Raw genomic sequence first — 60,948 nt, 5'->3', positions numbered from 1 at the left:
TGTCTCAAAAAAAGATCTCCCTCTCTCTGGTTAAAATACTACGATGCTATAGCCAAAGGTTACAACATGTACACATTAAAATCAGCAATGTTAGTAGGTTGTGGACTTAAAAGTAGTTATGAAATGCAAGTAAGTTTACAATCACAGTAATCTGGACTTTACATACACAAAAATTACCAAATTTGAGATTATTGTGACTGTAAGCTTTCTTGTGGTGCATACTTAACAACAGAACATTAATAACTTATTTAAGCATTAAACAGAAAAAGAGGTATACATATAATTAATTAGTTACTGTATTCATATTGTACATTTCCAAAATGGCGCTTTGCAAGTTTAAATTTTAATGTTCTTTTGTTAGTTTTTGGAAAAAGAAGATGGAAAGCCAAGCAAACATAAAACCTGAGAAACAAAACCTTCATAGCAAAAGTTTTCAGTTGGTACCTCCCACTCCGTATTCTGTTTCTCAGGGACCATCATGCAGCAACAATCTGGTTAGAAGTAAGAAGCCAACGGGTGTGTAATTTGCATGTGAAAATATTTTTAGAAGACACACATGAATAGCATATGTTCTCAGCCTGGGTACAATCTTCTAAATATATGTTCTGAACATTATTTCCCCAACATTCATGATTATTTTCCAGATAATGATTCCTTGTACAGATATATATGTTGTTTTCAGAGAGTAACATATCAAGTCTTAAACAACACTCAATTTAGAGTTCAACCTTGGGGGCAGGGGCGAGCCTCTATATCATTAATTTTTTTCCTCCATATCTGAACATACCAACAGAAAAAGAAAGGAGGTTTTTTTCCTGTTACACTACATGCTTAATGTACATGCCAAGAGGCTTCAGTCATGAAAAATGCCGATTCCAGATACGCCTTTTAGAAATATTATTATAATTAATTAAAATTAATTAACACTTAAACTGTTTTAAAGTCTTTACTGCCGATGTAGCCACATAGTTGGCAAATTATGCTTGAAAACACAGAGCAACAAGGGGATACCCTGATTCAGAAAGTTAAATCAGATATGTATGTTCATTCTCCTGAACCAAAGTAGCTTCAAAAATTGTATCAGAAAACCCTTCTGCTCTTCCTACATTATCGAAAAAGTTTAAAAAGGTAAAGATGGAAGTCAATAAAACCAGAAATATGCCATGTGCTAATGCATTGTTAGTTAAACCTAAACCAAATCTAGTCAAACTGACACAACATGCTGGAGAAAACAATGTTTGAGCAAATAGCAGTCTCACTAGATCCCAAAGTCATTACCAGTCTACATCTATAACACTCAGACCAATTCCTGGTGACTCTGGAGTTTGCATCATGTAGTAATTATTACTTTAGGACTGTTTTGTTCAGGCCAAATGAAGTTCTATTGGATTGTGAGATGAAAAAACTCAGTTTCTTATCTTTGCCAACATGCAAACTCTCTTCCTCAAGCACATGGAAAAACTCAGGTCTGAATTCTTTCTCTGGCCCAAGCGTTCCTTCATTCAACTTGAATGTCAGGGAGGAAAAAAGGAGGGATGACAGTATATTGTATTGTGGTATTTAACAGTATAAAGAAGATACCTGAAATCATAGAATGACTTGGGTTGGAAGGGACCTTTAAAGGTCATCTAGTTCAACCCCCCTGCAATAAGCAAGGACATCTTCAACTAGATCAGGTTGCTCAGAGCCCCATCCAACCTGACCTTGAATGTTTCCAGGGATGGGGCATCGCTACCTCTCTGGGCAACCTGTGCCAGTGTTTCATCACCCTCATCATAGGAGAAAGTTTCTTCCTTATATATAGTGTGAATTTACCCTCTTTTCATTTAAAAACATTGCCCCTTGTCCTATTGCTACAGGCCCTATTAAAAAGTCTGCCCCCAAATAGAAGTTAACCTACCAAAAAAGCTGGGGGCGGGGGATGGGGACAGGGACACGACGAAACACAAAACAGAAAATGGAGACATTAGGTAGCTTTAAAAATCTTAACAGCATCATGTCATGAATTCTAACTGACCAGCAAACTAGAATCTATACTGGAGCTTTTTCAAAGTCAGTCCATGCTAACAAGCAAGAAAAATATCTACTCAATCATTCTAGAGCACAAACACATACACACAAGCAAACAGCTTTTACCACATCATCTGTAAGGCAATATAAGCTTGAAACAAAAGCTTATGCTTGGTGGAAGCCCAAAACAGACAACGGACACTAGTCACCCCTGGGAAAAGTAAAAATGTAAACTTACAATGACAGCAAGCTAAAAATTTATTGTTGAAATTAATAGACAGAGCATATATTAATTTTCATACATCCAAACACTGTATTTTAACCATAAGTAAGTATTACTAGGGCTAAAACCACAATACTCGGAGTCCTAAAATGCCACAAGGAAAATCATTGCATACGTACAACTATCTAATGAAACTACTTAACATTATTCAGTGGATTGCATTATTTGACCAGTTTTAACAGTCAGAGCAACTGAAAAGAGATGAAAGACACACGCTGCATTTGACGTGTATGTAGAAACACCAGTCTCAATGACTGTAGAGCCAGTCAGTTCCTCCTCCTACTCAACTTACTGAAAGTGCTTTACACTCCTGATGAAAGTGCACAGAAAAAATACATTCCCCACAAGGAAAGCAGGAATGAATCAAAACTAAAGCACAAATGAGTGATCAATCTAAAAAACCTACTCCTTGCAAAATTATTACCAAGTTTCATCACAATCTTTCTCCAGTCAGGCAAACAATGTCCACCAATACATCAAAATACCTTCAAACATTAACTCAAACTTTGAAACATTGCTGTACAAATTAAAGGAATAACTACAGAAAAAAGCTAGATTACAGCAGTTACTATGGAGCCATCATACTAACAGATTCTTTCATGATGTAAATCATACAATGCTAAATGCTTTTTAAAAATGCAACCAAGAGTACAGTGTCAGCAACACAGAGGCAGGCAATAAGGAGAGAAGGCATTTTCCGTGCTATCACTAGAACAATTTCCTGACTCATTCCATCCCCCAGCCCCAGGGACCAGGCTGGCTTGGTCCACACTGACAGCCTTCTTGACGTAACTGACTTAAATGTCGTTGCTGTTGAGCTCCTTGCAGCTCACGCTCAGGGAAAATGGGCCAATATGGATTCAAAAGCTAGCAACAAATACTCGAGATATTGCAGCCTGAGACTGCCAGTGCAGAAACGCTCGTTGAGACCGAGTGCCGTATCACCTCACCCTCTTGAGACTGAAACCTCCGAAAACGACTATAAGGCAAACTCCAGGCTGCTTAAGAGAAGGGATTTTCAAAAGGCAGCCTGTGCATCACCGCAGCCCTTGGGCAGAAACAGACCTGACAGAACCAGCGTCTCGGTGCGAAGAGAGAAAAATAAGACCCGTGCTACCGAACCTCGGACAAAGTTAAACCACACCCTGGGCGTGATTTTAAGCAGGTGTTCAATGAACTGCAGATTAGTCCTCAACTCCCTGCCCCGAGCAAGGCGCAGAGGCTTCGCCAGGAACGGCGCGGCTGCGGGCCGTCAAGCGCCGTCCCTCCCGTTACCGGGGCGGGCGCCGCGAGGCACGGGGGCCGCAGGGCTGCCGTCTCCCCTCAGTGAGCTGCAACGGGGCCGGCTGCTGCGCTTCACCCCTTCTGAGCGGGCGGAGGGGAGTGGGTGCGGGCCCCCTCCATGCTCAGGCGCCTGGGGAGGCGGCAGAGGGCAGCGCCGACGTCGCTCGCTCTTCACAGGGCCGGCCCTGACGGAAGGCGGGCGGGCGGGCCGCGGCCCGGATCGTCCCCTCCCACCGCTCCGCACGAGGGAGCGCGGAGGAAGGGCAGGGGAGGAGGGAGAATACCTCAGGCGCTGCTCGCACCGCCGCCGCGCAGCCCCGCTCCCGCCCGCCGCCGCTGCCTGCCGGGAGCGGGGCGGGGCGGGCCGGCATGGCGGCGGGGACGCGCCGGAAACTGCGCAGCAACAGCAGCAGCCGCCGCCGAGCGGGCAGCGGCACGGGCCGCGCTTGACGCCGCCGGCCGCCCTGAGGTAACGACTGGCGAGTAACGGCCGGTGAGTAACGGCCGCGGGGTGGGAGGCGGGGAGGAGGGGGAAGGCCGCGCTGGCCACGCTCTTGCGCCCGCCGAGCGCACGTGCGGCGGGGGCGGGCCGCGCGGGAAGGCCGCTGAGGGGAGGCGGGCGGGCTCGGGTTTAGGGGCTGCGTGTGTTCCGCAGGGCGCCGGGAGTGGCGGCGCGGGGAGGCGAGGCAGGGCGGCGGCTGGCAGGTGAGAACGGGGCTGGCGCTGCGCCGCCGGGCCCGGCGGGCCGGGTTGGCCGTCGGCGGGAAGGGCCGGGGCCGCGGCGAGCCCTCGGGCAGGCCGCGGGGGTGCCCGTTCGTGGGCCGCGGTGGGAGGGCTGCCCGGCGGGTTTGTAAATGCCGACTGAGTATTTCATGTCAGTAGCTGTGCGGGTCGGGTGGGCATTCCCTCCGCTCGGTAAGGCTGGCGGAAAGCAGTGCTTCATAGAAGATGTATATGGTGATGTACTAGTGTGTCTGTGTAGGCAGATATATCCCCCTCGCACAGTTTCCTTATGCTCTAACAACTAACTCTATAAACGCTTTTTTCTTCTACAGTGTTTCCATAGCATATGGATCACTATGGATGTGGATTAAAACCCAAGGAGGCTGCTTCACTATAGGTTTATCTGAAATAATTGAGCGCCTTTTGGTGTTGAAAGAAGGGCAGCAACCAGCACAGCCCTGGCAGCTGGTTAGCTGGCATCTCGCCCCTCAGCCCCTCGTTTCCACTGCTTGGGGCCAGAGACTGAGGCTTTGGCTATGCAAAGTGCCTTCCTGCAATCTTACATCTCTTAGCTGCAGCTATAGTAAACTGCACCCATTTAGGCTACATTTTCCCCAGACTAACTCATGTTTTTTTCAGAAGGACAGAATGATTTGTCAACAAGTCCCAGTCCCTTCTCATACACCCATAAAAGCATTTAATATGAGGAGGTTTAAGAGAAGTCTGACTGTAAAAGAAAGCTTTAGAATAGCAGAGTAGTAACACTGCACGTAGGTTTATTTTGCAACTTTATCAGTTTTATCTTTATTTGCCTTATTCTGTGTTAGGCTTCTTGCAAGAAATGAATTTGTATTTGGTTCTACATAAGGGAAATTTGTAATTCAGCCTAGCACTTACAGGCTGCTGTGCAAACAATTACTTTGTGACCCCAATGATGTCTTGTTACTGTTGCACTTAATGGAATACATTTTGCAGTCAAAATTGTAAGGGGGGGCAGCTGTGATTTGAATATTTAGACTTACAACCTCAGATAAAGAAAAAACTTGATACTCTGATTTCTTCTTGTATAGAGAATGGATAGGTAACAACACTCTGGAATTTTTTCTCACTACTTTTTTTCTCTGACTTTTGTTTGTTTCTTTTCATCTTTTCAATATCCCCTTGATGAAGAAAAGATGTGTAAGATGATTTACAAGAAGGTCATTTTTAAGTGTCCCTTTAGCCTTTAAACAAAGAGGAGATGGTCTCTTCACTGTAATGTAATCAGTGTTCTGTCACTGCTTACTGCAGTTTGTAACTGATCTTTATTTTTAAGGTGTTGTTTTACAAAGTACATCTCATTATTATCAAAAGGTCCATGTCCCTTTTACCACAGAATCATGCAGTGGTTTGGGTTGGAAGGGACCTTTAAAGATTGTCTAGTCCACCTTCCCCTACAATGAACAGGGACATCTTTCACTAGATCAGGTTGCTTAAAGCCCTGTCGAACCTGACCTCAATCATTTCCAATGATGGGGCATCCACAATTTCTCTGGGCAACCTGTCCCAGTGTCTCACCACCTTCATCATAAATAATTTCTTCCTACATCCAATCTAAATCTATCCTCTTTAAATTTAAAACCATTGCCCCTTGTCCTGTCACTACAAGCCATGCTAAAAAGTTTGTCCCCATCTTTCCTGTAGGCCCCCTTTAAGTACTGAAAGGCTGCAATAAGGTGTTCCCCAAAGCCACCTCTTCTCTAGGCTAAACTCCAACTCTCTCAGCCTTTCCTCATAGGAGAGGTGTTCCAGCCCTCTGATTGTTTTTGTGAGGCTCCTCTGGAGCTGCACCAACAGGTCTATGTCTTTCCTGTGCTGAGGACCCCAGAGCTGGACGCAGTACTCCAGGCGGGCTATTATGAGAGCGGAGCAGAGGGGCAGAATCCCCTCCCTCCACCTGCTGGCCACACTTCTTTTGATGCAGCCTAGGATACGGTTGGCTTTCTGGGCTGCAAGTGCACATTGTTGGCTCATGTCTAGCTCTTCACCAGTACCCCCAAGTCCTTCTCAGCAGGGCTGATCTCAATCTCTTCATCCGTCAGTCTGTATTGATACAGGGGTTTGCCCCAACCCAGGTGCAGGACCTTGCATTTGGCCTTGTTGAACCTCATGACGTTTGTACAGGCTCACCTCTCAAGCCTGTTCAGGTCCCTCTGGATGGCATCCCTTCCTTCTAGCATATCAATTGTACCACTTGGCTTGGTGTCATCCACAAACTTGTTGAGGCTGCACTCGATCCAACTGTCTATGTCATTAATAAAGACATTAAATGGTACTGGTTGCAATACAGATCCCTGAGGGACACTACTCATTACTGGTGTCTACTTGGGATGTTGAGCTGTTGACTGCACCTCTTTGGATGTGGCCATCCAGCCAATTCCTTAGCCATCTAACAGTCCATCCATCAAACCAATATCTTTCTAATCCTTCACCTTTTCCTTGTTTTCTGTCTTTTGCCTTGTCAGCTATGTAGCTCATCGGACCTTTTCATAGGCCAATTTAACTCACTAGAACAGCAGAAAAACTTGTGCTTTAGTGAGTTTTCTGCTGTTTTGTGAGTTCGGTTAGGTTTTAGAAAGTCTGACAAGGATGTGAGCTGTCGGGGAAGGTGGGGGGAGAGAAAGAAGAGAAAAGAGAAGAGACCTCCCTGTTCTGCAGCAGTGAGCCATTAGGTCAATTCTACTCAAGGAAGCATAACCATAGCCTTAATAATTATACCAGGTCCATAGCATATTTTGCATTACGTTTTTCAAATATCCAGGATATAAGAAGGAAAGTAGCATAAATGGTTTACAACATGACCCAGTAAGCTTGAAAGCACATTCCTGTGTACAGCAATTGGCTGTTTTTCTTGGCAGCTGTTGATCTGATGCCCAATTTTTGTATGTTGTGCAAAAATCACTAACTTGCTGTAATGTTACAAATACTGAAAATTACAGGCAGGCCACTTGGTACCGCTCTGCACATGTGGTACTGGCACACTCATTTTATTTGCTTGTTGTGTTTATGTCTTTGAAATAAAAATACAATTAATATATTTTTAAAAAATATTTATTGTATTCATAAGTGCAACAGAAGTCTTGGACTCCAGTACTATATTACTGTTGATGGGTGATTATAGTTGGGGGAGATATTGTACATCTCAGAACAGTATTTAAGCTTTAGAAGAGCAGAAGTAACAAGGAACATAATTGAAAAGGAAAGAAAGTATTTTTTTCAGAGGGATGACAGGGAAAACAGGAACTTGCAAAGAAAGGAATATGTTTTATAAAACCAAGGCGTGCTTACAAAGAATAACCTGCAGGTTGTTAGTGTTACTAACCTTTTGAGTGTGTGTTATATTTATGTGGTGAGAAATTGCCTAGAGTTCTAGTCATTTGATCTATGTATTTTATTTACTCTGGAGAGCTGAGGCTGCTTCAGGCCAAGGAATTGACTAAAAAATCCCCTGAACAAATTAGAGACGTTTTCTTACTAGCTATAGCTTGGAGAGTGAAGTTGTTACGTGTTTTAGTGTGGTTGATATCTGCATAACTTGTATAAAAAAATCAAGTTCCTGGCTAGACTAAATATATGATAATAGAGTTGAGTCACACTGTGATAGTGCTATTGCCACTGTGTGAAAAATTGGAGAGCTTGCCTTTCCTTGATAGTCCAACAAGCTTGTATACTTTCAGCTAATTCATTAATTTTTACCTTGAGTGAGCCTGGGACCATGCTGGTTTTTGTACACCTTCCAACTCTACTTTGAAAACTAAACATACACACTCAGGCATGTGGGTTGATATTTTTGTTCTTACCTTCCATTACAACCATTTATTTTATAAGTCAGGGTATACTGCCTTTACGTGTTGCAACCCAGTAATTCTGAAAAGTGCTGCTGAACACTTTGAAAGCATCAATAGGACACACCATCATCTCTATTTGACCCTCTCTTAAGTTGCCATTGAGGGCTGATTTGAAATTAGTTGTTACATTTTCCAACTGTGTTTTTTTTAATTCACGTCCTCTTGGTTTTTAGCATTCTGTCCTGTTCTGTATGGTCTCTCTTTGCCCAGTATTATAAATGGTTTTGGGTTGAACTGGTATTTACATAGGTCTCCAAGAATGCCTTGGTAAATTTATTTTTCCAAAAGGAACTATCACCTGAGTTAGTGCTGTAGTGTAAGAAAGGGTTGTAAGGACATCATGGTGCAGGAGAGGATATTCAGTGGAAGTAATGAAAAGGGAACAGTTGTGGCTGCAGGATAGATATTACATTGATAACTTTGCAGTTCAACTTACATAAACTTCCTCCTGTATCTTAAAGAGAGATGTATTTATTCTCGTTAGTTCCGTTGGAAGTCAGCAGGAGCAGAATTGGGTCCCTGTAGTTCTAAACCTCTGTGTTTTTCTGGCTGATTCAAGGTGGAGTTAGCCTCAGTGCTAGTGAAGGAACAGATTTAAGAAGCTTTCATCTGATGTGTACTGGTTCATAGTGAAGTTGTCCTCCACAAATGTGTCTGTGTGATATGTGAGAAAGGCAAAATTTGGTCCTGAATTTGAGAAATCATTTAAATAGAATAATCAATGCCACTTCTAAAAGATGCAATAGAGTTATGTAGCAGAAATACTGTGAAAGAGCTTTAGTTTGCTAGGAAGTCTATAAGATTGTTAAAACAACATCAGGAGAAGTTTCCAAAAAGTGGCACTAACATCAGGATGCCCTCCTGTAGTTAAAAATTTTTACGTTTGCAGCATAAGCTTTTAATAGTTTATTATGCACTAGATTATCTATTTTGAAAGATGAAACAGTAGGGGTTTTTTGGTTAGTTGTTTTTTTAATGTTCCTCAGCAGCTATCTATAACTGTATGGGTTCTTATTTTAGCTGTTTTTATAGTTTGTTCTTTCTGAAGGTTAGATGCAGTAAGCTGTGATGCCCAGACAAGACATCTACATTTCTGTAGAGTGCACTTGGAAAATACACAAGACCTTGTAGAGTGAAAAGAATAGATAAGCTTGCAAATTCAGGGCCTAAAGCTGTTAAATCTATTAAGTGAGTTAATTTAAAGTTTTGAGTTCATAATCTGCACTAGAAAATAAGTACTTTCAGTTAAAATACTCTTCTGAATTCATTCTCACAGAAAATACAGGCTGCATTATTATTGGTATTTTTCTTCCCCCAAATTTAATCTAATTTTTCTTTAATTGTTTTATTCACTTCTTATTTTTCAGGAGTCTTTGAAAAATCCTTAGTGATCATGACATTGTTACAAGTGACATAAATTAGCCAGTGGCTCAGAATGATGGATACCCAGAAGACTACAAATGGTTTGCAAGTGATTGGAGAAGGGACTGGTATAGGGAAATCGACACTCCACATGGTGGGGTATTTGGGAAAAGTCAGTTGAAACTTGTTTTACATGTGTGCAAAGTTCATATTTTTCTCTGCTTTGAGAGATTTTTTAATTGGTCTTAATTTTACAAAAAAAAATTCTCAAAATTATTTTCCACGGAAATCTATAACAATGGCGAAAGATTATTCTACATAAATCTGTGCCTATGCTTTTTTATTGGCACTATTTCTACAAGTGTTTTCATTCCTCTGAAAATTGATTTATGTTTAAAAAATCTGAGCTTGTGTTCCCTGGCAATAAGTGTCCTGTGGTTTAGTTCAAGCGGAATGAAATATTGCATAATTGTGTTGTTATAGATACCTTATTAAATATTTGAATAATTAAATAAAAAGATAAAGTTATTTAGAACACTACCATATGAATAGATATCTTATAAATATTTTTTAAAAACACCAGTCTAGTATACTTTTTAAAATTGTATTAGGTATTACTTTTAGAAGTTGCACGTTGGTTTTCTATCTTGGTATGTATGTATATCTTACATTGGGATAACATATGAAGTACATAAGTTTATACTGTTTTTTCTTTCTTTTTTCTTTTTTAGAACTTTAATCCTGTGGAAACAACTGCACATGAGTATTGTCCAGTCTGCAAAGAGAAGGGCCAGATCCAAGTTTTACGGACTTACCGTATTAATTTTCAAGAGTCCATTTTTCTTTGTGAAAATCCTCAGGTATTACACTAATTAACATTTTGTTTGGTAGTGCAGAGGTCTTTACCTTTAGCAGTTACACCTCTAAATATAAGATTTTGGTGGTGGTAAGCAGACTGTTGAAATAGGACCCCTTTGAGTCCTTGTGCTGGATGATGTTTGCCTGTATATAGACAAAAACATAACTAATCTGTGTACATGCAGTGTATAGGCATAGCTAGCTACCCTAAAGAATTAAAAAGAGTAGATTAAAATGAATGAAGGAGAGTTTTGCTTACATAACAAGGGAACATAAGTGGTACGAAATAAATCTTTGTACAAATCAAAATACAAGGCAAAAATTTGATGATCCATGTAACTAATCACAGAATCACGGAGTTTTCAGAGTTGGAAGGGACCTCTAGAGATCATCTAGTCCAACTCCCCTGCTAAAGCAGGATTGCCCAGAGCACATTACTCAGGACTGCATCCAGGCGGGTCTTGAAAATCTCCAGAGAAGGGGACTCCACAACCTCCCTGGGCAGCCTGTGCCAGTGCTCTGTCACCCTCACCGTAAAGAAGTGTTTCCGTGGATTTGAACGGAACTTCCTGTGTTCTAACTTGTGCCCATTGCCCCTCGTCCTGTCACTGGGAACTATTGAAAAGAGCTTGGCTCCATCCTCCTTCGACCCACCCTTTAGAGACTTGTAAGCATTAATAAGGTCTCCCCTCAGCCTTCTCTTCTCCAGGCTAAAGAGTCCCAGCTCCCTCAGCCTTTCCTCATAAGGGAGATGCTCCAATCCCTTAATCATCTTAGTTGCCCTTCGCTGGACTCGCTCCAGCAGTTCCCTGTCCCTCTTGAACTGGGGAGCCCAGAACTGGGCACAGTATTCCAGTTGTGGCCTCACCAGTGCAAAGTAGAGGGAGAGAATGACCTCCCTCGACCTACTGGCCACACTCTTCCCTATGCAGCCCAGGATTCCATTGGCCTTTTTGGCGACTAGGGCACATTGCTGGCTCATGGATAATTTACTGTTTACTAGGAGCTCCAGATCCTTCTCCTCAGTACTACTTCCCAGCAGGTCCGCCCCTAACCTATACTTGTGCTTTGTATTCTTCTTCCCCAGGTGCAGGACCTTGCACTTGCTTTTGTTGAACCTCATTAGGTTCTTCTCTGCCCAGCTCTCCAGCCTGTCCAGGTCACGCTGGATGGCAGCACGGCCCTCTGGGGTGTCAGCCACCCCACCCAGTTTGGTATCATCAGCGAACTTGCTGAGGATACACTCTGTCCCTTCATCCAGGTCATTAATGAATATATTAAACAAAATTGGACCAAGTATTGACCCCTGGGGGTCACCACTGGCTACAGGCCTCCAACTAGACTCTGTGCCACTGATCACAACCCTCTGAGTTCTGTCCCACAGCCAACTCTCAATCCACCTTGCTGTCACCTCATCTAGCCCATACTTCCTCAGCTTCCTAATGAGGATGTTATGGGAGACAGTGTCAAAAGCCTTGCTAAAGTCAAGGTAGATGACATCTATGACTCTCCCCTCATCCAGCCAACCAGTTATAACATCATAGAAAGCTATCAGATTGGTCAAGCATGATTTACCCTTGGTAAATCCATGTTGACCACTTCCAATAACTTCCTGTTCCTCAACGTATTGGGAGATGACATCCAGAATGAGTCGCTCCATTACCTTCCCAGGGACAGAGGTGAGACTAACCGGTCTGTAGTTCCCTGGATCCTCCTTCTTGCCTTTTTTGAAGATCGGAGTGATGTCAGCCTTCCTCCAGTCCTCAGGCACCTCTCCTGTTCTCCATGACCTTTCAAAGATGATGGAGAGTGGTCTAGCAATAACATCTGCCAGCTCTCTCAGCACTCGCTGGTGCATCCCGTCAGGGCCCATGGACTTATGAATGTCCAGCTTGGCCAAGTGGTCTCTGACACGGTCCTCCTCAACTGAGGGAAAATCTTCCTCTCTCCAGACCTTCCCCCTTGCCTTCAGAGTATGGGATTCGTGAGGGACAGCTTTCGTAGTGAAGACCAAAGAAAAGGCGGCATTCAGTAACTCTGCCTTCTCTGTGTCTTCCACCACTAGGGCACCCGTCTCATTCATCAGTGGGCCTACATATTCCCTAGTCTTCCTTTTTCTATTGATAGACTCAAAAATCTCTTCTTATTGTCCTTAACTGCAGTGGCCAAGCTGAGTTCTGATTGAGCTTTGGCCCTTCTCATTTTCCCCCTACATAGCTTTGTTATATCTTGATAGTCCTCATAAGTTGCCAACCCCCTTTTCCAGAGAATGTAAACTTTCCTTTTTTTCCTGAGGTCCAGCCAAAGCTCTCTATTTAGCCAGGCTTCTTCCCCGTCTGCTCGTTTTTCAAGACATGGGGATGGCCTTCTCCTGTGCTTCTAAGAGCACCTGCTTGAAGTATGCCCAGCCTTCCTGGGTACCTTTGCTCTTCAAAACTGCATCCCAAGGGACACTCGACCATGCTCCTAAACAGGCTAAAGTCTGCCCTTCGGAAATCCAAGGTGGCAGTTCTGCTGGCTCCCCGCCTTACTTCATCAAGAATTGAAAATTCTATCATTTCATGATCACTCTGCCCAAGGCGACCTCCAACCTTTACATCCCCTACAAGACCACCTCTGTTAACAAAAGGTAGGTCCAGTAGGGCACTTCCCCTAGTTGGTTCCTTCACCAGCTGTGTTAGGAAGTTGTCTTCCACACACTCCAGGAACCTCCATGACTGTCCCCTCTCTGCTGCATAATATTTCCAGCAGACATCTGGGAAGTTGAAGTCCCCCACAAGAACAAGGGCAGATGATTGTGAGACCTCTGCCAGCTGCTTATAGAATACTTCATCGGTTTCTACATCCTGATTGTGGGGGTCTATAACAAACTCCGATCACAATGTCTGCCTTATTGGCCTTCCCCTTAATTCTTATCCATACGCACTCAACACTGTCATCCACACTTTTAAGTTCCAGACTTACAAAACTGCCCCTAACATAGAGGGGGGCACAATACACAACTCTTGCAGATGTGAGTCTCCTATTTTCCCTTCTTTAAGTCTGGGTAATACAAATAGGTTTGTAGATACAAATAGGTTTGTAATTATAATTACAATGCTTGTTTGGGTTCCCCCCCCTTTTAAGTTTAACCTTAGCTGGATTTCTGTGCTGCTTAATATTTGAGTTGTGGTTTTGCTGCCTCTCTTCTCCACTGCTCCATTTATGTGGGGATGGCATAGCAGTCCCATATGGACTGGTGCCATTAAATTTGTAGATAGAGACTAGACTAGATATGGGTCTAGAGTTTCTTTTCCCATCCCTCTCCACTTTTAAATAATCATAGTATTGTTCTGGAGATTATTAATAGTGGATTTGACTATATTCTGGTTGCAGAATAGCTATATATTTAAGACGCTACCAATACCTGGTCTAATGCAGCTGGCTAGCCTGAAATATACCTTGTCAGTTTTGGCACCAGTAGTCTCTGAGGCACAAGATGATAATGCCAAATCTGTACCCTAAAGGAATGGATTTAGCAGAACAAAGCAAGAGGACTCTCCTTAGCAAAATTAGGTTGTTTTCAGGGGCTGGAAGCATTTACTGGAAAAGTAGTGTTGATTATCACTACTGATATATTTACTTCACAACTGCTTATAAGACAGTAGTTGGATAAAACACCCTTCCTGGCATGCATACATACATTGAATTTATGTATTGATTTCATTAAAATACCACTTTACAGAAGTCCTACATTCTATTTCAAGAATATGGTTTGTACTTTTTTTTAGCTCTCAGTCACCTGAAATTGCTTTGTAGATTTCACTGTAACTTTCTTTCTTTCCTTTAGTGTATCTATCCGCTTGGTTATAAACCATTAAACAGCATAATTACTTCTGCTGATTCAGAAAATCATCAAGTTCCGTCTACTCATAAGAAAAGGAAATTGTGTGATATCAGTGACTTTTCTTCTGTTGAATCACATTCAAAAAAAGCAAGAACTAATAATGTGGTAAATGTTGAGCACACTATTAATACAGACCCTGTTGTCAAATGCTATCAGAATAGCTTATGTATTCCCAAGTCAAGCCTACATGATGTGTTACAAAATGATCAGCAAAAACCTAGTAACAACGTGGAGCCCTGTGTGCAGAAGGTGGATTTTGAAACAACCACCAACACCAACAACTATCAAGAAAGTCTGCCCAAGATTTCTAGTCCCAGAACACAACTCTTGCCAAATTCTGAACTTTGCTCAACAACATCTGAAATTTTGCTCAAAGATGATAAAGGTTCTACTAATAACACGGAGTTACGTCTGCAGTGGAGAAACATGCATAATCTTTGTTGGTTAGATTGTATTTTGTCAGCACTGGTACACTTAGAAATATTAAAATTTGCTCTGGCAGAAGAATATAATGGTGGAAAATGTTTACTGCAGGAACTCTTAACAAAATATAATCAAGCAACTGTGCTTCTGAATACCTGTAAAAGGAGTAAAGTAAAAGGTGAGTAAATTTAGCTGCTGTTTCTTCATATTCAGGCTGATCTGATGTGCTACAAATATGTGGAATTTAGTACAGTTCACATAAATATGCCTCTGTTCTATTCCAAGATGACAAAATAATGAGTTACAACTCATCACCATGAATTTGTAGAGTAGTGTGCTTTATCTAGCAGACTCCCAGTAACCACTGAAATTGTTTTTCTTGGGACAAATGTGCCCACTTTGAAAGCATCAGACACTAAGCATCTGTTGAATTTTTTTTTGTCCTATCCCACATAGAGAATTTGTGAATTGTTTATGTAATTGAGCCTGACTGTTTCCTTCCCCTCTGTCTGTTCTCCCCTTCCTGACTGTTCCCTTTGCCCTATCGTATTAGGATTCTGTTTTAATCTTCAAAATAATTTCTGCTGTGGTTTATAACCTTGTATAAATGGGCAGTTGCCTTGTAACACGAAAAATAGTAAAGCTGGGAAAGTATGTTCTCTTCTGGCTCCAACTGTGCTCATTGAAGGAATGCTTCCATTGAGATGTGCAGGCAGTGCTGTGGATGGTAGTGCTTCCTAGCCTGTTTCAGTCAAAATTACTCAAACACATTAACCTGGTTCATACTATCTGGAAAAGTTTAGTGAGTACTCACAGGTTTGAGGACTGTAACCTCCAAGCGCAAGGGGCAGTGATGGGCAGCTGGGGGCAAACTTCCAGGCAGCAGAGCTGGAGTCAGAGGAGGATGTGTCACTGTAATCTACTAGTATGGCCTTTGATCATTTTTTGTACTGTGGATTCAGTTTAAGACTCTTAAACTAACATCTGTTTTTCTTAGTCCTCTGGAACTGACCCATTGGTGACATAAGTCTGAACTTGTAAGAGATCATCTGTTAGAGAATTATATATATCTCTGGTTAGCAGGTAGCGTTCATGATTTTTTTTTCAATAGATGTTCCAGGAAAAGTGTGTGCTTGAATATAGACTGTAGACCCAGGACAGCATTAGATAACTTGGAGAATATTGTAGCTTTCCTGGGAAAAATAATAGGTATATCAAAAATGGTTTAACCCACCTTGTGGCAAAGAAAACATACTCTTTTACAGAGGGGAAAAAAATAATCCAAAAATATTCTGAAGCAGTTCATGTACTCTGCTTGCCGGGAAGTCAGGCTGCTTGATTTTAGGTTTTCAGCTATTATCTGGAAGCCCTCTACCATCACAAAACCCCTCTTTCCCCTCTGTTGTGCTGTGTTTGCAAAGGAGTTCTTGTGTGCAAGAGCCCTTAAGTGGAGATGTTAGGTGTTGGAATATAGTGTTGTTTGAGCTAACTTAAACCTTTGCATTTCCAGGAATTGCTGCAAAACAAATTAGTTTTAATTCATACAACAGTGGGGAGGGTATTGGGTGAAGAGTGTTGTAGAGAGAAGGTGTAGTATTTATTCTGCTCTTCTGTGTGATTTTTCAGCATCTTTTACATATGTTTGGTTTTGAAAACAATCAAAAGCAATAGAGCTGCAAGGAACTTCTTTTTACCTTTTATATATATACAGGTTTTATAAGTAAGAAATAGTTTCCACAGCTATTTTAAATGCTTTAATTTGTGCAGGTTATGGTCATAATTGTGTAGTACAAGTTATGTTCTTGCTTGTGCTTTAAGAATGGGTTTGTGCATGAACAATGTAACTTGTACAGTTAAAATACATAGTAAGATAAGTAATGTACACTATTTTAAAAATAATTGTTATTATTTTAAATGCTAACTTATGAAATTATTATTTAATCTGGAACAACAAATTTAAATTTTTTATTACGAATTGTGTGACATCATTACAGAGCATGTAAGCAAATTTTTGCACTTTTGATCTTAATGTTTAGGTTTTAAAATCTACTCTTAGTCTCTGAATCTCCAGGGTTTGTAATCTCTGGTTACGTTATCCTTAAATGTCACTACTATCTAGCTATTGTTATAGACTCTTAGCCATAATTTAAGTCATAAATTAAGGTTGAGTAACTGCTGGTTAGCAGACTGCAGCAAAATGTGTAATGCGTTCTGTAATTTTCAAATCAATTAGCACCAAGCATTGGCTATTTTACCAACAATTTTAGGCAAATAGGTCAATATGAAAGTCGTCAGTTTGCAGAGAGTAAGTGCATGTTAGGGGTACATATGTGTGTGAAAAGGTGGGGTTGTTACATATAAATACATGAAAGCATATCTATTTTTTTTCTTTAGATGTTCTTCCAAAAGCAGAATCACACCTCAATGAAATCAGAAACAGAATTTTTATGCAGCTTCAGCCTCGGCTTAAGTGTGAATTGGGTAAGTAGTTAGTGCTGCATCTCAGTATTTACTTTCAGGAAACTCTACATGTAAAGCCTTGTAATATGTCAGTACATGAAAATACGTATGTACATATGCATCCAAGACAGCTTGCAAATCTTTTTTTTTTTTTTTTTTTTTTGGTGACATATACATACATTACAGTATGATCAGCTGGTTTGTCCTTTGACTGTTTTTGACTTTTTACAGAGCATATTCTTGTCTTTGTAACTCTAAAATTTCTAACTTCATGAAATTGTTGTTGATAACAACCTAATAACATGGATCAATCCTCTTATCCCTTTGCTGTGAGGATTAGAAATACAGCCTTGAAGGAATAACTGGAATTCAAATTGTAGCAATAAGCTTTTCTTCATTTTTGAAGTACTGAAAGCTGAATATTCAGTGACTTTTTTTCTGCTCCATCTTTGAAGGTAAGAAGGAGAGTCCAGTGTTTGCATTCCCTCTGCTCTTACAACTGGATCAACAAGCTGAGAAACTATTCTTGCATTCATTTTCATGGAAGTTTGAATGTGTATGTTGTGGCTACAAATACCAGGACCGGTGAGAGTTTGTTTTTGTTTTTTTTTTAAGTAGCTTCTAGATAACTGTTCTGTCTTACCTTTTTAAGTCTGCATATAATAGTTGATTTTGTTCAGATTTCTAGGTTTTGTGCAGCTTAAGCTTGTTGGTGAAGTTTTGTGATCTGCTTTTTTAGGCTAGTGTTTGCAAATAGTTTCCTGCTATGTCATGGCGTAGGAAACTATGTTATCACTTAATTAAGAAAGAAATAATAGGTAACTGTGTGAGTTCCCGGCCATGCTCACTCTGGTATTTTGCTGACAGTATACAAATTGTTGTGGTTCTAAAGAATAGATGCCTAGTATGCTTTTGCTGTTGAAGAAAATCTGTAATATTCATTTGGATTACAAAGAATCAGAGTGTCTCAGATTGAACATTAGGAATAAGTTTTTCACTTTGAGGGTGGTAAGGCACTGGTTGCCCAGAGAGGTTGTTGAGGCCCCATCCCTGGAGGTGTTCAAGGCCAGGCTGGATGTGGCCTTGGGCAACCTGGTCTAGTGAGAGGTGTCCCTGCCTGTGGCAGGGGGGTTGGAACTTGATGATCTTCAAGGTCCTTTCCAACCTAAACCATTCTATGATAATTTATCTATTTTAAAATAGCATTCCACAGAAGTAATTTCTTGAGAATTGATTTAGTTCTGTGTAGCTGCAGGTACAAGCTCGTCATTTAGGCTTCTTTTAAGAGTAAGCAGAAAAAGAGAGACACCTTCAGAAGACAGATTACTTTGCTTGAAAAATGCCTGTTTCTCTCCGCTATCTTAGGCTTATAGGATAACATTCTAGATCCCCAAGTCAGATAAGATTAATGCTATCTGTTACACTGCCAGCTAATGTATAGTCCTGGTTAATAGGATGTGTTCAAGAGCCTTTGTTAACATACTGGTTTTTTTTTTTAAAAAGTTGAAAAATCTAGGTTAGGTTGAATATAAAGGAAGTCCTTTCTGTGGCTAATGAATGAATAAACTATGTTATTTCACTTTAATATCCCGTACATTGTATTTTTGTACAATATAACCCTGTGTAATCTCAGCTCTGAATGTACTGTTTTTTGAAAACAAGACCTTGTATAACATGGATTCTGAGGTAATTTGTTACCGCTTCCTTCTCTCCTTGAGAATCTTTATTAGCTAGTAAATATTTGAATCCTGGTACAAGCTCTGTCTTATGTTGGAAAGGAAACAGAGATAACGTGCTATGGAAGAAGGAGCAAATAATGTGAAACTGAAGGCCACAGAGCTGCTGAGAACAAACGGTGACTGATGCTGTTTGGCAGAACTGAATTCAGTTCTGACTTGGATGTGATGCAGTCAGTGGAATTCATACAAATAGGATGAATATGAATAGAATTTGGCTTTGTCTTAACATTTTTATAACTTTTTTTCTCCTAGTAAAACGTGTATATTCATTGTTTTCTGATCAGAAACTCAATTTACTCCTTTTTGTGTATGTGTGTCCAGACTTAGGAAAACGCTAACAACATTCACGAATATAATCCCTGATTGGCATCCACTTAATGCGATTCATGTTGGACCATGTAATAACTGTAGTGACAGATCTCAAAGAAGACAGATGATTTTGGAAAAGTAAGTTTGAATATGTGAACTCAAAAATAAAATGCATAAAATTCTGAGACTTCATTTATTGAATGTATCACTTTCAAAACCAAACTATTATCTTGAGTTTACAGAGATTCTAAACTTTGAACTCTGATAAATACCCACGTTTGAAGATTTTAAATAACTCTTAAATGCTGAGATGGCAAATAGCGTTTAATAAGCATGAAACTTAGAGCAGTGTTTAACATGCTGACCAGCACATGTGTTTGAGCCAGGTCATAAATACTTACTACCGAGTAGTAAATATAGACAACTGATATCCAGTGTCGGGCTTTCCACAATCCCTGCCGTTGGTGGATAAAACTGTTGGCTGATACTGTTGGCTGATCATCTGTTTACTAGTTTGACTTGGGAACAGTGTCCTTTCCTACTGTGGTTATGGCACAGTTGTCTCCTGGTTTTTTCACCACCTCCCCACTCACAAAATCCCTTATGTGGTCTTGTTTTTTTCCCCTAGTCTATAACAAAATGGAATATCCCGTTAAGGTATTCTTATCCCTTGCCTACTGTGCAATCTGGAGACGTGTGTTGAAGTAGCATAGGAAGGGCAGGACTACATACTCTTTGAAGTGCCTTACTTTTTCATTAGGAACTTTTGCCACTATTTTGTTGTAATAAACTGGTGCTTTGTTGTTTCTTTATTAGAGTACCCTCAATATTAATGTTACATTTCGTAGAAGGCTTGCCACATAACAACCTGAAGAACTATTCATTTCGGTTTGAAGAAGATACCTACCAGATAACATCTATTGTTCAGTATCAAACAGATAAGAAGCATTTCATAACCTGGTCTTTGAATCCTGATGGTAAGAACCATAAATTCTATTATAATACTTCACGAGTCTACATCAAATACTGTTTTATGGCTTACTGCAATAGTCTCAACAGTCCATATAAAATAACAAGGATTTCCTTTGTCTGTATTCTAAAATTCACATTAAAATTTTGTGAATAATTGTGGGAACTTTGTTACTCAAGGTGAAGATTTCAGTTTGGTTTAACTGATTTGTTCAGCAGTATTCTGTGCTACACTGTACTCGCTGGCAAAAGTTATTTGGCTAGAGTTGTTTCCTTTCATAACCTTTTGTAAAAGTTAAAAGATACAGTCTGAGCATGACTGTGGGACAAATGGTATTGGTTATTTTGAAGCCAGTTATTAATCCATTTTTGGCTCGAAGTAAGGGAACCTATGGAACTACCAGCATTAATGAAGTTTCTTTCCATTTCTGAACTTTGCTGCATCTGAGGCACAAATCCACGTTAGAAACATTACTAATGGTATGATGGTTTTACCATTGATGGAAACTCCATAATCAGAGAAGGTGAAAAGTTGATATTTTGATTCTCATACTTCTGTAGAGAGAATGGAGTGCAGTCTTATCAAGTGTTCTGACAACATGAAAATTGTCTAAATCATACTGCCAGAGTTTAAGAAATAGGAAGAGGAAGAAGCTGGGAAGTGCCTAGTTAGGAACACCATATATATCTATTTTTAAATTCTTAAAGCTGTAAAATATTTGTTCATGATCTGTGAACAATTTACAGATGATGAGGCAGGTTATCAAAACGAGCAGTTTCTCTTAAACCACTGTGCCTCCCACCCAATCAATGTAAAAGGTCTGCAGAGAAACTTAATTTGAGAGGCGGTTCTTCCCTCAGAACTGTGCAAGTATTTTCAGACAATATGTCAGCATCATTAGCTCAAAAAAACCCTACCTTAGCTTGTTTTTTTGGTTGACCTACTCTGACCTGTAATAATGTTGCTGCAAATTCTGCTTGTGTGTGTTCTTTTTATAGTGGAAATGTTCCAGTTTTCTCTGATGTAATAAAGAATGGAGAAAAAACCCTTTATTTTCTGCTTCTCAAGGGAATGGGTTAATAAAAATATTTGGTGAATGTCTGAGGATAGTGACTTCAATTTTAAACGTCTCTAAGTCTCTACACTGGTTGCTGTTTATTTTTCAGGAACTTGGCTTGAATGTGATGATTTAAAGGGGCCATATTGCAAGAGACATAAAAGATTTGAAGTTCCTCCTTCAGAGATACATATTGTTATCTGGGAAAAGAAAACATCCCATGTGCCAGAAGAACTGAATTCACAGTTCCACAGTAAAAATATTGAAGATTTTCCTCTTAATAATGTACAGTCAAATTCCACAGTGTTGCATTGTGGTTTTGATAACACTGTAGACAAAATACCTGCAGAACATCGCAAAGAGGATTCTGTGAGAACTCCAGATAAGAAACAGCAGCAGGTAGCTGAGGATGAAAGTATTGTTCGTCATGGTTTAGAAAATCTGGCACATGATGATCTTGTAGCACTGACGCTTGAAGAAATTCAAGTTGACTCAGAAAGTAAATCGCTGCTGAACGGACAGATGGTGGGAAATAACCTTGTTGAAATTGGCACACCGCAACAGCAGGAATCGGCATTTTCACCTAACACTCCATATACAGGAGAGTTTGCTGGAACTAGTCTAGCTATGAACAATAAATGCATGTTATATGAAAATTCCAGTATTTGCTTACCTCTAGAAGAGTTGAACCCAGCAAATATTACTCCTCCTGTGCCCAAAAAAACCCACAACCCTGAACCATCTGATTCGTCGCTTGCTCAAAGAACAGATGACAGAACTAATTTACCTAACAGAGAACATGGATCAAATTCAGAACTACAGCTAAACAAGAAGTTGTCACCAGTAGAGAATATTATACAAAAATCACCTGACTTGAAGGATGCAAGCAAAATTGTAGTTAATTCTCAGGTTGCCAATTCAGCTGCTGCCAATAATTCCTTTCAGTCTTCACACAAAGACCAAAAAAGAGGATTTGTAGGAAGCTGGGTAAAGAAATTATTAAGCAAGAATACTTCTTTTATGCCTTTAAGTGCCTCAGGTCTCAAGAATGAGAGAAGTTGCAGAACTCCCTCAATGCAAAAAATAAGTGAAGTGAGGTTGCCAGTTAAGGGAGCAAGTAACTTTGGTGGATTTCAAAGCAGAGGTACAAAGAAAACAACTGAGACCCCAAAGTCAGTGGTTCCTCAGAGTAATAATATTAATCCTTTATCAAATTTCAAAGGGTTTTCTCAGAGCACTCGTCTTCCAACAGCAAGTCATACCACTATTGAAGGTCCAACTTGGAATAAGTCAGGAAGTACGTTGGGTACCTCAGGTAAAGTGACTCAATTCCATTCGCCTAGCTATAACTCTGGGAAGGCAGAGGAGTCAGATAGTGACAAAACAAAAAAACTTCGCCTAAAACTGTTAAAAAAACTTAATGCTAAAAAGAAGAAGTTGGCTTCACTGGATAGGCTTGCAGTGGAACAGATGAAACATGAAAAACCTGTGAATGGAGATGCAAGCACCCCGTCACAGATTGCATCTCACAACGACAGTGAATTATTGCAGAGCGTTTTAAAGGAACTGCAGTATCAGATTGATGTCGCAGATAATGAATCTGAATTTAATGCGAACTCGGTAGCAGGGTGCACTAACCATAATAACAACGATGAAATACTGGCGGAATTACTGTCCCCTACTTCAACAGTTACTTCCTTGGAGGCTCCAAAAAGTGAAGATGAATGTATGTATATGGAAATGGTGGATAGCAGTGTTGCAACAACAGCGACTGATGACAAGACCGGTGTGCCACATGCACCAATGACAAGCATGTGCACAAGCGAGGACCACAATTATTACAGTCCTGTAAAGGACAGTAATTCAGAACTTCATACAATAGGCAAATCCAGTGTGAAAAAACTCGCTTTTGAAAGCCCTACACGGGAAGATATCCTTGAAGACCTATTCTCCATTTCAGCACCAAGCTCGATGGCAGGTGACATAGATTTACCTCATTTTGATGAAACTCTGTTTGAAACTTGGTAAATATTAATTTTATTGGTTTCAAGTATTTGTCAATATTATGTATATTTTGAAACAAAGCACTATTAAATTATATTTTCTAACTAGTGTAATTGCACACTGGCTGGACTTGAACAGTTTACATTTGAGCTATTATTTTTCTTAAAGTTTTATTGTAGCAGACAAATAAGGTTTTAATGCATTTTATTTTTCTGAGAAGGAGTTATTTTAGCTTTCAGATACGATGATGATTTTTAATTAAAAGCTCCTATGAGTCTTAATTTTTGCTGCTTTTAATATGGAAAACTTATCCATAGTCCACTGAGTTTGAGAAATAATAAACTTCAGTAGTCTTGACGATGTAATGGTGTAAGAAATATTATTTAGGTAGTAGTGATTTATTTTCATAATAAGTTGGGGATCACCCAACTCCTGAAGTCTTTTTGTCCCACATTTAAAAAAGAAACAAAAAATACCTTCTACAATCAGGATGTTCGCATCCTTTGATACAAAGATCATTTGCAACACTAAACTTGAGGCTGGTATACTGTTAGGAGCTCTGCTCTTTTCAGAATTACTGTTCAATAAGCACACCCCTTGGATCCAAGGAAGGATGGATACATGGTAGAAATTTTCCTGTTGAAAATTATGGCACGTACTGGGTTTTCATCCTGGGTAACTCAAAATATAATTTGGCAGAATATTCTCCACTGACTTATTTTTTAAGTAAAATTAATAACATTTGGACCAGAGTTTGCAGCACTAAAAAAGAATTTCAGATGTAACTTTTAGTTACTCATAACTGCAAATTCACTAATAAAAGAAAGGTTTCCAAGAATTAAAATTAGCTGTAAATTAGCACCCATTACTGTTGTCACTAGGAATTTTTCATGGCTACAGCAGGGCACCCCTGTCTGTGTGTGAGTGCCAAGGAGAGACAGGGTCACTGGGAAGAAAACAATGGAAAATATGGCGAGACAGCGGTGAGTAAGCAGAGGGATTCACATCTTGGTGTTCCTGTATTTGAATAGCTTTCATTTTGCTAGATGAGAGTCTAAATTCATAGACACAAAGCTGAGGGTATTATATGCTGAATTAGAGTAGCTGTACAATTTTCTTGTACTCAGAAATAACAGGGATTTTATCCACAAGTCTTTGTTTCAGCCATTTTTAGAGGTATTCTGCCTTTTTTCATGGTTTTAGATCCCAAGTTCAAAACATTAAGTCCTCAGTCTTACTCTTCCAGTAGGTGCAGTTGAACATAATTGTTATCACAAGGCATGGCTACAGATTTGAATGGGTTTGGATAGCTTGGACCAGGTTCAAAAAGTGTTTGAAAAACTAAGTGGCACTGAACTCACCTTGCCAAGCTATTTCTGTTGCCATTATGTGAGTGTTTATCAAACTGGCACTTCAGTACAAGTCTTTGTAAAGAACTTGAGCTTCCTCTTTGTTTTAAATGTTGTAATTGGTAACGATACAATAGAAAACAAATCAGTGGATTCTGAATGTAAAGTGCCAGTGTACTGCTGGTGAAATGTTTGCCTGTTGTGAATTCCCTTATTAAAAAGTGCTGACCAAAATTAGAGTTTGATTTATCAGTGAATAGAATAGGTGCCTCAGCAGGACTTAAGGAGGTGATAGGATTTTCCTGCAGAGTTTTCCAGCCAGTGGTTTCTATATATGCAAACCACTAAAAAGCGGCGTATCTCACTGCACCCGACTACTTTTTGAAGAGGTTTCCCCAAGCAGTGGGGAGCTACATTCAAGCGTAGACACCATCTGTGACCAACTGGCTTGCAGCTGTGAAGTGGGAACTAATTCACCGCTGGCTTGGGACGTGGCACGGACCCAGCGGTGAGTGAAGCAGCAACCGTGGGATTAGTGTAATACAGAATGCATAGGACAACATGAGGAAGAGAAGAGGAGAAAGTCCTGGTGCAAGGAAGGAGTGTCATAGAACGGTCAGAGTTGGAAGGGACCTTGAAGATCATCTAGTTCCACCCTCCCTGCCATGGGCAGGGACACCTCCCACTAGACCAGGTTGCTAAAAGCCCCGTCCAGCCTGGCCTTGAACACCTCCAAGGATGGGGCATCCACGACTCCTCTGGACAACTTGTTCTGGTGTCTCACCACCCTCAGAGTGAAATTTTTTTTCCTAATATCTAATCTAAATCTACCCTCTTCCAGTTTAAAACCATTGCCCCCTCATCCTATCACTACACTCGCTGATAAAGAGTCCCTCCCCATCTTTCCTGTAGGCTCCCAGTTAGGTACTGGAAGGACAACAAGGTTAATAGCAGAGAAGGTCATGGGGACACATCTGTGCGTATATGCCTAAATAGAAGCAAGAATCTCTGGTCACCACTGGCAGCACCTCTCCAAACAGATGTGAGGAGTCCTTGGTCTGCAGCTGCATGGGATACAGTTTGGGTACCCATATATATAGAAGCCTTAAGAGCAAATAAATAGCACTTGAGATGAAGTAAGTATGAAACTAAATCTGTTAATGCTGCAAGTTCTTTGCTGCCTTTTTTTCTGAAATAGTTAACTAAAGATGATGCTGTGCAAATTTGTCGGTTTCCACAAATGTTTTACCGCCTCTGATCTTGTGCAGGTGAGAATGCAGTTGCGACTGAATGAAAAGCCCCCTGACCAAAACAAAAACGTTTGGAATTTGGTAGTTACTGGGCTTTTTGTTTTGAGACTAGTTTTAAAATGCAGCTTTTTGTTTGTCATAAAGAGAATACAAAGTATTAGTTTTCTGTCAATTAGAAATAAACTAGGGGGGCATATAGCAAATACAATGAGTGAGCAGAAGTGTGTCACTGTTTTGGAGGTTTTATCAGTGTTACAGGGTAAATTTCCAAAAGGAATGGCTTTGAGCACTTGAAGGGATTACATTTTACATGTTTCGTCACCTCTTGCATCACATAATCTTGTCAGTCTGTGTCTTCTGGTTTGGGAAAGGCACAGTTGTGGCACTTGTACAGCTTTTATTTCAGAATCAGCTCTACGGTGGAGGTAACACTGATTCAGACCTTACCACTCGATGAGATATTAAAAACGGTTTTTATCAAAAGAATATAGGAAGAAGAAAGGGCTGCTTTCTCTCAACCTGCCTACAATAAACCAGCCCACCTGTGAAGGGGCTGCCTGGATGGTTTTTTAGCTGTGTACCTGTTAGGGCACTGCCAGAAATTCATTGTGGTGCCGATTGCAAATCTGATTTTGATCTTGATGTTTTTCATGGCTGACTGTTGCCATTTATTATTCTTCAGCATTGGGTTTTGCTTGAAATAATTATTCCCTTCCTGACAACGTATCAATGGAGAGCGATTTTTTTTCTTGTCCCTGTTCCTTTGGCACAGCTAAGCAGCTGCTCTTCTCCTCATGAGCCACTTCGTGCTCAGAGCAAAGCGTGTTACCTTCCGCGCAGATTATTCTCTATGTGGCTCCCTGAGCATGTGCTGTGCTTTAAAGTCCACCAGGATTCAGTCTCGGAGTGGAAGAGCTTACAGGCTAAGTATAGATCTAAGACAGTGTACGGGCAGAGCGAGAGGGAGAATAAGGTTAGCAGGATTACAAGGCTGACGGAGAAGTTTGCGGCACGCCTGGTTTTGCACTGCTATGCACGACCACAGCGTAGTTGTTTACGAGGGAGATGCTGAAGCTGCATGATGCAGGAGAACACAGTGGGACCCACGGGGCCGGGAAAGGAGGGTAAAGAAGTAGGCCTGGCCTTTTTTTTTAATGTAGGGCCTGGAGGATTGACCTGTTGAGGACCAGGTGCCTCCAGCTTACGTTTTCTGGAGAGAGGCTGAAGAAACCCTCAGGAGATGTTTCTCCCTGGACTTAGGTCTATATTACCTTTTTATGTCAATGACTATCTAAAGGGGCTTCTCTAATGTCCAAGACAGGATTTGGGCTAGCTGTAATCCTGTCCAATTTAGCAACGGGCAACATGCCAAAACAACCCATGAGCTGTAAGGGTTGGCAATATGCTGGGAAACCCGCCACGGAAGTACCTGGCGAGGAGGCATCTCCCCTTTCCTCATTAGAAAGATGAACTTTGGCCCTGGTGACTGGTCCTGTTGCAGAACCTTTCAATGCAAACGCCAGAGGTGGAGAGCTGAAGAGTAGGAGAGCCCCAAATTATTTTATATCCCTCCGTTAGTGGACTGTGTGTTCAACCTTTGGCTTAGAGAGAGGATGGCCCATAATTTTTATGTAGGAAATACATATTTGAGCTTTTAAGCAGCATTTTACAGTTCTTCCATACTGTAACTGTCTTTCGTGTAGGATGTTTATTTTTTTGTATCCATATTTTCACTGGCTTGCTCTTTCTGTTGGTGTAGCAGAGCAAGAGATTGAAGTGACGGGGAGAGCTGTGAGAAAGAAGTTGTGCATTTGGATTTTCTAAGGTAGCATTCTAAACTATTTCAGTGAGTATCCACTTCTCTTTTTTTCTTCCCTCTGCCTCCAAGCCTTGCTTTGCCATGGCGAGATGAGATTTTTAAATGCTTTGTGCGTGAACGTTACCATTAACTGGCATTATCTCCCGCCAAAACTTGCCAGTTCTTGGGCTAACTAACCAAACAGCATCTACACCTTACGGCCGCTCAGGGGCAAGCAGTGAAAATGCTCTGATGTGGTGGTGGAATCGTACTATTTTCGAAGTTTTTGTCCGAAGTTTTCTGATGGTGTTCCGACCATTTCAGCTGAGACTCATTTCTACTCCTTTAAGTCATCTTTCCGAGCAGACGAGGGAAATAAGTCTGTTTGCAGAGGGGGACCTTGTGCAGGGGGAATGAACCAAATCTTCAAAATAAATAATCTTCAATATAAGAATATCTTCAAAACGAAGCACCCGGCCCTGCCCTTGCCCCCTCACCCCCGGCCCCGCTGCGGTGCGCAGCCCACGCCTCGCAGGCCGGTCGCCATCTCCCGCTCCCCCAGCGAGGACGCGAGTGGGCCTGCCCGTGGGGGATGTCCCCCCCCACAACGCCGCGCGGGGCCGCCTCGCGAGCGCAGGCGGGTTTGTAAAGGACGAATCGGGAAAACTTGACGTCCGCGATGACACAGGAAGGAAAAAAAAAAGAAAAACACAACAGAAAAATTGGTGTTTCCGCCCGGTTTCGAACCGGGGACCTTTCGCGTGTTAGGCGAACGTGATAACCACTACACTACGGAAACTCCCAGTTACAAGCAGTGTGGCTGCCGCCCCTCTTGACCGGGAACACACAGCATGGCGGCGCGTACCGGACCGTCAGCGGCTCTCAGGGAACTTCCTCTCTGCGTTCGGGAAGGCCCGGGGGCTGAAAGGGGGGTCTCGGGCAGCTCCCAGCGGCATAAAAGCGGCGCAGGCCGCGTCCAGCCGCCGCGAAACCGGCTCCGCAGAGGAGGAAAAGGATCGTTGTCACAAAAGGTCGCGCTCCGTCCCTGGGTGGGCTCGAACCACCAACCTTTCGGTTAACAGCCGAACGCGCTAACCGATTGCGCCACAGAGACGCGCTTGGATAGTGGTGCCGCTGAGCCGCTGCTGATGCCCGCGCCGCGCGGGGCGGCCCGGGTGGGCTGGCGGGGAGCGGCCGTCTCTGCCCACGCAAGCCCGGGGGTCCCTTTGGCACCCGCGCTGCAAACGGCGCCCCGCGGAGAGAGTGCCCCGGGAGGGTTTTGCTTTGTGTTCCTGCAGCGCTCTGGGGGCGGGCGCGGCGTGGGGGTGGGTTGGGGTCTTCAGTCACCAGCGCTGGTGCCTGTTCGCTTTTTGTAATCGGAAAAATATTACCACCACCACTACCACCACCCTTTTTTTTTTTTTTTTCCCCCTTCCCTGTTAGTTCTGTGGCCTTTCCCATAGGAGCAAAGGAGAGGGAAACAGTAGATAAGCAGAAAAAAAAAAAAAAAAAAAGGCTTTAAAGTTATGTGTCTCGGTGGGACGAGTGCGGGTGGGAGCCTGACAGCTCCTTTGGGGGACGGAGCCGCCGCCGAGCAAAAGCTCCAACAGTAAAACTTCTTCCAAGGGCCAGGGAGACAAAACCGAGCATCGGCCTACTGCTTAGCACTGAAGTATCCAACGTCTTCCTGTAATTGCAATACCAAAAAGGACTGGTTGTGACCAGAGACGTGAGGAACAGAAGACAAAATTCATCCCATGCCATTTAAAGGCCTGTGATAATTATTTGTAAGGGTTAATGGAAAGTGAAATCGCTGCCAGAAGTGAGTCAGGGCCAAGGGAACATCTCAAAGGGTTACGGAAGGGAAACTGCTGCCCGGGCAGCCTCGCTTCGGCTCTCAAAAATCTATTAAATGAATTATTAAACAATCAATTTGCAGCCACCGAAAAAGTAATAAGGTGACGATGACAGCTAACACGAGTTGTGAGAACCAAATCATGCTAAAGTAGGGTAATTTGCCTTCAGGAATCCCAGGTCCCGGAGACTAAGGGGAAAGGCTGGAGCAAGGAAGATGTACCCTTGGTGGATGAGGATCAGGTCAGGGAATACTTAAGCAACCTGCGCATACAAAAATCTGTGGGCCCTGGTGGGATGTACACACAAGTGCTGAGGGAGCTGGCAGGTGTCATGGCAAGGCCACTCTCCATCATCTTTGATCAATCATGGCAAACGAGAGAAGTGCCCAAGGACTGGAGGAAAGCACGTCACCACCATCTTCAAGAAGGGCAAGAAGGGAACTACAGGCTGGTCAGCCTCACCAAAATCCCTGGGAAGGTGGCGGAGCCACTGATGCTGGAAACCATCTCCAGGCACATCAAGGGCAAAGAAATCATCAGGAGTAGTCAGCATGGCTTCACCAAGGGAGAGTCATGCTTCACCAACCCAATAAACTTCCATGATGAAGTGACTAGCCTGGTAGATGAGGGGAGAGCAGTGGATATTGTCTACCTGGACTTGAGTAAGGCTTTTGACACTGTCTCCCATAAGATCCTCCCAGAGAAGCTGTTCATGTATGGGCTGGATGAGCAGGGAGGTGGATTAAAAACTGGCTGAATTACCAGGACCAGAGGGTGGTGATCAGTGGCACAGTCTAGTTTGAGGCCAGTAACTAGTGGTGTACCCCAGGGATCAATACTGGGTCCAGTGCTATTCAACATCTTAATTAATGATCTAGATGATGGGGCTGAGTGTACCTTCAGCAAGTTTGCAGACATCAAAATCAGAGGAATAGCTCACATGCCGGAGGATTGTGCTGCCGTCCAGAGGGACTTCCGCAGGCTGGAGAAATGGGCTGAGAGGAACCTCATGAAGTTCAACAAGGAGAAGTGCAAAGTCCTGCACCTGGGGAGGAACAGCCCCGTGTACCGATATACGCTGGGAGCCGCCTAGCTGGAAAGCAGCTTGGCCGAAAAGGACCTGGGGGTCCTGACGGACACCATGTTGAACATAAGCCAGCAACGTGCCATTGCAGCAAAGGCAGTGAATGGTATCCTGGGCTGCATTAGGAGAAGTGTTGCCAGCAGGTCAAGGGAGGTGATCCTTCCCCTCTACTCAGCACTGGCCAGGCCACACCTGGAGTGCTGGTTCAGTTCTGGGGTCACCAGCACAAGAGAGACGGGGATATACTGGAGACAGTCCAGTGAAGGACCACAAAGACGACGAAGGGACTATAGCACATCTCCTATGAGGACATGCTGAGAGAGCTGGGACTGTTCAGCCTGGAGAAGAGAAGGGTCAGGAGGATCTCATCAATGTGTATAAATACCTGTAGGGAGGGTGCAAAAATGATGCAGCCAGGCTGTCTTCAGTGGTGCCCAGTGACAGAACCAGAGGCAATGGGCACAAACTGAAACACGGGAGGTTCACCCTGAACATCAGGAAACGCTTTTCCACCGTGTGGGTGATTGAGCACTGGCACAGGTCACCCAGGGAAGTTGTGGAGTCTCCATCCTTGGATAAGTTCAAAAGCCGTCTGGATATGGTCCTAGGCAACCGGCTCTAGGTGGCTCTGCTTGAGCAGGGGGTTGGACCAGATGACCTCCAGAGCTGCCTTTCAACGTCAGCCCTTCTGTGATTCTGTGAATTTCCTCCTGCAACAGGGTGGCTGGTTACCAGGGCTGTTGGGAGGTCACCACAGTGACACCACATGGTATCACAACGTCTGCTGAGAAGCTGCTTCTTGGGAGCAAGGGAGGGAGAGACAAGAGAGGAAATCCCCACGAGGTGGCTCTGCCGCTCATTGGGCACCGCTCAAACCCTACTAATCAATATCTCCCTGGGAAATCAGGGGGCTTTGCAAAAAAGGCCTCAGAAGGGGCTGTCCCGGGCCCCACTCAATTCTCCGGTCTCCTGATGGCAGAGAAAATACCAAATCTCCAGATGTCCCCAGGTCGGAGGTGAGTTTCCAGCATCCCGTCGGAGGGGCTTGGATTCAAACTGGTGTCACTACATTGCAGCAACGCTCCAGGCTCAACCCACTGAAATTTAGTAAAGATAAACTCAACCAACCGCTCTGGGGAAGGCGAGCCTCGGTCCACAAACGCGGTTACATGGGGCTGCAGAAATGGAGCCGAGGGTGAAGCGCAGCCACAGTGATGTCAGCAGCGCAGCGCTCGTGCAAAAAGGCAAATTTTACTCGGGAGACCAGTGGGTGAGACATGGAGTGTGAGGAGGAGGCTGCGCTGTGTTTCAAGCTGAGTTTGGACAAATGGAATCTGGAGACAATAATTAAAAGGATGAAGTCTGGGAAATGAGGGGAAGAAGGGGTTTTCAAGGTGGCGCTCTGGCTACTCTGACGGTGTCATTCTCTTGGCCATGCAAAATGAACACAGCATTTAAAGAAATGGAGCGTTGCCCCTTTTCGTCGTGTTTCCAGCTCTGTTCATGCTCTCCTTTGGGGTATTGTCGGGCTTCAAAAGGATGCAGTGCTGAAGAAGGCTGACGCGGTGGCAGGTAGTCACACACACGCATGTATACGTACTATATATTTGAAGGTTCTATGGCACTTTATGTTTGCAAAGCACGGTGCCAATATTAACCAACCAGTCCAAGAGGCTTTTGTCCCATTACATTTATGATAAAGCATGACGGCTGTGTGTCGCTTGACATTTATATATAGGAACTTCACAGGAACAGCTTTTATTTTACTAGGACACACACTTTCATTGGAGTCCCTGCAGCCAAGCGCTTAGCAGAGCGCACGAGAGGAGAGATGAGCATCCCAAAAGATATTTATAGATCTGTGTCCCCAGTCCTTTCCTCTTCCGTATGAAAGCAATTCTCTGAAAGGATTATTTTGACTGGCTGTTCAAGATTTCCTGAGGAGGAGATTAACAGGCGGGAAGCCTCGCAGCGCAACTGGCAAAGCTCGCTGGCTTTGCACATTTTCATGAGCTTCGTGGCTCTCCCGTGTCAAGGTTATCTTCCTCAGACAGGGCGGTGTGGATGTCAAACAGCGATGCGGCAAGCAGAAGGGCCGGGGTCTGACAGCAGCTGCTGAAGCGCAGAATTACCTGTGCCTGGAGAGCACCGACCCCCACGGGGGGTTACAGCGGATGTGCCCCAAGGTGGCTCCGTCCCCCCCATCCCCTCCTTTTTTTTAATTTTTTTTTGCCTACTTGAGAAAATCCCCTATTTCAAATGGCCAAGTGGGATATGATGGAGGTGTTTTACACCGCTCTTTCTCCCAGGTGGTCAGTGCTTTCAGGCGGTGCCAACTTTGCCTGATCCTGACAGTGATCCTGTGAGCATCCCACAAAAGAAGGGGAGGCAAGAGCCACCCGGATGTTTAGGGTTCAGGGAGAGGGAACAATTTAACCTGTAGATATGGCAGGAGCTGTTTGCAGAGTCGTTTCGGCTCCACCTTAGCCCTCCTTCGCCGCAGCAATCCCCCAAATTGCAAAAAGAAATTGCCAGAACCTCCTTGCATCCTGCAGCTATTCCAGTGCCAAGGGTACGAAAAGATAATATCCCTCCCACCTCCCCCCCGGGAGTTCCTGATCTGTCTGACTATATTTACAACAGTGTTCTTCTGCTGCGGTAAAGGGACGGGACTTCTCCTTCGGTGTCTGTCATACCCCCTTGATTTTCTCTGCTTTTCCTTAAGCAGAGCCCTCAGGGTGATGTTGCACTTAAAAAAAAATAAATGAAAAAAACCTGCAGTTCTTATTTTGAGGCAGCCGGACTGAACAGATTCTCACTGGTACAGCACACCCAGAAATCAGCTTAGCGAGCCCCTGGAGCTGATGTCATGGTGTTTTGGGTTTGGGTTTTTTTTTGCAGGGAGGAGGGTGAGTGCCTGTTTTCCTCCACGCATATGTGAGGGATGGCTTTGGAGCCTCGGCAAGGGGAAGTAACGGGCTGGGTTTCCAGGGAAGCGTCGGTGGTGCCGGCGGGTCCTGCGGTGCCGAGCGGTGCCAGGGGACAGGCGGCAGTGGGAAGGGGCAGAGCAGAAGGGCAAAGCGGGGATAAGGATGTGGTGAGAGGCGCTGAGCGGCAGGAAAGCCTGTGTTATTTTTTGCATTATAGCAATTTCAGACCTTATCAACCTGATTCTTACTGCCTTTAAAGTGAGACTCCTGCCGCGTTGGAGCCACCTTTGGAAGTCTTTGAAAGTAGGGGCAAGTCGGAGGGTTACTGTCTCAGAGCGGTCTCGTCTCCTTTTACTGCTCCGTGTAAATCAGAAGCAAGCTGCAAGCTGCCTGGTAGGTTTACACTGGTGTAAAACGGCCAGAAGAAAAAGAAGGATCGGTGCCTGCTGTGGGAGGACGGCTGGGAGTTGTCCTGCTGCAGATGCCCTGAGGACCTGCGCTGTCTCCTTCGCCCTCTCCCAGCAGCAGCTCCCTCCTGCCTGCCCCTGTCCCTGCACAGGTCCTTTCTTCACAGCCACAGCACTGGTCTCCTCTAGGACAGTATACCTCTTTTGACTTAATTCTGTAACTGCTTTTAGGTGATGGGTTTTCCTCCTCAGGAGATTAGTAGGAGCTTAGCATTAAATACCATCCTTAAATACCAGCTATGATCCTCTGCTCAGTAGACCACAAAACATAAAGTTTGATGGTCAAGTAAGAAAAGGCCATTTTGTGGGGAAAAAAAAGAGAACTTAGGTCCTAATAAAAGCATTTGGCCTAATAAAAGGCCCAGTTTCAATCCAGATGCTATTTATGGCCTTGCTGCTCACACAGTTGTGCCTTGCTGCTCACACAGTTGTGTCAGTGTGGACTATAAGAAAGTATCCCAGAAAGACAGCCTTCTATTAAATTAACAGAAGGTCATAACTCACTGCCTCTCAGCCAGCATGTTTCTATATATTTGCTTGTACCCAAAGTACCCGAGAGTTTTCCATATCTGATAGTACAGATAATAATAATTTGCATGATAGAGAGACTGGATAAAAACACCGTTGTAGGTAAATGTGTCCCGATTGACCAAATGGATTTCGCAGCTTGGCACCTGCTGGGAACTCCTACCAGGCTGTGTCCCATCCAGAGAGGAAAAAAGTCCAGCCGTGGTTTGGATGCTGGGCGGCACACTCAGACCTTCTGGATAGCCTGCGGCAGAGTGCAGACAGACAGATGGGGCAAAAGTTGTCCAGGGCTCAGTCCAGTGAAAATACTACTTTTGTTAGTGTTAAATCCCTACTAAAGGTAAGGATTTTTCATAAGGCTTTTCCCCATCAAAATATGGGCAAAAGGGTGCAAAGCGGTTACGGTCAGCAAGTGATGTGCGCTTTGGATGAGGATGCTTTCCATCCTCATCTGATGGAAAGCATCTGACAGGAGCTGTGGGACTTTTCTGCAGCCGTCCAACACGGCAGCCTGTGCTTCCCTGCCCTGTTCAAGAGGGACAGGGAACTGCTGGAGCGAGTCCAGTGAAGGGCAACTAAGATGATTAAGGGCTTGGAGCATCTCCCTTATGAGGAAAGGCTGAGAGAGCTGGGACTCTTTAGCCTGCAGAACAGAAGGCTGAGGGGAGACCTTATTATGGCGTACAAGTATCTAAAGGGTGGGTTGAAGGAGGATGGAGCCAGGCTCTTTTCATTGGTTCCAAGTGACAGGACGAGGGGCAATGGGCACAAGTTAGAACATAGGAATTTCTGTTCAAATACATGGAAAAACTTCTTTACGGTGAGGGTGACAGAGCACTGGCACAGGCTGCCCAGGGAGGTTGTGGAGTGCCCTTCTCTGGAGATTTTCAAGACCCGCCTGGATGCAGTCCTGAGTAATGTGCTCTGGGCAATCCTGCTTTAGCAGGGGAGTTGGGCTAGATGATCTCTAGAGGTCCCTTCCAACTCTGAAACTCCGTGATTCCGTGATCTCCAGCATGGCGTCAAAGCCAAGGCGTGAACATGCTGCGGCAGTTATGTTCAGGCATATTGGGCTTCGACTACAAAAACTGGGATACAACTGTGAAGTCTGAGCCTGTAAAATGCTGCCAGTGTCTTCCAGGGAGTTATTTGTAGGGGGAAGGATGCAGGATCCATCCCTGGTAAGGAAAGACGTATTTCTGTGCCCACCTGCGATGCTCACAGCATTTGGGTTCTGCCTGTTCAAATGTGTCAGATGGATCAGGGGCTTTTGCTTGAGACCTGGGGTCTCCTCACTGGTGAGGCTGATGGAGATGTGACCGGGGAGGCCCCACATCTCAAAGCAGCGGTGTTACTGAGGCTCGCCAACATCATTTCTCCTCCCAGCTACTTCCCACTGTTCCACCCAGCTAGCCAAACTCTCAGGCGTACTTTAGATATCAAGGGTGCTGTTTCACTCCTGTGCAGGAAGGGCGACAGACAGCTTTCCACATTATATATCCTCTTAGATCACAGACATCTAACTTCTTATTTCTCTGGGCTTCATCTGTAGATGATGAGGGAGGGAGGGAGCGAGCGAGCCCGTGGCTGTGTTGCTCTGAGAGGCGCCCGAGCGCAGGGTGCTGCCACTCTCCTGTGAAGCCATAGGAAATGTTTCGCTATTCAATATAAGACAGACCTTCACTTCCTCCTTCTGTGCTTGCAGGGCTGAGCTGCCGCCGAGGCTGCACCGTCCACCCCGGCAGCCCGCTCGCAAAATGGACCAGGAAACCCTGGGAAGTGTTGTCCTGCTCGTCATCGTCACCTTGATAAGCGTTGTCCAGAACGGTAAGACAAAAATAAGCATTTATTTCGGGGCTAAAAGAGAGCTGAGAAAAGTTCAGGATGATGTATGCTGATCTGGTCCTTGGATAGATAATCTCTGGTTATAAGTGTGTATCTGCTTAGACATGAGTTTGGCTTTAGAAATCATCTTCTAAGCATAAAATTTTGCATGCCATTATTGCAGTACCTTGGCAGTTGCACGGTCCTACCCTGATATTCTAGAGTGAGTTTGTTATACACGTGTCAGCTAATGAAATGACTAATATGCTGAGGTACCCTGTGACAATATTGATTTCGATTTGAGGACTGAGACCTCCTTTCCTAGCTCAAGTCCCTAATGTGGGCAGCTGGACCCCTGCTGCCATGGGCAGGGTCCAGGGACCCTGGGGGGGGGGGGGGGGGGGGGGCTACGATGGGTCAGACCTTTGCTCAAAGATGGCCGAAGGGGACAAAACTGCACCGACTCACCGGAGGAGTCTGTCCGGATTATTTGTGGGCAGGCAGCTCTCTGGCTTTCCTGCATCTCCAGGTCCTACAGTCCAACTAATCTCAGTTAACTGCAGTCCCAAGAACACTGCGCGTTTCCTGCAATGGGGAAGTTTCCTTTTTTAGCTCTTGTTCAGATGTCTGTAGCCCCTACTATTCTTCAGGATTTTTTAAATAAACCAACAGGCTTCTTTCTTGTGAAAATCTGATTTTAACTCGAACATCATCTCTTACAAACGCTTCATCATTTTAGCGGGAAATTCTGCCCAGAATACAGAGAGGGCAGTGAGCTTTGCTGCAGCCGCGCTGAGATTGCCCAGGTTGAAGGAGTCAGCAGCGGGATGGGGGGCTGACGCAAGTGCTAGAAATCTTCTGTGAAGGTTTTTCGGTATGAATGGGAGCTTCCCACTGAGCGCAAACCCCATGTTTGGTCCAAGGAAATGGGCTATTCTTGGACTGCTGAAGGGAGGGGAAGTGGTGGGAGCCTCAGCATAAGCCCGGCTGCCACAGAGCAAGAAAAAAAAGAGACGCAGACTGGTTTAGTTTCGACATAGACATTAAATGGCACGTCGTTTAGCCCAATGCTGTTTTCTGGTAAATGCACAGGGTATGATGTCACCAGAACATGGCACGTTGAGGTCAGAGCACATGCCGCAATTAAAAAAAAATGTGTCAAATATACGTTTCTTGCTATTTAACCAGATGACTTTATATACAGTGTTTTCCTCTCACTCTGAAACTCGAGCATTTGCCTTCCAGCCTGACACGCACTTTCATCTCATGGAAATCTGTCTGTGAGATTATTGACCCAACGGGCTGCACGGTGCTCGGCAAGGGCCTTAGCATGCCAAGCAATAGTGGCACACAGCCCTAAGCCACAATTTCAGACCTTGCGTCATTTGATTTCCTCCTCCCAGGCTTTCTGTTTGGGAAGACCGGACTGACACGCAGTCCTGCAACGAATGCAATACCTAAGGCAGTAGAAATGCTTAGGAAGGGATATCAGTTGTACTCTTGCTGTGGCTCCGGTTCAGCAAAGCTCTTGGGCATCTGCTTCATTGTCTTTAAGTATGTGAAGACAGTACCATGTAAATTAGGGTTTATATTCTTTTCTGCAGGATTAGAAAACATTTTGGGTGAATGCGGTTACTCCCAAAGCTGGAGGTGGGCTGTGGTGCTGCCCCAGTCTGACATCCATTCACCGTCACCTTGTCCATTTACTGTCACCTTGTTCATGTCGGGAATCTCCATATCCTACAGAGTGACTCATGTGGCCGGATGCCACTGAGACACATATGCAGCTTTAGGTTTTCTTCTTGCATCAGGGAGATGTTGCAAGTCAGCAGCGTTCAGGGCAAATCAGTGGTCATTGCTGAGCAGATCGGGGTGGAGGAAACAAAGCAAAGTCAAGGGAAGGAAGGGGTAACCTGCAGGTTTGCCAGCACTCGCTAGGTTGGAACATCAGTGAGTGGTTTCTGTTGGCATGAACTTGTGAAACAACCAGGCTTGGATTGGACTCTTGTACATTAACTTGACCAGAGTGTAACTGCAGTGGTTCAGGCTCAGGGCAGCCTGTGCAGCCCTGGAGCCTCAGGGCATCATCTCCTGCTGCAGCTGAGCTGAATCAAACCCCTCAGCTACAGCCCTGGAGCCTCAGGGCATCATCTCCTGCTGCAGCTGAGCTGAATCAAACCCCCTCAGCTACAGCCCTGCTCCACTCAGTCACCTCATGCTGGCTTGTGAAACCACCTTCTTGCCTTGAGGTTCAGGGTAAAGAGCAGGAAATATAACCATGGTGTTGCAAGCTGCTTCATGCTGTAGTCTCCCATTTCCCCAGTGCCAGGCTAACAGGATCCCAATGCTGCTGCAATGTGAGCGCAGACCTACGGTGAGGGCCATCCCTGGATGTGATCTGTCAGCTCAGCTCAAGTCCTTCGCAGAGCTTCGGCCTGGCTGAGCCTCAGGCAGCTGGGACCCACCTCTTGGCCTTCCTTCTGGGGAGATTTTGGGACCCTGCAGGGTGTGTGAGGTTGACAGGGCTGAGGAGCCACAAAACTGGGGAACCACTCCCAGGGTGAAAAGCTCACTTGAAGCAGGAGACTCTGCCTCTCCATATGATGGTGACATGCTGGGTTCTCTTCTGATTCACTGTCCTCACCTTGGGGGTCCACATAGTCCTAAGGAAATACAGTCACTGCAGTGGGTTGGAGGTAATCGACCCAGGCATTTTCTATGGACATCTCATGTGGTGGTTGTCTAAGCTCTTTCTTGAGTCACTGGAGACTTCGGTGGGGTAGTTTCTCTCATGCCAGTAGCTCTCCGAGGGGTGGATTGACCTCTGGAGGTGCCTTTCCTCTGTTTCTCTCTGTCACCCACTGTTTACAGAAGGAAAATATCCATCTCCCCAACACTTCTCAAGGTCTCTGAAGTGAGGTGAGACAAAGGCTGCTCCTCATCCATAGTGCGGGTGTACATGATAACCCTACCTCTGTCCTTTGCCCTAATGCCTAGTCTGTTGTCCAAGGATCCATACACCATGTCAGAGATGGCAAGAGCTTCCAGGACAGATGCCTGGACCTCCACAGCCAGATCCTTCCCAGGAGACCCAGCACCCCCATGCCTGCCCAGCCCTGATCCCAGAGACTGTGCACCAGGAATGTCACCACCAGCACCTCCAAGTTCTTGTCCTCAGTGACCACTGTCACTTTGGACATGTCTGTATTCAGCCTGATGGCTCTCGGCATCATGGAGCTTCTCTCCAGCAGCACACTGGCAACTGGGAAGTGGCAGCACCTGCAGCAGCAGAGAGGGAAATATATATAGTGTATGCTTGGCTATCTCTGAAGCTGTGACATCTTCTAGTGGTTTCACATACGTGCTAGAAGGAAGGGAGGAGGCATGCTACATATCCCAGTGAGCCCATGCAGTCCCAGACCTGCAGGAAGTGGTTTCCCAACACAGCAGCTTTGCACTGTACAAAAAATTGCTGTCCAACCTAGTCCTCTTCAACTAGGTCCTCTCGGACACCACAGGCAGGTTAACAGCCCCATACCAAAGGCTGGGGTGGCACGCAGATGGAGATGCCGGGAGCTCTTGGTGGTTGCGCTATCTGCTCTAGTTCCCCCAAGGCCAGGTCCTCCAGTAGCCGGCCAGCGCACTGCGCCGGTGGCAGTGGGAGGGTCTTCAGCCTGGCTCAGAGTGGAGACGCTGGCTTAAAGCACTGCAGGTTTTTCCGGAGAAAGCCTGTAGGTACCCAGGGAATCACTCGATATTGGAAGGCAAAAAATTCAGTAGCTTTTAGCGAAGGCAATGGAAGTACAAAAGACCTCCTTACAGCATCAGTAAGGGGAAAAAAAAGAGGTAACTTCCGATTCCAGGGATTAAATCCTGCAGCTTATCAAGTTACACTTCTATTGTTATACCAAAGTATTTCCTGATGAGTTATCTTTTATATGCATCTGGCTAATATTCTAAACCATCGAGTGATTTGGGCACACTGAGATGCAATGCATGACAGTACAAAGCTTGCAGCTTGTAGCCTGTCAGGGCTCTGTCTGGTGCATTTAGACACATGATTGATGGTCTCTGGTTTAGTGCCATCAGATAAAATGTGTTTGTCAGCCCCATGATACATTATCTTGAGGTGCTGCATTTTTGCAGCCGCTAACACTCTGGGACAACACTGTTGCTTAAAAGGAGGACAAAACACAACGCGGACATATAGCCACCAGCCATCGTGTCCAGGTTCTCAGTGGGCATTTCTGGAAAATGAACCAGCCCTGCAGGATGTCCCGGGTTTGGCAAAGGGGTATCGCTGAAAGAGAAGAGACTCTCTTGTCTCCCTGCTCTATTAGGGAGTGAGAATTGTGTTTGGCAGCTTTGTCTAGAAAGCTTTTTTTCCCACTGGGGGCACAAAGGACGGGGTCCGGGCTGTACTTCTGCAGCCGGCAGAGGTGCGGGCTGCCAGAAGTGCAGTGCGGGGCTGAAACAGGGCTCAGAGGTGAGCGCCTGCTCTCCATCGCATACGAACACTGGGGGGTGTCTGAGGCGACATCGCACTGTGCCCTTGCACAGAAGGTTTGGTTATGCCGCGGTGACAGACCGAGCGTGCTGCCCACATCCTGCACCTCCACGCGCCTGCGTCCTCTCCTACCTTCCAACCTGGACGCTCATGAGAACAGAGCTGAGCCCGCAAAGCCCAGCTTCTACAGTATCTCCATATTACATCTCAGATTGAATACTCTGTGTTTTTTTAACAGCCTTTTTTGCTAGCAAACTGGAGCATGAAAGCAAACACTGCAATGGCAAGGGGTTCCAGCGGCCAGGATCTTCTGCCTTCGACCGCGTCTACACTGCCAAGTGAGTAGACAAGCCCTGAGGAGCCGGTGGGGCAGAGTGGTGCTCGTCCCTCTCTTGGTTAGGGTTTAATCTGAACCCTTTTAGGGTCCACAGGTGGGGTCCAAATGCCCTCAGACGAAGGCTTTGCTCTGCAGTCCCACTGCTGCGTGCGTTGCTGTGATGTGTAGACCTGCGGTTCTCCAGTATGTTTGCTGGTGAACCCAGGTCCTTTCTGGACACCAGATGCTGTACTTGTATTGGACTTGCAGTCCATATGTGTATTATGTCCCTTCATTTGGGAACCCGTTCGCCCAGCAGTAGCTAACACTGGCAGGGTGATACGAGCACAGCCAGGGTCCCAAGGGCACTGCAGCTCAAAAGGAAAGAGCCAGCGGAGGGATGAGGACTTGCTGAGGAGCAGGTCGGTGGCAGAGCTCGTACAGACCCCTCGGTCCCTGGGCAGCTCCCTCGGCACGTGGGTCTCCGCTTCTCTGCCACATCCGTACCTCTCGTCTTTGACATCCCTTCAGAGAGAGCGGAGGGGAAAATTAATTCCAACCAAGAAGAGAAAAGAACATAAAATATTTTTTTATTACCCGTGAAGGACCAATGCTGTGCTTGAAACTGGGTGTGATGTCTAAGGGCTGCCCTTCACAGGTGTGCAACCGCTGCCAAAGGCAGAGTGCTTCCCCCTTGGAAAGCATTCCCGGCCGAAGGAGGCAGCTGGAAATCATTCCCATTCCCCTGCAAAGACACATGTTAACTCTGTGAGACAATCCTATTTGCGGTGCCATTCTCCTTTTGTTGGTTTCATGTGGCTTTCAACGCCAATAACTTGATTAATATGACTTCGTTACAAGGATTTTCCAAGCCAATAAAGCACACAGCATCTATTATACACGTGCCATGATCAAACAGGTTAGAGGAGGGAAGCGGCTTCCGCAGGTGCCAGGCATGTGCGCGGGGCAGTTTGTTTTCCTCGTCAGGCAGGACAAAGGCATCTTTTATCCCGGCCAGGAAACCGGGAAGCAGACCCATGGGTGAGGTGGCCGCCGTGTTCGGGCCCGGACACGCCAGCCAGCCCCCGGCAGCTGCCTGTCGTGGGCAGGTGGGGGACCTCCCACCGCTCTGGGGTAAAAGCCCACCCGCAGCGGCTATAGTGCAGCCCACATTCACCCCCCCGCCATCCTTTGCTGGTGAAACACGTTGATTTTGCTTCTATTTCCCCCGTGTTCTGACTTCTCTCTGACAAATTCCTTTCTAGCCAGAACTGCGGACACGCGTACCCTACGTTTCTGGCCGTGATGTGGTGCGCTGGACTTCTCTGCAGCCAAGGTAACGCACGGGTTGTTTTCCCCTCTTCAACCTCGCACCACTTTCAGCAAGGGATGGTGAGCATTTCGGAGGTTACCCTTCCAGGGACCAAATTCCCCCGCAGTGTGGGGACCAGTCTCACCCAGCTGTCCTGCAGCTACCCATGCTGTTTAATTAGCATCACGCTCCCCGGCACAGTTTATGCCAACAGACATGTTCCCAGATGTGAGTCCGGACAGTCCGGGCCAGGGACATTTCCCATATAGGCATTACGGATGAGATACCTCTGGTTTGGGTGGAGGTTTTAGTGCCTGGAAGCTGGATGCTGCATTATTCACCCCCGGGACTTGAAATGGGCTCATTTCATCAAATTGCCTTTGCAGTGCTGAGGGCAGCCCAGGAATATTTACCTGCATTTCTAAATATGATCCCCTTTAATGCCATTTGAATTTTCCTAAAGTTGAGTACTTTCCTGGAGGCTGTGGCTATTCTTTCTGGAAGAGAGGAGTTTTCTGACCAGAAGGGCTGTTGCCTGAAGGTGTGGGGAAAACTGGAATTAGGGGGGAAAGGGGAAAAGCCCTTTTTATGTGCTCAGAAATGAATATTGGACCATAGTACAGTCCTCCACCCGTTCCTAGAGAAGTGCATCTATCAGCTGCCTTTTGTTGCTGGTGAAAGCAGTGCCCGAGTCAGCACCCTCCTTCCTGAGCCCAGCATCACCCACGCTGGGTTTCTGCAGCGGGCATGGCTGCAGGCAGGATTACACCCACAAAGCCTTCAGAAAAGCTGGTGCGAGGGCAAGTGCTCTTTTTCCCACGCAAAGGTCTCTATCCTGCTTCCAGTGCTCATCCCATAGCCCAAGGCTGCAGGTTCCCGTTGCCCGCGCCGACCCCGGGGCAGCTGATGGGGACAGTACGTACAGAGCCCTGTGCTGGTGCCTCTAACGCCTTGTTCTGCCCTTTACTCAGCTCCTGCCGCCTTTGCTGGTCTGATGTACTTGTTTGTGAGGCAGAAGTACTTTGTGGGCTACCTCGGGGAAAGGACTCAGAGGTAAGGGCTTGCAGAGCCTCTTTACAAAATCTGGGCTGTGGCGGCAGTGCTGCCTGCGACGGCTGCTTGCACGGGGTAGCGTGGGAAAGCCCCAATCTTTTGGGTGCCTGGGAGGAGGTGTTGGAGACCAGGGAGGTGCAGCGGCACCGGGGTCAGGGGAACGGCAGGAACAGATCGGCTGCTTCAGCAGCTCCTGCTCACAACTTCTGCAAACACACGTTTGCGTGTTTGTGCCGCTGTTTGCACAAGATCGTCCTTTTATATTAATAAAGCTCACTGCACACACATGGAACAAGGTTGTCCCACAGCCTGTGATGGCTGAGAAGACATAAAAGCCCCTCTGAATAGCCACTTTGGTCAGCAGCAGCCTATGCTGAGCCCAGGCAGCTAAATTCAGACCCAAATGGATCCTGAAAACAGCGTTTAAGAGCTCCCAGCTGCCTTGCAATGCAAGACAGAGCAGAAATTTGCTCCCTCCATCTCAGGCCCCGAGGTCTTTCAGCTGGTCTCAACAGCAAAGTCTGGAGTCCGAGCACTTCTCGCGTGAGGTGACGTACATTAATGATTTGCTTTCCCTCTTTCTGTCTCCTCAGCACTCCCGGTTACTTGTTTGGAAAGCGCATCATTTTGTTCCTGTTCCTCATGTCCGTGGCTGGAATACTCAACTACTATCTCATCTTCTTTTTTGGAAGTGACTTTGAAATGCACATAAAAACGATAACCAGCGCGATCTCTCCGTTGCTGCTCATCCCCTAGCTCCCCGCAGCACCAAGGGGGTCAGCGTGCTTAATATATCGATACCCAGAAGCAGCTATAATTCAACTGTTTAAGAAATGAACCCGTAACCCTTTTAGATTGCTGTAAATCTCGTGCTTGATGGGCTTTGTAGTTTGATTTAACCTTGCTTTTTCCTTCAGGAAAAAGATTTATCGTGAGCGCTGAGCACGCCCAAGGAATGGTAACAACTTCCAGTTAATTTTTTCGAGGTGTTTTTTTTTTTTTTTCCCTAAACTGCAGCTTGCAAGCTGATTGCATGACTGGAAGAGACATTATATGCTTGCTTCATAACTGTGCTGTACTTAGCTTTTGTCCCAAAGCCCAGGAGCCTCTCGGCATCATTCCTGACCGATGGCTCCTGCACAGGCACAGCCTTTCACCAGCATCCCGCACGCCCCTGCCCACGCAAAGGCATGGACCAGCCTCTTCACGTAGCCTTTCCCTCCCACTTGTTGATGACCGAGCTCCCACTGCTGCAGGAAGGCGGTAAATTGCTCTCTGTCTGATCTTCCTTGATAAATATTCATGCGCGTAACGCTGCTGACACTGATCTCATTTACACTTCAGCCTTTTTGTTCTCCCAGAGCTGTGGAAAGGGGTCTTGTGTAAATGAGGAGCTGGTGTATTGACGGCGGGGTTGGTTTTGTTTTGCTTGGCTTTGTTTAATAAAACAGTCTAAAAGGATGAAATCTGTTTGCTCCCGTCTTCTTTGCCTGGTGCATGATCCCAATGATCCGCGGCTCGGTAGCTGGCCGGTGAGCGGAGCGTGGGGAGCAGCACCGGGCTCTTTGTGCGAGCTGCTAATCGCCCCGGGGCACGGCCTCGCAGGGACGCGAGTTTAACGACTCCCTCTCTATTAGCAAGTTCAATTTTCTGCCTCCATCGCTAACAATGTGCCCTTACAAGTCCTTACCGAGGAGCGGTTTGATGAGAGAAATGGACCGAGGTAGGCAAACAGGCTGGCGCAGTCTTTTTTGCTACCCTGTGAGTGCTTAAGCTCTTAAGCCGGTCTGATTTCTGCATGCAGGATGGATAAAGCTGTATTTTATGACTCCTTTGGGAGGGACAGAGACTCCGCACTACCTGAGAAGAGGGTTTGCAGAGCTGTTCGCAAAAGCAAGCGCAGAAGGCCCCCTGCCTTTGTACCGCACCAAGGCCGGTGGGTTTTGTTGCTGCCCGATGGGGCAGAGGCGCTCGTGCATGGCTGCTCTCCTCTGCATCCGACCATTCGTGCTGCCAAAATAACACACACCCTTTTTTCCTTACCTTCTACAGGAATTTTAGATGCGAAAGATCAGTAATAAGCATATTTATTGTGTGACCATTGGCTAATAAATGTTCTTACTGGTTAGAACAGGTAATTAAAAAAATATAATCTAACCTCCTAACCTACAGCTGCTGAGACACCTGATTCCCGGGCACTGCACTTATGGTCCTTCCCTCCCCTCCTTCTCAAACCACTGCAACACACTCCAAACCCTGCTTCACACCATGCTTCTCTGCCACCCTCTCTCTCCATACCTCATTGGCAGCCACCCGTCCTCGGTGGTGACCCACCACCCCTCTGTCCCATGGGGTCAGCCCACCAAGGGATGGCAGCATCTCAGGAGGAGAGGGGTAACCCCCATGGTCTGGAGTTACGGAGCTCTTCTGCATTGCTGGTATCAGCAACGGCTCACACCGCCACCACCGTTACTCGGATCAGAGAAGGAGGTGCTTCACCAGGACCACAGTCCCTGCTCTCCAGCCAGTCTGGTCTGCAGGAGGTCTGAGACTTGTTTATGAAGACTATAATTTGTGGGAGGTGGCTCTCCCAACCCTGTGTGTCCACCTTGCAGGTCTCCCCAGCTGGATGAGTCTCCCCTGGTGCCTTTTTGTCCTCTATAGCAAGCAGCAGCTCACTTGACCTCCTTCTGATGTCTCCTGCTAGCATGAGAAGAGGCTCTCCACCAGCCAGCTATAAAGGACAGAGGATTCAAATGTCTATTTTGGGCCAGATAATCTATGCCAGCGCTCTCAGGCCTCTCTGTTGACTTGACGGTTGGTTTCTACACAGCTGTATTTAGGTAAGATCAGGTCATCTTCTGAGGGAACTAAGGCCCATCTTTTGCTATAATCATTTATTTTGCAAGAGTATCTCCTATTTACTTCCTCAAAGCCTTTCCAATAATGAAAGAGATGAAAATGTAGGCAAAATCTATTTTCCATCTATCTATAAATGGAAATGGTGATAGTATCAGACAAACAGGTGGTACATAAATTGATCACTATGCAAATTCTCTGTGAACGTCACGCTGTGTTTCCCATGTTACAGGCAAGCCTTGTGGTTGCATTTGCCTTCCCACTCTTTCTACGAAAGGAAGGCAACGTCAGTGCTATTTGGGCTTTCCTCACTGTGTTAGTCAACTCCAGTTTTTGTTTTCGGCAGTAAAACCTCCCCGATCCAGGTGGTCCAGTTGCCAGCGCTTTGCACACTGACTACTCAGAAAGCCGCAAACATAGGCTTATTCCAGGGGGGCTGGACTAGATGACCTTTAAAGGTCCCTTCCAACCCAAACCCTTCTATGATTCTATAGATCCACATACAAAAATACATACGCTACTGTAAAAGATGTGCAGTTGCATATTGGGGTCACATACACATGAATTCATTAGGACCTACTGAGCTGCACTGGACATGGGGACATGACTGGTGGCAGTCCCTTCTGATGGCTCCTGTTCAAGGTTGGCTTGCGAGCTCTGGGGACCGGCACCCACGTGTGGTGCAGCGCACGGGACGGCGGCCCCTGGCCTAGAGCCAGGGCTGTATGCCAACAGCTCTCACTTTCCCACCCTGCTGATTGCACCGATGCTGCTCATTGTCCCGTTTGCTGTGCTGCAGTGCCGTGGGCTTTGCTCCACCGGCATCGCCCCGGCTCCTCGCCCTGGTATGCCACCACCCCACCACGTGGCTGTTTGTGCATCGAAATCCCACGTACACCGATAAGCATATTGCCTGTGTGCGTATACGCATAGACACAGTGTCTTTGCTTACTATATCTGTATATATATATGTACAGATATAGTAAGTAAACACATATAAAGTATATATATATAAATACATAGAGAGAGTAGGTGCTGAGTCATGTGAATGCTCAAGGCTTTTCAGGGAAGGCAGGGAAGCGGGTTGCTCAGGCACCGGCCCTCTCGCAGCTTGCAGGCTGTGTACATCAGAGGCTGCGGAGACTGCTGGAAGCCGGGTTATCACAGGATGCTTTTGATCTGCTGACAAAGGCTTGGAGTACGTACAATATTCCTGCTACAGTAACCGCGTCTGATTCCATACAGCACTACAACCCTCTAGTGGAAACTCAGCCCTATTGGCATGCTGGTGTTTCTGGCCATGGGATGAGCCGTTCCTTTGAGGTTTGCAGCCTGATGGTGATACAACAGCATCCGCATTTCTGAACAGATGCATCGTCGCTATCAAATGTTTTTTTTTATTATTCTGGCATGTAGGAGCCCGATCCTGAAGCAGGACCCCCATCCTACCCGTCACAAAGTAAGCAGTCTTGCTTAGCACGTGGTCCGAGCAAGCAGGTCGCATCCAAGTGGGATAAGAAATCTGTGCACACCACCCACGAGGGTTTCATGCAGTATTTCCCAGATTCTCAGTTTCCCAGAACTTGCAAAATCGGCCTGTGCAGTGTCAGCACTCGGTCTGAGTCACGTCTACGCCAAGTCGAGTTTCCAAATGAGTCTCTGAGGATCGGGAGAGCAGTTCTGCTGGCGTGGAGCAAAGCCTGGCCCTGGGCAGCTTCTTCAGCCCTCACCTGCTCTGACATGACTTTCTTCTAGCAAAACAGCTGGTTTAACATTCACAGAAACTTTTCAAATGCCCTGTCAGGGAGGGATGCTGCAAAGCATCGAGCACTGGCCCAAGTCAGTGCTATGCCTTTTGCAGACCGCAGTGGGAGCAGGATTAGGCTACACGTGAGTGCTTGGAAATAGTTCACCCTCGATAGGTAAAAGGGTGGTACAGAAGGAGAATAGTGGTAAAACCATTCCCTGGGTGATTTTAAATCGGTCTCATGTCCCAGCTGGAGTGAGTAGGGTGAGCATTCCCATGGAAAAGCCCCTTGGTGAGCTGCAGAGCCCATCAACGCCTGCCCAGCATCCTTACAGGGGATGTGCTTGACACCCAGGAGGAAGAAGGACCTTGGAGGCTGGGATGTTCCTTCGAGGCACCTGGGGGACTTGTATAAGCTTTCACTGTCCCTTTGGGTAATGAAGACTGCTGTCCCCAGGGCTGTCGTGGAGGCTGCAGGACACCTCAGCTGTGGCTCCTCTCAAAGCAGTTCAGTGCCTCGAGGGATTAGGATGGAGAAGCAGCCCTGCACCACTACCTGCCTGCAGCAAAGAGCTGCTTTTAGCAGAGCTGCCGTGAATGCCAGGGAAACACGTCCCATGGAGAGGAACAGCTCGAGCTCGTTCCTGACCTCTGTCCCTCGGTGTACCTGTCCTGGCGGAGGGAGGCTGTGGGCAGGAGGGCATCAGCACTCTTCCATCCATCCTGCCTGAGAGCATCTCCCTGCTCCCAGCCAGACACGAAACCTGGCAAAAGTGAGATTCCTGCCTCAAAGGACAAACAGCCTCCACAGCAAGCTGTTTTTCCCCTTTAGAGGAGAAATAAATAACTTTTCAATTTCAGCTACGAGGATCTTTGCACTGCGAGATGATTTCATCAGACAGACGAGCTCCCGGGGCTTTGTGCTGCCTGCCTGCTGAGCTGCTCGGATGCCGTCCCCTGGGTGCTTCCCACTCATCCCCAAGGGAAGGGGACAAGACACTAAAGAGCCAGCTGTGATGTGGGGCGTGGAGAGCAAATACGGTGTGTTTTTCACCTAAAAAAAAGGAAGGCGTGATGGCGTTGCAGTGGAGTTTTAAACTCACGGTTACGGCAGTGCAGTGCCGTTTCTGCCGTGTGGGAACTGGCAGGGACTGCTCGCGCGCCGTGTCCTCTCGCAAGGCCAGGGGATGCTTCGGGAGCCTCAGGAGAGGGGCTGCCGCCTGCTGCGCTGCTATTTGCCACCACTCGTACAAGCACACGGCTGATTTATTGTTCCTGTGTTTTCCCAAGAGAGTGCCACCACCGCCTTCATCCCCAAACAATGTTGTCTGTGCTTTTGGCACAGCACTGCAGAGGGGGACAGCCCGATGCATCAAGAGCGCCCTCAGCGCTCTGGGATTAAGCAGAGCAGCACGACGTCTCCTGGCCAGCTGCTTCATGCTTCCCCAGTCATTTGTGCTGCAGCAAAGGAATTTCTTTTCAAAAGGCAGCACCAGCCTGCCCGCTGCCCTCGGCAGATGGGAGGGGATGGTGCATGTCCCCGCCAGCGGCCGTGGGGCCACGGTCCTGCCGGCTGCTGCATCCCTGCGCTCGCTCACCTCGGCGGGGACCGCGTACCCTTGCTGGTGGACAGATGCTGGTGGACAGATTTACTTCCTTGTCCCAGACTAGACAGCTTCAGCCACAAACCAGAGCAGGCTGTCATTTATCAGAGTTAAAGTTACAGCTGAGTCCGGAGCTATGTTTAACAATACTGTAGTTTCTTGGAGTGCATCTCGCTCCACGTGCCTTCAGCAGAGGCTCTGGTGAAAAGCAGAAAATAATAGTTTTCATGGCGTAACCCCGTTGCTCAACTCAGCTCTGACCTCATTCCCCAAATCCCCCGTGCCCCCTCTCCCCGCTCCCATCAGGCTTCCCAAGCACCCCCTTCAGTTCCAGCCCCACTCATTCATCCCTCTCCGTGTTTGTTGTCACCTCCACGTCCCTCTGTCTGGTCAATACACCTGTCAGCAGAGCTGCCAGGTGAGCCAGTGCAGGGAGCTGATCTGGCTGAAAACAATCTTCCCCCCCCCCTTTACTGGCTTGTTTTTAACCCATCTCAGCTCCCCGATCCCCATTGCCACAGGTGGGGACTCCAACAGAAATCACAGAACCACAGAATCACAGATGGTAGGGGTTGGAAGGGACCTCTGGAGATCATCCAGTCCAACCTCCCTGCCACAGCAGGGTCACCTACAGCAGGTTGCACAGTACAGCGTCCAGGTGGGTTTGGAATGTCTCCAGAGTTGGAAACTCCACAACTTGTGGAGCTCGCGGGGCTTCCCCTCTGTGTGGTGCAAATGCTGTGCTGATGTATTAATCTGGAGGCACTGCTACATGGGCGAGGTTTCCTTCCCCTAATTCACACTGAGTTATTGCACAGTCACCCAGAGGACAAACTCCCTTCTCTCACCTCACACTGTCCCTAGGACTGACACGGCGTCCCATGCAGCACAGAAAACATGACTGTACCTGGATTCTGCCAAGCTTGCAACCTCTGCTGCAGATCTCTGACAGCCCAGACCCTACCCGTGACATACTAGTGGTGGCACAGCTCAGAAATGGAAAATTGCAGCAGGAAACTCTGTCCAGGCATGTTACGGGGACCAAAACCTCTGCCAGTCATTTCTTGTCCCACCCACTGTTGGTTTAATACAGCTCCTGGGTCACTATATTTCAGAAAAGTACTTTCACTTCCCAAAAAGGGGCTTATAGTTGGTAATTTTATTCTTTCTTTGGACTGAAGTAGGAGGATGTAACCCTTCTGAGAGGCCTTCACTGTCAGCAGCGCAGACTCAGCTCAAATTTAAAGAGGTTGCTAACAAAACATCAGCTCCAGCTCTCCGGCGAAAGGGCGCTGCACTTTTCCCGTTCACACACAAACCACACCGCCTTGGAAGCAGTCTTTTATGAAAAGGGAGAAATGAAAAGCAGAAAAGACAGATAAACATTGATACACCCAGACCCTTTCACAGCCCAGTCTCCCTGGCGCAGTGCCCCGGGCCAGCGGGCTGTTTGCTCCCATGAGGTGCCAGCAAGTCCCCATCCCACCGGAGCCACCCGCTTCCCTGCGGGACTGCACGCACCCCCACGGAGCCCGGCATTTCTCGGATGCTGCAAGCCCAAAGGTCAAGGCTTACCACATTTGCACCTCAGCGGTACCTAGCTCCAGTATTTTGCTGTAAAACGTGTCTGCAAGAGGCTGCCCTGACCTCTGAGGTGTTGTGTGTCCTGCACCACCTCTCACCCTGTGGTGGGCTGCGCCGGAGGGCTGGATCACCCCTCGCCTCCTTTCCCGCTGCAACCCCAGATCCCCTGTGACACATTCTGGTTTCCCCCCCGTGCTGTGTGGTCTGCGGAGCTGCCAGCCGGCAGCGTCTTCTACATCCTAATTTGAAACAGCGGGACCCCACCAGGGCTGCCTTCCCGGCACTCATCGGGCGTGGGGCGCGACGTGATGGGTGTTTGCTCATTCTGGGACATGGAGACGCTCGTCTGCATGGCCGTGGGCAGTCTGGACCCGCTGACAGCTGCGTGACATGCAGGGGGCTGCCCCCAGTTAACCTTTTTGCACCACAGAGTAGGTATGAGGGGATCTGGTGGGGCCTTCCACATGCTGCCACCATGTAAATAATGGGTGGCGAGCAAAGGTCGAGACCTGCAGTTGCCCATCACATGGCAAGGCTGCGGTTTCACACACCACCAAGCGCATTTGATAGCTTGCAGGCACTGGAAGGAGATGGTTGGTAACTCCCTGTGCTTCTCCCAACAGTTGCTTTCCCAGTCCTGGTCCTGGTGTCGCATGCCCACCTTTGCTTCAGCTACAGCACCCAGCAGATCTGATCCGGAGCCACTCCACCCCCTCAAATGGCAGAAGACCAGCTGTTTCTGTGTGTTACAAGAGGTCTGCAGAAAGAGTCTGAGAAGCCGGAGCTGCTGCCAGATTAATTGCAGGGTGGGAAGCGAAGGGTGAAGCCTCTGCCAGTGGCTGCGAGTTGTGTTCGGCTCGGCGTAGCTAAGGTTGTACTTGGGTGATGCCTGGGTAGTTACGGTGTTGGACTTGAGATCAGTGGTGTCATCTTGTGCAGGTTAAAATGCTGCTTTTAAATGCTGCCAGAAATCATAGGAGGCTTGGGGAGTACTGCTGCGTTTGCCCTGTCCTTACACCCGTTCACAGGGATCTGCTCTCAGCCACCATCAGAGGCAGGATCATGTCGACAAGGATTTTCGGTTTGACTCAGTACAGCCGATCTTCTGTTTTGATGAATTTCTGCTCCTAGCTAATTTTGCAAAGCGCACCACGGCTCTCCACCAAGGCGAGGGGAACAGCGCGGTGATGCATGCTGCAAATCAATTAAGAGACACCCTGCCAAATCTGTTCCTTTGTCAAATGATTCAGGAAATGACTACGGGATGGTACAAGTGGGTTTTATTACTATAGCATGAAAAATTCAGCACCGTAAATGAAAGAAAAATTAGTCCACAAGCCCTCAAGACCATAGCTGGGCAGGGCTTGTTCTCTCCCTCCATCAGGAGATGACCATCAATTGCAAACAAACTTCAAGCCTAGATGCCACCAACTTGCTCCAGGGCTTGCAGTAGCAAAGTAGCTCACATTTTGCAGGGGAGAGGACCTCCCTGCTGGCACAGGGCACGTCGTGGTCCTTGTGCAGGAGCTCCACACCGCCACAGCCCCAAGGGCAGTGACAGCATCGAGGTGGGTGTGAACAGTTTCCTTGTGGCTTGGGTGAGGAGGCAGGTCCTGGGGCCCATGATGCCCCACCAAGCAAGCAACCCGACCTGCAACACATTGGCATCCTCAATCCACCTGAGGAAGCTCACACAAGCAAAACCTGCCCTGACCTCCTGCCTTGCTGTCACTTGAAAGCAGCACAGGGCAAAAGCTCCTGGATACAGCTTGCCATGTTCTGAGTCACTCTGCCATCTCCCAGCAACTGTCCCCTCGCATCATTCCATCCTCCATGCCATGGAAAGGTGATCCCACACAGACAAACGCTGCCACCTCTCCCATCCTGAGGTCCCTCCACTGCTGCTGCACGTCACTGCTGGTGCTCAGAACTCTTTCCCTGGACCTAGAGCCCATGGGACATGGTGCTGCCCTTCCGAATCTTTGTTCTCAATGAGAAATTTATCAATGCAGACAGCGGAAGCCACTCTGCTCTGAGCCTGTTGTGTGATGTGGGGGCTGGAGTGAGCAGGAAGCCAAGCTTTGTTTGAACTGCTGAACTGCCACTGGCACGACTGGTGGCACATGCTGCTGGACCCGCTGCAGCTTGCACAAGAGGCTCAGTGAGTGGTGGGGGCAGCAGGACGGGGCCCTCATTTATGGAAAGGATCGGCATCCTGGGACTGATGTGCCACCTTCACCCAGGCTTTTTTCATACAAGTATGGCAGGAGCAACCCTGGAAGGAGCCATGCAGAAGGCATGAAAGACAGGGTGCGTGCACCCTGCAGTGCCATCCAACACACCTGAAACCTGCACTGTTGCAACTACTGCATCTCACTCTCAGCCTTCTTCAGCAAAAATGCCACCGAATGCAGGCCCAGGGCAGACCTACATCAGGTGTGTTCTTCCAGAAAAGCCAGCAGAGATACAGTGCCAGCGGCTGCGGAAGCGTGGCTCAGGGCAACATTTGGCAGGATCCTTAGTGCTTCCCTCCCTCCCTTCTGGGCTGAGACAGCACAGAGGGTGATGCAGCAATCGTTTCTTCAGCGCAGACTGTGTTGCAGCTCTTCGTTTTGTAGTGGAGGTGTAACAAGCCTAGGAAGGCACCGCAGCCCAGGAAGCATCTATACGTGGACAGCTTCTGAAGCCCAGTTCAAACCAGTCTGCGGTGGGCCTTGGCAAGTGTCAGTTGGACAAGGTTTCATAAAAGCTTCATTCCCAAAGTGGCAGCGTTCTTTACTGTTGCTGTCTGGGGTTTTCCAACCAAGATGGCAAATGCTAATTGGCTTTTTCCTATGCTTCACTACAAGGGATCTAAAGTTCATTACTAGTCCAGTTTCTTGGTCTTTCGTTATAAACTGCAGTAGAAATTTGTGGGAGGTATGCTTAAGCTATCCCTACCATAAGTGTACAATTGTGGTATAGCCCTGTGGAAACTGTACAGCGGTACATAACTCATTTTTTATATTCACCACCTATGTGGGTAAAGTTAAATTATGGCATATATCCAAAGTTTTTGCACTGGTACCCTGCTCATTACCCCAGAAGACCCTACTGATTACGTTATGGAGTTTACTTCTTTACCATTGGCAAATGTGTAGTGACATTGAGGTTTTGGGTACAGAAGCCTTCCAGGATTAGGTGTGCCTTTGGATGGAAGGTGCGGAGGGCGCTGAAACAGAGCCAGTGCCAGCTTCTAGCAAAGGACCCCTCTGTGCAGTGGCTGGGAGGGAAGCAGAGCTGTGCCCCTGCTCCTGAGGACCTGTCACCATCCCGTGTCTCAAAAATTGTAGCCTCGGGGCTGGGAGAGGATAAGCCGAGCCCGGCTGACTCACACGCTCCTTTTCTGCCTCAGCACATATTATATCACTTAGGCTGATGCTCTTCCAACAGGTCTCAGGATTTAGTGTGGTTCATATTTGATCAGGCAGATCCCCAAGGAACCGTTTGAATAGCAGAGGATATGAGTACAGAATATGAAGGGACCACCTGGGTCATTAAACCCGGTCCCCTGTTGTCCCTGGCAACTATATAATAGACATTTAATCCAGAAAGGACCGGCTACCTCCATTCCTCCTCCCCTGTGCGGCCGGAGCCTGTAACATGATATTAAGGCCGTTGCTGAAAGCACATTTCTTGCTGCAAAAAGGCAGAGCTCCCAGAAAATGGAAATTCTCTGGTGTCTTTGGCCATAATATATCGGCAGGAATAACACAGTTCCTAGCAATAGCATTTCACACAGAGCCAGACTTGGCATTTCCCCAAACACTTTCTCAGCCATTTTAGAGATTTATAACTAATAATTGCATGGCTGGATAAATAATTAGACTCTGAGGTTTTGTCTTAGCTTTTTCCTTATAAATAAATCCCTTATTCACAAGCTATATTAAAACACCTGTCAGCGGTATAATGTGCATTTCATATCAGTGACTTGCTTATTTCCTGCCTGGGTACATTGATTTTATTTCCATTATCTGTACTCTTTTATTTATGTAATTATCAGCCCCGTCATTCACCAGAAATACATCTATTCTATGTGTATAGGTGTATATCACTATATTGGAGATGACTCACATACACAAATACACACGCACAAAGGGTTACGAGAAGCAAGTCAGCACAAGGCAGAAACCCACCGCAAAATGACGGAGCCGTCCTGAATTGCATCTGATTGCCCTGAGTGGATGCTGAGATATAGCAAACCACATCGTCCCGCTGAAGGAGCACCCTGAAGGAAGAGTAGTGACTCTCAAAAACCAACTTCAACCTTGCAGAGGAACTGTTGGTTACTGTCCAGAAATACCTTCAGAAGGTCCTTCTAGGGGACTTCCCCTAGGAAAGGGAAGGTTGAGAAGGCAGAGAGAGCTATTGCAGCGCTGAGCTCTCACAGAACCTGATGTTGGCAGGTATGTATTAAGGATCTAAGAAAGTGAGGGATAAAGAAATCGGAAAGAGTAGCATTAACAATATATTTGCTTCTTGGAAAAGTGCACTGCTCCCACGTCATCCTTGGTGTGCCTGAAAGTTGCACAACCTACTCAGAGTCAAGGACAGGAAAATAGATACCAGGTTAGATTTATAAAAGGACAGGCAGCTTCAGCACTGGGAATAGATGAGCACATCGCCTTTCGTCAACTGGAGGCAGATTTATGGGACGGAGGACATGGGAGGCTAACGGGGCTGTTGCTCTCCCCATTACTGCTGCCCGGTGTGGCACGTGCTGTGCATCGTATCGGCAGAGCTCTGCTGCCCCTCATCACTACTGCAGCCCTATCTGGCCCCGTTTTAATTTCCCCCACTGTCAGTCCCTCGTGCAGCTTTGTCCACTCTCCCTGTCTTCACTCTTCTCTTGAGTTGTATGAAATCTGTCTTCCAATTTAGGGAATGCAGTTTGCAACCCACAGGAATAATATCTCCTTGGGGAATGTGCTGGAGTGGAGCAAGCCCGGTGAAAGCTGCCTAGGAGCAGACTGACTCCTACTTAAACAGAAATGTTACTCTGAAGACCCAGAAGACCCAAAAGCCTGTGTTTCCTCTGCACTTGGTCCCCTTTCCATTGTATGCTGGCTGGGTGCTGTGGTGAGCTAAAGCTGATGGAGCTGCAGCAAGTGGGGCAGGGAAGACCTACCGAAGATCTTACTGAATCCCACGGCAAAGACTGGGTATAGTCAACATGGACCTGAGTCCACCTGGCCTCGTTACTGAAAATTGGGCTCACTTTTGTGTCAATCAATCAGCTTGATTTCATGGTTGCATTGGAACACAAGAGCAATTAAAGTCACTGGCTTCGGGCCCATCACCTCGTGCCTCAGCTCTGACCCTGTGCAAGGATCACAGATTATGCGCAGGAGATATTTCTTAGTGACACTAATTTGTTTTTGTCCACCTGAAGACCTTTGGCACAACACCAGCAAGTACCAATAGTAAAGCAGGTAGATAACAACTGCTTTTTCTGTTTATTCTAGATGGGCATATTTTGCATCACACAATTGTAAAACCCAAACTCTAATGGGTTGAGTCAAACAAAAATGATATGCAAGAACTCTTTACTATTTCCTCATAACCACTTTTTTCTTTTCTCTGTCGGGTCCAAGCCTTGCAGCAAGGGCCATAGGAACCCTTCTACAAACGTACGGAATGCGATTCTGCTGGAATTCCACCCAAAGTGGAGGGGCTGTGGAGACAGTGAGTCAGCCTTGGCCTCACGTGTTTCCCTTCCCAGTGCCCCAACCACACGCTGTGCTTTATCTCCAGACTTCAGGAGACCTCCTCGGTGTGGGCTCGCACCAGCACGGTCACAGGGGTCAAGGCCAGCCACTTCCTACGCATGTTTCGCTCACGCTCCATCCATGTAGGGATTGGTCTGAAAGGAGCCCTGAGGGCTCCGCAAAATTTAACATTTGAATTTTGCTGGCTGGCAGGAGGTTCACCTGCCCCTGGCTTTCACTGAGGGACATGGGGGAGCAGCCGCTCCCCCACAGCCATGACAGGGCCGTCAAGCAGTGAGGGTAAGTAGCCAGCTGCTGGAGGGAGGCCAGGAGTTTCAAGAAATACATTAATCATGCTATTTACCAGAAAAGTCTTCAGCTCTCCTGGCACTAAGAGGTTGGGGTTTTTTTTAATTTCTTTGGCCCGGTGGGTTTGGTTTTTGCTATTACCTTGTGAAATGCCCTGGAGAACCTCTGCCCTTAGCAGCCAAACCTGTCCTCTGTTCATGAACCAGGTGGCCGTCCCCACCATCCTGCAGCCAGGGTATGGTTGCTCTGCTGCTGCACAGCCCTTAGTGAAACCACCAGGACAGCATCCCTCAAAGAGCACTCAGACACCACAGCCACTGCCTTGTGCTCATCTGTCCTCTTAGAAGGGCAGTGGCATCGTAAAAATGTCAATCTATTCTTTACGCCATTAGGTGCCTTTGTGGATCACTTCACTCTGTAAGTAGAAGGGAATGAGGGGGATCAACTCACCAAAGTTTAGCATAAGTTTTCAACATAATTAGAAGGACTTTCTGTCTAGGGTCCATGCTGGCCCATGGAGACCTGTGCAGTAAGATGTAGTCAGGGCAGCACAGTAAGAACAGCCAAACTCTCCTCTGATGAGGTGACCTGAGGGACTGAGAGGCTGGAGCACGCTTCACACGGGGCTACTGTGTCCAGAGCTAGGGAACTGCACTGCATAACCCCCATGGAAGACATTCCCACTGATGCTAAGCTATGTCCTCTCCGGGGTGTGACAGAGTTAGAGAAAGGCCAGAGAGAGACAACTAAAACAATCGAGATAATGAAACAACTTGTAAGGAGAGACTAAAAAGGCTTTGGAGAGGAGGAGGCCGGGGGTTATGGCTGACATTTGCAAAATCGTGAAGTCAGTGGATGAGGTGAATGCAGAACGGGTATTCACCATATCCCACACACTAGAACTAGTGGCAGCATGATCAAAGTAATAGTAGATTAGTTTAAAACAAATAAAAGTGCTTCTTCGTGGAATGGGTACTGTGTCCTGCTCAGAGCCCTACCTGGGCTTCGTCTTGGAAAGAGCTAGATGGACCATATGCAAAACTGAATGAAGGAATGGGGCGGAAACTGAGCAGTGGATCAGTCAAGGATGATCAGGGTTCAATATCTCTTCTTTTATTTATCACTGTCGTCATAACCGTTGTGTACATGTCTCTAGCCTGTATTCATCAACAATTTTAAGATAAGCCTTGTAGGTACTACCTATTTGGTTTATTACAAGAACACATCCCCAGCCTGTAATTCTCGCACAAAAAGCAAAACAAGAATTAAGTATTAAGAGCTGTGATTTACAAGAATGAGTAAGGCGGTGTTTAACCCAGCCAATTAATTCTCCTTTAAATCTCTGCTGAAAGCCACAGGCAGGCTTCCAGCATATGAGTCTTTCCTCAGTATTTCCTACAATTTGAACAAGAGTTCAGCTGGAGTTCTAAATTACTGGGGGAAATTGGCTCTTCTCCATCTGGTTTTCACCAGTTCTGCAAAGATTACACAAAAATTGAAATGAACTTCCTAAAATCTCAAAATATGCTGCAGCCATTGGAGGTTGACCTCTGGCTGCAGTGTGACTGGCGTAGTGTGTGGAGCAACAACTCTCAGATCACATAAGAGGAAGAAGGAGACATCTGGGGACTTCACTTTCCATTCGACCCACATGGAAAGAAATCTGGAAACTGCCACCCCTCCCCCACCCCCCCAATCTCTAGGTCAAACCCAAACTTTGGCAACCTTATTGGAGAGATGGTTTCTAGTTAGAAATTTTGGTGCTTCTGCCCATGCCCATTTCCAATGAAAGGTCCAAAAAACATCTGAAAGTATGTATTATGCCCTTTCAATATGCTCAGTAGCTATTTGTAAGAAATTTTTTTGGGGGGTGAGCTACCAGCCAGGGTGCATGTAGCTGCTCTCCACAACTGGAGCCTGGCAGAGCGTGGAGAGGAGAAGGAAGATGAGCATGGAGAGAGCCCAATGAACACAACAAGGCATTGTTGTACAGCTGGGGATGTTTAATGCGTGTGTTAACACCTAATACCCAGATCATTTGGGGCACAGGAGGCTGCAGCTTCCATTTTACTTACTGTGGAACCCTGGGAACATTTGGTACTTGTAGATTTGTTTGAGAGATCTGTGAAGAAAGCCAAAGGATGAACATTTATCATCTCTCAGGGCTGCTCAGTCTGTAGGATTTACTTTTAACAGTTAGTTTGTAGCTGTGACTCTCAGCCAGAAAATAGGGCAGAGCTTTGGGCCATGAATGTGAATCCTGAGCTGCTCTGGGCTTGGGAGGAAGGGAGGCAGAAATCTGGACAGTTATACCCTTAGGAGAGACCTATGGAACAGCCATTTTATAGGTTGGTCTCAAACTTTTACGAATTTGGGTAGTGGCTACAGACTTCTGTTCTGCTGAAAGCCCTGGTGACACAGGCAGGAATTTCTCGTAGCAGCAGGGCAGCTTTCAGCAGCTCCGGTGGGTGCCCTCCTCCCTCAGCTGTGCTGTGTTTGTGGGAGGACATACAGATGGGTCCTGGAAACCTATGCAGCTTTTGAATAATCTCGGAAAAATAAAGAGAGGCGAGCTTATTCCTAGTCCGTATCAGTTTGCTCATTTGGTCTCTGGTGCTGTCTCAGAAATGTTAGTTAATAAATGTACAGCTGCGGCGTGGCCATGAGCAATTAGCAGCACAAACTACTGAAGCTGGCGCTGCTGCAAAGAGCAGTATCTGTAGACCCACAGCCTGAGAAGTTAAAACTTTGGCCAGGACTTCAGCAAAGGACTTAAACTGATATACAAGGCAGCAAGTATGTAAGGTAATAACACAGACAAATCATTTTGTCCCCCTCTTTCCAATTTCTAAAACATGATCGCATCGCATTTGCCATTAAAAACAAACTATCCTTTCTCAGTAGATCAACACCTTAGGTGGCATCATCCATTCAAGGATTTTCCCAGCTCCCCACGAGATTTCAACCAACAGATGGCAGCAGCCCTATTGCTAATGGCACTACAGCTATGATTTTTATTCTCATCAAGGCATATGGTTTCTCTGGGATGTCTCAGACCTCAGTGATGAGCCTGTGGTCAGAAGGGCATCAGAAATGTCCCCATAACAGAGCACGCAGCTGTTAAACACAAAGAGCCTCCACTGGCTGCACTCTCCATTGCATTCTTGGGGACAGGATGGCTTAAACAAGACTACAAATGCCCCCCAAAACACAGCTGAGTCCTATGAGAGACAGCAAATACTGCAGGCACACCGGCTGCATGGCAGCTGACATTCAACACCACTGGTTTTTCATACCTGAACTCTGTGTGTTTTCTGTAACTCATTTATTTAGACACTACCTCCACCCTGTTTGCAAAACCACACTTGAAACAAGGTGCACATGGGTGGTCCTTTTGGTCAAACACCATAGGCACTTCTCACTTCTCCTGACTCTGACACCTGTCCTGTAGAGGCATTTGGCCATTCGCAGTCAGTCACAGGCTTTTCCCTCCTCCTTAACTTCGAAAAATTCCAGACCAGCTGAGGAACCTGAAGGTGCACAAGTCCACAGGACCTGACGGGATTCAT

The 60,948-nt window shown here is 46.3% G+C and overlaps 2 protein-coding genes across 4 annotated transcripts; both read left to right on the top strand.

The window, feature by feature from the left end:
* Positions 1–3,967: 3,967 nt before the first annotated feature.
* USPL1 (ubiquitin specific peptidase like 1) lies at positions 3,968–23,803 on the top strand. Of its 3 annotated transcripts, none has more exons than XM_082498348.1 (9): positions 3,968–4,046; positions 9,555–9,650; positions 10,281–10,409; positions 14,237–14,894; positions 17,111–17,197; positions 17,632–17,761; positions 19,237–19,362; positions 20,041–20,201; positions 21,361–23,802. In XM_082498348.1, the coding sequence occupies exons 2-9, from the start codon at positions 9,648–9,650 to the stop codon at positions 23,277–23,279; spliced, it is 3,213 nt and encodes a 1,070-aa protein (XP_082354474.1). In that variant the 5' UTR covers positions 3,968–4,046; positions 9,555–9,647; the 3' UTR covers positions 23,280–23,802. The 3 variants fall into 3 exon arrangements, with proteins under 3 accessions (XP_082354474.1, XP_082354472.1, XP_082354473.1); XM_082498346.1 differs by having other exon boundaries at positions 4,001–4,070; positions 9,555–9,703; positions 21,361–23,803; XM_082498347.1 differs by having other exon boundaries at positions 4,001–4,070.
* A 12,407-nt stretch (positions 23,804–36,210) lies between these two features.
* ALOX5AP (arachidonate 5-lipoxygenase activating protein) lies at positions 36,211–44,989 on the top strand. The gene is made up of 5 exons (XM_082489356.1): positions 36,211–36,344; positions 41,087–41,186; positions 42,430–42,500; positions 43,448–43,529; positions 44,123–44,989. The coding sequence occupies exons 1-5, from the start codon at positions 36,275–36,277 to the stop codon at positions 44,283–44,285; spliced, it is 486 nt and encodes a 161-aa protein (XP_082345482.1). The 5' UTR covers positions 36,211–36,274; the 3' UTR covers positions 44,286–44,989.
* Positions 44,990–60,948: the final 15,959 nt, after the last annotated feature.

Source organism: Vanellus vanellus, assembly GCF_965231255.1.
Source record: "Vanellus vanellus genome assembly, chromosome: 1".
NCBI classification, from domain to species: domain Eukaryota; kingdom Metazoa; phylum Chordata; class Aves; order Charadriiformes; family Charadriidae; genus Vanellus; species Vanellus vanellus.
Note: the sequence above shows the minus strand (reverse complement) of the source record. Positions and strands in the feature narration are given on the sequence as shown.

Excerpts from the sequence above, each read along its gene's own strand:
- ALOX5AP (XM_082489356.1), top strand. The coding sequence starts at position 36,275 with ATGGACCAGGAAACCCTGGGAAGTGTTGTCCTGCTCGTCATCGTCACC. Across the intron at positions 36,345-41,086 it reads GATAAGCGTTGTCCAGAACG|CCTTTTTTGCTAGCAAACTG; the intron begins GTAAGACAAAAA and ends TTTTTTTAACAG. Across the intron at positions 41,187-42,429 it reads GACCGCGTCTACACTGCCAA|CCAGAACTGCGGACACGCGT; the intron begins GTGAGTAGACAA and ends ATTCCTTTCTAG.
- USPL1 (XM_082498346.1), top strand. The coding sequence starts at position 9,623 with ATGATGGATACCCAGAAGACTACAAATGGTTTGCAAGTGATTGGAGAA. Across the intron at positions 14,895-17,110 it reads TAAAAGGAGTAAAGTAAAAG|ATGTTCTTCCAAAAGCAGAA; the intron begins GTGAGTAAATTT and ends TTTTTTCTTTAG. Across the intron at positions 17,198-17,631 it reads TCGGCTTAAGTGTGAATTGG|GTAAGAAGGAGAGTCCAGTG; the intron begins GTAAGTAGTTAG and ends CCATCTTTGAAG.